The 60,948-nt window shown below is 42.5% G+C and overlaps 1 protein-coding gene across 2 annotated transcripts; it reads left to right on the top strand.

The window, feature by feature from the left end:
- The first annotated feature begins 24,235 nt into the window (after window positions 1–24,235).
- GPR174 (G protein-coupled receptor 174) lies at window positions 24,236–41,249 on the top strand. Of its 2 annotated transcripts, XM_038416552.2 has the most exons (3): window positions 24,251–24,545; window positions 32,131–32,206; window positions 39,332–41,249. In XM_038416552.2, exon 3 carries the CDS (start codon window positions 39,951–39,953, stop codon window positions 40,932–40,934), a length of 984 nt encoding a protein of 327 aa, XP_038272480.1. In that variant the 5' UTR covers window positions 24,251–24,545; window positions 32,131–32,206; window positions 39,332–39,950; the 3' UTR covers window positions 40,935–41,249. The 2 variants fall into 2 exon arrangements, with proteins under 2 accessions (XP_038272481.1, XP_038272480.1); XM_038416553.2 differs by lacking the exon at window positions 32,131–32,206 and having other exon boundaries at window positions 24,236–24,545.
- The last annotated feature ends 19,699 nt before the right edge of the window (window positions 41,250–60,948 follow it).

The following is a 60,948-nucleotide window of genomic DNA, read 5'->3' as shown; positions in this document are numbered from 1 at the left end:
AAGTGGACATGGGATGAGGGAGACACATAGGAACTTGCAGTATGGAATGGCGAAGAATAAAGATCCCCTGATGTTTGCAAGAAGCTTCTACAGAAGCTTTGAAGTGTACAACAACCTCCTAAAACATGTTAATTGGAAACCAATGATCTCAATATAAAAAGTGTAGTGTTAATATATCACATGGCAATAGTAGGTCTAATTTCTAAATTTCTGACTACCATTGGGAATGATGATGGCTTATTTCCAGATTTTTTGATTAATATTTATAAATACATGCTTTTACACAAATTTTGCAGAAAATTTCCATAATTCTCAAACAATTAATTTCAAACCAAGAATACCAGAGGAAATATTAATATACATTGTCGCTGTCTCTTTCAGCCTAGGGTAAATCACAAATGCTTCTATCCAGGAACAAAACATTTGGGAGCATCCACAGTAGCCTTTAAGAAGGAGTTAATTACCTCGAGTTATTTACATTAGAATTGATTGCTACACATAGCCTAAGAAGATGGGGAAGAAATGTAATAAAATGGACACTTATGAAGCAAAGATGGAAAAATTAAGTGAGGCACTGAAGAGTTAACGACCTGATTTTCAGATGTGAAGAACTCCTGCAAGTCCTGCCCCCCTCCTTACATTGATGCCCAATAGGTGGGCACTTAGCTTTCACACAGGTTCTCTTTTGTGGTCCACAATGATCCTAGGACACTAGGCCTTGTTAGGCTGGAGATTTGCCCTGTTTGTAGCCATCAACATTAGCTACACTCGTGCAATCCTAGTATAGGCAGGTAAAGCCACTGTCATGGCACATGGAATCAAGGACATTCTTAAAAAGAAGGCATCTCTTATAGAAAGCTACGAAGTACAAACACAAACAGGCTTTGACATAGCTCAGGTTCCAGCTTTGTTCCCTTGTTTAGCAGGGATGACACAGAGGACACAGAGCCATCTTGTGACTGAATAATATACTGCAGTTAAACATAATACGGTCACTACACACACTGGTTGAGTTTACCTCAGTTGCAAGCAGTAGTAAACTCTACCAGTGCAAATAGTAGCTTTACCTATTCACTCTAGGAGTCGTACCACTGCAACTGCACCAACAGCTGGCCATGGAGGGCTGCACTTGGAGCAGGTGTCTCGGATAGAAAAGGTGGAAATATCCTGGGGAGGCAGGAGGGCATCCCACCTGAATGATTAGAGGGAGCACGTGGCTGAGCATAAGAACAAAAAAGGTTAATAGTTTTGTGAGGGGTTAGAAACAGAGAAAATCTGAGTGTGAACTGGGCTGGAAAAAAAGGAAGGTGGATAAGGATAATTGAAACTCTGTGAAAGCTCTACTGCTTTTGCTATTTAAAAAAAATCACATCTTTTCAAAGCCCACATCTGAAGGGATTAAACCTTTGAAAATAAAAGTAGGGTTAGCCAGTGTTAACCCAGCATCTGTTCAATGTAGTTACTAACTTTTTATTAAAGATTAATAGAATTGCCTGGTTCTGATCTATTAATGGCTGAGTGCTATGACTCTACTGTTCAAGGCACTTACACTCAAACTGCAAGTCTCTCCACCATCACGTCTTCACTCTCTTCTCAGGACTGAATAAGAGAATACATGACATCCTGAAAATGATGCACCAGTTGCCCTCAGATGACAAAAGAGAGATCTGCAGCCGCATACTGGCATGTTCACATGGATGAATTAGAACTGTATTTGCACTGGTACCCAACTAAGGTTAGTGACAATTTCTGCTGCGATGTTTTACCTTTATGAAAGCCATGCAGGTGGAGGGTTGTCATCGTAAGTGAAATCAGAATGGAATTATGTGGTGAGTGAAACAGGCTGCAGAATGGCTTTAGGTGACAGTGAGACAGACTTCTAAAAACGGGGTGATGGACTCTGAGTGCCAGATCTCACATGGAGCCCTGAGTAACACTGTCCACTCTGAAACCGTTATTGGACTCTAATGTTTGAAGCATCACCATTTATAATGATCTTGTCAGTTGTCACACACGTTTGATTATTCTAAACAAATGTAATTCTTTTATGGCTCTGTCTAGAGCCATGTGAATTTTTTGTAATGAAACCTGAAACTGCAAAATTCCAGAGACCTCAGAGAATGCACCTTGCAAATAGGGAATTCCCAGCATGGTTCCTTATTTGCACAGTATATTCTAAGGCACAGCAGGCAAGGAGGGAAAGGAGAATCTTCTGGCTGCAGCCCAGGAGTTAGAACATCTGGTTTCCATTCCCAGCCCTGGCACAGGCTTCCCATGTGACCTTGGGCAAGTTACTTAGCCTCTGTCACTCAGTTTCCCTCATTACAATGGGATTCATGTGGAGTTGAGGGGGCTCTTGTGAATCCAAACCTCAGAGGGTCTGAACTTGCATGAGCAGGTGAAACCAGTGACAGCAGATACACTAGCAACAGAACTTTCTACAACACTTTCACTTTCTAGGAAACATATTCCAAGTATCCTAGTTCCTTTTGCACAAAAGGAAGGGTTATAGTGACCACCACCTCAATTTGAAGAGGGACATCCCAGCCTCTGCAAGAACGTTACAGAGATAACTATATCAAAGGCTATCAGCGCAGATCAAAAACGGGACCATTAATACTCCTGCTCTCAATTGCTAAACTAAAGATTTTGCTATGAAAGATAAGCTAGATGATGGCTGGGAATTGCTACTTTTAATTTTGTTTCTTGATTTAAGAGGAAGTCCCTTTGTGGCTGAGATTTTCAAAGCTGCTTAAGTCATTTGGATGCTCAATTCCCATGAAAATTCATGGGGATTTCAATGTCTGTATCCCTTAGGGTGGCTTGGTCTATGTTGGTTTCTGTGCGTAAGGCTAAAAACGGTCACTAAAAAGGAATGAAAATAGTTTAGTCAAGTAACAGGGCAACATGAATCTTCTGCTGAACCAGCCTGTTAACCTCTGTTGGAACCAGGCTGGGAATCACTGACCAACCAATTCCCTGTTATTCAGGCCAAACCTACACTAAGAGTACTTTACTGGCAAAGCTATATTAATATAGCATGTTGGCAAAACACTGTTAGAGTGGATATAGCTTTTGCTGGCATAGCTTATTCCAGCCCCCCGAGTGATATAAGCCACACTGGTAAGAACATCTTTCTGTTCATATAATCAGTGATGCAAGTAGATTTTAACTCTTACCAGTACGGCAACTCATGGGAGGGACACAAAGGGGGGCACCAGCTCAAGGGGGGGGGCATGTGACCTTCCCACTTGACCCCCCCATGTGACTCTTCCCTGCCCTGCCTTCAGCCCCGGTTCCCTGCACTCTCCCCATCCCACATTACCGGGGGCAGCGGGCTCTGTCCTCTACTGCACCAGCTCCCCTGGCATCCGGCTGCTCTTCCTGGCAGCCAGACCCCAGAGCAACTCCCGGATGCTGCCCGGTGCAGCACAGCAGCTGCCTGGGAGAGTGCCAGGCAGCATGGCTGGAATAGGAGAGGCTCTGGCCTTCTGGTTCTGGCCCTGCCCCTTCCTCTCTCCGCCTGGGCCGGCAGGGGTACTTGAGCCTGGGGAGAGTCATTTGACCCTTTGTGCCCCTCCCACCAGTCGCCTTTATGGTGCCCTCCCTCACAAAAAACGTTCCGTGACTAGAGCCCTGCGCGGGTACAAATTTATATCCATGGATGTGGATATCCGTGGATAGAAATCGGTATCCGCTGAACCACGGGGCTCTCTCAGGTACCTCAGCAGCGAAAGGAGTAGAACGTTGGCAGCTTCTCCGGTGTGGCTGTACTGCCACCAGCCCCAGCAATAAGTGTCTTAATCGTATGGCATACCTGGCTGTACCGACTTACTTGCATCACTGGATATAACTGTAGCTGCACTGGGCACTTTTGTCTGCACTGCTATGTTGGTCTGGAACCACATCTCATCACATCCCTGACTGACGTGGCTGGGCCAGAAAGTGTGTAATGTAGAGGAGGACTCGTTGGAGGCTGAACTCAGGCACTGCTCTCTGATAGTAAGGGGAGAAGGAAATGGGACAGAGATGTTTCTGCAGGGAATCCCTATGAACAATTTGAGTAGAAAGGTTTGCATATTGGTTGCTATTTGAGTCATCAGCAAAACCCAACCCCAGAAAGGGGTTATCAGTGTCATAGAATTTAAGGCAAGAAATGACCACCAGATCATGTGGTCTGACCCCCTGCACAGCATAGGCCATCAACACCACCCAGCACCACACACTAAACCCAACAAATGAAATTAGACCATAACGTTACAGACCACAGGAGACTAGACTATTTTATTGCAGTGGCTGAGAACAGGAGGGACCAAGGTGCACCAAAGCTTGAGGTACCTGAAATGGCAGGGATTTGATTAAGTGAGATATGGTTGTAAAACTGGAGGTTGAAGGTAGTTTGTGTGAAAGTGATCATGAAATGATAGGGTTCATAACTCTAAGGAAAGGAAGGAGTAGGAGCATTGGCCTGCTAAACCCAGGGTTGTGAGTTCAATTCTTGAGGGGGCCATTTAGGGATCTGGGGCAAAAATTGGGGATTGGTCCTGCTTTGAGCAGGGGGTTGAACTAGATGACCTCCTGAGGTCCTTCCAACCCTGATATTCTATGGTTCTAATATCTAAGGAAAAAAGGAGTCCAGAAAAAGTGGCAGTTTTTCAAGGAGACAATATTACATGCAAAACTGCAAATTATCCTGATGCAAGGGAAAGATAAAAAGAGTTCTTACTCTTCCTAATGACCTGAAATCAAAAAGGAATCCTATAAAAAGTGGAAACATGGACAAATTGCTAAAAAGTAGTAAAAAAATTGCATAAGCATGTAGGGACAAAATCAGAAAGGCTAAGGCACAGTAGGAATTACACCAAGCAAAGGATGTAAAAGGCAATAAAGAAGACGTTATATAAATACATTAGGAGCAAGAGAAAGATGAAGGAAAGCGTAGGTCCACTAGTTAGCAGGGAAGGAAAGCTAATAACTGATTTACATCAATTTAATGCCTATTTTGCTTCAGTTTTCACTAAAAAGATAATTGTGTTAAGTATCTATTCACTATTTAATATTAACAACAAGGGAGAAGGAACACAAGCCAGAATAGGAAAAGAACAGATTGAAAAATATTTAAGGTTAGATGTATTCAGGTCAGCAGGGCTAGATTAAATTTATCCTAGTGTACTCAAGGAACTAGCTGAAGCAACCTCAGCTGTTAGCAATTATCTCTGAGAACTCCTGAAGCACAGGTGAGGTCCCAGAGCACTGGAGAAGGGCAAACATAGTACCTATCTTTTAAAAAGGAACAAAAGGGATCTGGGAAATTATAGACCAGTCAGCCTAATTTCAAAACCTGGAAAGATACTGGAACAAATTATTAAACAATCAATTTGTAAGCACTGTGACAAAGTTCTGTCCTTGCCTCCGTGGGTCCCGCGTTTCCTGGCAGATTTCGCTAACCTCAGAGGCTCACTGTGACCCTCCACGTAACCCTTCCTTCTCTAGAGACAAGGGTCACAGTCTACTGAGCCATTTTCATCATAAGCCAGCGAGGGAGGTGAGGAGAAGTTATCCTTCCTTGCACAGTCTTTGTTGTCTCTCAGTCTTAGTGATTAATCAGGGGCAAAGGTGTGGGGGGAAGCCCGGGCCCACCCTCTACTCTGGGCTCCAGTCCAGGGACCCTAATAGTATCAGCTATTGTAGCTGACCTTTTAGAAACATGACATGTACAATTCCCTGGGCTACTTCCCCCACAGCAGCCCTCACTTCCTCAAGCTCCACTTCACCCTTACCTCAGGGCCTCCTTCCTTGTACCTGATATGGTGTGTACTACTCAGCCTCTCCAACTGCACAACTTCTTCCCACAGCTCCTGAGATCCACTCCCACCTGACTAACTGGGAGGCTTTTAACTAGTTTCAGCCAGCCCCTGATTGGCTTCAGGTGTCCCAATCAACCTAGCCTTCTCCCTGCCTTCTGGAAAGTTCTTAATTGGCCCCAGGTGTCTTAATTGACCTGGAGCAGCTGCCATTTCACTTATCCTGGTACCAGGGATTTGTTTAGCCAGGAGCTAATATATCTATCTCCCACTACTCTTCCATAGCCATCTGGCCTTGCCCCGTCACACCACCTAGAAGATAACAGAGTTATAAGGAATAGCCAGCATGGATTTGTCAAAAACAAATCATGCCAAACCAACCTAAACTTCCTTTTTGATAGGGTTACTGGCCCATTGGATGCAGTGGGAGGCGGGGGGCAGTAGACATGCTATATTTTTATTCCAGTAGGGAAGCAGTAAGCATGATATATCTTGATTTTAGTAAGGCTTTTGACACTGTCCCACATGACATTCTCATATGCAAATGAGTGAGATGTGCTCTAGATGAGATTTCTATATGGTGGGTATACAACTGGTTGAAAGAATGTACTCAAACAGTAGTTATCAATGGTCCAGTTTGACAGTGAGAGGATGCATCTAATGGGTTCTCACAAGGGTTTGTACTGGGTCTGGTACTATTCAATATTTTCATGAATTACTTACATAAATGGACTGGAGAGTATGTTTATAAAATCTGCAGGTGACCCAAAATTGGGAGGGATTAAAAGCACTTTGAAGGACAGGCATAGAACTCAAAATGACTTTGACAAATTGGAGAATTGATTGGAAATCAACAAGATGAAATTCAGTGAAGACAAAGGCACTTAGGGAAAAAAAATCAAATGCACAACTACAAAAAGAGGGATAACTGGCTAGGCAGTAGCACTTCTGAAGAGGATCTGGGGGTTAAAGTGGATCACAAACTGAATATGAGCCAACAATGTGATGCAGTTGTGAAAACGGTTAATATCATTTTGCAGTGTATTAACAAGAGTGTTGTATATAAGACATGGGAGGTAACTGTACCACTTTGCCTGGCACTGGTGAGACCTCAGCTAGAGAACTTTGTCCAATTTTGAGCACCACACTTTAAAGAAAGATGTAGACAAATTGGAGCAAATCCAGAGGAGCGTAACAAGAATGATAAAAGGTTTAGGAAACCTGACCTATGAGGAAAGGTTAAAAAAACTGGGCCCATTTAGTCTTGAGAAATTAAAAGTGAGGGGGGAACCTGTTAACAATCTTCAAGTATTTTAAGGGGCTGTTATCAAGAGAACAGAGATCTATCATTCTCCATGCCCACTAAAAGTAGGTCAAGATGTAATCAGCTCAATTTGTAGCAAGGGAGATTTAGGTTAGATATTAGGAAAAATGTTCATACTATAAGGATAGTAAAGCATGAAATAGGTTTCCATGGGAGGCTTGTGGAATCCCTGTCATTTGTTTTTTTAACAACAGGGATCTCAAACTCAAATTACCACGAGGGCCACATGAGGACTAGTACAGTGGCCCAAGTGCCACATCACTGACACTGCCCTGCTGCCCCCGCCCTCACTCTACCCCTTCCATGAGGCCCTGCCGCACCTCTTCCCACCCCTTCCCTGCCCCCATTCCAACCCCTTCTCCAAAGTCCCCACCCCAACTCCACCCCCTCCCAGCCCCTATTCCAACCTCTTCCCCAAAACCCTGTCCCTTCCCCGCCTCTTCTCTGCCTCCTCCCCTTAGTGTGCGGCTCCCCACTCCTCCCCCTCCCTCCTGGAAAGTGCTAAGCACCGCCAAACAGCTGTTTGATGGCGGGAAGTGCCTGGAGGTAGGCAGAGGAGCGGGGACATGGCGCGCTGAGGGGAGGGGAAGGCGGGGGAGGGGAGCTTGGCAGCTTCAGGAAATAACTCAGGGGGACAGGCGGGGGGGGGTATGGGGAGCTTGGTGGGCTGCAGCAAATAGCTCCGCGGGCCGCATGTGGCCCGTGGGCCGCGTGTTTGAGACCCCTGGGTTGGACAAACACCTGTCAGGGATGGTCTATGTATACTCGGTCCTACTTCTGGACGGGGGCCTGGACTAGATGACCTCTCAAGGTTTCTTCCAGCCCTACCTTTCTTTGATTCTACTTCCACTCAGCAACTGTAACGCTATATCACATTACAGCAAATATGATTTATGTACATCAAGAGGAATGAATATTGGTTATACATAACTGCAAACCACAAGCAAAACAGGATATTGCTCAGAGAGTTGCTTCTGAAATGAATATTCCATGTAGCACAAATGCATATGCTGAATTGAATGCAGGCCATCCTTTCCTATAAACTAGATGACTAATTTAGAAGAAATGGAAGATCATTGGCTGTACATAACATGGTTCTTTTTATAAGAAAAAAAGCGTACTGTAAAATAAGCATCTGAGTTCTGCCAAAACCCAACAATCTTATGAATATAGCTTAGAACCTAAACTCATTTCCCTTCCCTTGGGGAATTAGATAATACTGAGCTCTGAGTTGTATATTTGTTGCTGTTTTACTTTCAGGGAGTATTGGTTAGAGCAGTGATTTTCATGGTCTTCGCACACTTCCTGGGCCGCACAATACAATCAGCTTTTTGCTACATACTCCCTTTTTTTTTTATCTTAAATTCAATCCCACAATCAAATTTACAAATGACACCGACTGAAAGGATAGGACATATGAGGACAGAGACAAACTGCAAAGCAACTTGGAGAGATAAGACAAGTGGGCACTGTATGCAAAAAGAGGAGATTTTGTACTGATAAGCAGAAGCGCTACAGCCTGCAAAAGGAAATAAATAGCATAGGTAATAATGTGGTCAAAAGTCACCATGCAGCTGTATCAAAGGTTCATTTTGTCTCCTTAGTCCTGTCATTTTCGATGTAATGTAATACCTTACTTGCCAGAGAGACCAGGTGCGTGAAGTAACATGTTTTATTGGACAAACTTCTGTTGGCAAAAGAAACAAGCTTTTGAGCTTACACAGAGCTCTTCTTCAGGTCTTTTTTACTGTATTTGCCCATGAAAGCGTTTATGCCTTCAGACATTGTCCATAAGTATTGGGAAAACCACACAGGGTTAGATGGTATTAATAGCTAAGGTAAAAAGCTAAATTTGCCATATGGTTGTCTTAACAAGCCTTAGGGTTTGCAGAAAACAAAGCCTGGATCTTAGGAAGTTTTTGCATCATGGGAGAAGGGGGAAAAGAAAAAGTCAGTGAAGTGAAAAAAAAAGATCTTTGTTTGAAAAATGGGCCTAATGCAAAAATAAGCTGACCAAAACCCCCAACTCTTCCTATCTGTGGGTTGGCAAACCATTGAAAAGCTGTAAGGTGCAGATTCCACTGCACATAAAGAAACTGTAAAAGAACCACAATAAATACATTTATAGTGTCCTTCTTCAAGGTCTCAGGGCACTTTACAAAAGAATCTGCAAAATAACAATTAAAACCCATTTAAAGAAGCAATAAAACCAAATCCCTCTGTGTTTTAATCTTAAAAGCAACAACAGATTAAGCCATCCAATTACCAATGGAAGCCAGTTCCATACTCAAGACACAGACGGCAATGCTAAAAGCTCTGACTCCTGTAGACTAATTAGGGCACATTAAGTAATCAGGAGACTCCAGAGAAAGACTAGAAGCATTGAATGATAAGAGTTTTAGCTAATAAAACAGGCCACAACTATTAAAGTACTTCATGTGTCTATAAAGCAATCCTGAAATGATCTGATAAGTCTGCAGTAGTCCAGGAAAAGATTTAAAAACAGATGCAATGTATTGAAACTAAAGGAAATGATTGGTTGCATGTTTTAGACTAGACGCTAAAACCTGTAAACACGAATAGGGACCCAACCCATCAAAAGGATAACAATGTAATGAAGGCAGTGTATCTAGTCGTTAGGTTTCCTGAGCACAGAGTTCTGCTCTCATCTCTACCACAGTGAACTTGTATTAGTCACTTAACCATCTGGGCATCAGATTCCTCATCTTAATAGAGATAATAATACTTATCCACCCTTACAATGTGGTTTGATCACATTGGAAGATAGGTACTATATATGCCTTCCTAGTTATTAATGAAGCCTTAAAATGACAAAGATATTTACCAAAATCTTTGTTATGCCTGCTGAACAGGGGCCTCAGCGTGAAGATGTAGCCGGTTTAAAGATATCTAGGTCCAAATCAAAAGGTTTTTCAACCCATTAATAGATTCACGGTTAATAAGACATCAAGATTTAAGGATACATGCTACAACCCTTACTCATCTTGTGGTTTCCCTTGCTCATAGCATAGTAACACTGAAATCAGTGACATTACTCAATGCAATAAGGGTGACAAGTTCTAGCCCTCTATGAATTGCCCAGAGATTGATCCCAGCTCAGCATCAACATTTAGACTCAACTAACGTCACCTCCATTTTATTCAGGCTCAGTTTCAGCAAAAAATGCCACACACCCCAATCAAATGGCACAAAAGGGGTCAGTCAAGGATACGACTGCATCAGAATGAATGATGAAATGGATTCATTTGGGTATCTTCCGCATATCAAACAAACTGAGAAAACAGTTCATGGTGCTGGATCATAGTACCTGAGGCAATAGGTGTAGAGGTGCTAAAAAGGGTAGTTCCAAAATAGATTACTGTGGTACACTCATTAAAACAACAATGATCTAAAGCAGCCCAGAAAACCAGCCACCAGGAGTAACTCCATTGAAGTCAGTGGAGTTACACCTGTATAAAACTGGTGAGAGCAGCCAGAGGTCCAAGGGCTCAAGCCTCCCTTCTGCTGTTATCAATCCAACTGCTTTTAAATCTTCTATCATCCTCACCAAGGAGCCCAAATTTATACTAAGAAAGGCAGCTCTGAAGTGTCCATTAATCCCACGCGGGGGTTATCTTCTCCATTTGAATCCAAGCATCCATCACCACAAGTGATATTTTTCATCTCTTCACTACTATTGCTGCAACATTATTCTTTTAACTGCTAATCTGGAATAGGATTCTGGGAACATGTGGTGGATATTAACCTCTCAGGCATTTCAGTGACAGAAAGCACTGCCTCTAGCAAGAAGAAAATTAATATTCACAGGCTCCTAAGCCCCTTTTGTGTACCTCAGACTCAGACAAATAGAAGCAAGGTTATTAGAAAGGTTAGTAAGCCAGAGGGTTGTTCTTTCAGTTTCATGGCTTCTTGCAACAGGAAAAGGCTGTCGGTTGTGACTGCCTCTCAGCAAAGGAAGAAAGCAAACCAAATGTCTGATATCAGTGTTAGAACACTCAGATGGCTACCTAAACCTGTTTTCATATTTTCATGGAGCTACAGTAATGGAGAACCATAGGGCAATCAAGAGCATAAAAAGAGGCAAGAACTGAGAGGGTATGGATTCGGGGGCAGCGAGAGTGAATGAAGAAGGCTCAAAGGACTGATTGCAGTCTTGCCAACCTCAAACTTTTAAAAATCATGAGGCAGGACCCCAAAAATGATGAGATTGCCTTAAAAATTATGAGACTTAACAATAAAAATAATAATAATGTTGGGTTCTTTCTATTTGCCCTCTGGCTTCTCAGACCTTTAGGCTGCACTTGGGTCACATTTTTAAGCTTTTCTCTGCAACCAAGAGAGCTAGAAACTGCCTTTGTTTAGGAAATGAAAGCCAAGAGTCTCGCCTCATCACATGCTTCCAGGAGTTGGAGCTTTAACAAACATAACAAATATCATGAGACTCATTGTAAAATCATGAGAGTTGGCAACACTGCATGGAGAGGGTACAGGAAATGCAGGGGGGCATGGCAGAGATGAAAAGGCAGAGAGTCCTATTCACATTAAACTTGAAACATGTTTGAAATCTAGAAAAGGTTAAAGTATTTCAAGTTTAATATATGGCTAGAGCCTCTCCCCCTCCTTTCCCCTACCCTCTCTGAAGCTCCCACTCCCCACCCAGTGCTTAGAGCAATGAAGCTGGGTCCTCTGTGCTACCACAATTCAAATAACTCCCTTCCAGCCATCCCGCCTATGGGCTTACTAATGTCTGCAGGAGAGAACGTTTGATGGGCTTCATGAAGTCTGTTGGAGCAGGGCTGCTATCCTGCATGTTTGTTTCCATCCTAAATTGGGACAAAAAGTTAAAAATCTTCACAGAATGAAATTCAGAAAAATTTCATCCTCGAAATGTCAAAATGTTTTGTTTCAACATTTTCAATGGAATCTACCTACACTTTTTAACATTCCTGAAACTGAAATTTCTCATTGCAGCCTGTTGATGTGATCCCAAATGCTTTATTTTGCATCAGTTCAATGTTAAACTGCATTTTCCCATTGTGGTGCATTGCCTAATGGGAGCTGTGGTCTGGGATCCTGATGTTTTGCTTCCTATCAGTTCAACAAAACAGTAAGAGGTATTTCCCTATCAGTGCATTGCCTTTGGGAGTTGTAGTTTGGGACCCTATTCTTCCCTATGGGCCAGTCACCGTGGCTGGACTGCGTTTCCCATGACACTCAAGCCATGTGACTCCCAAGATGATGTTGAAGTAAAAAAAAAAAAAGGTACAGAGTTTAGGCATAGAAGTTTCTGGTTATCAGGGAATAAGGTACAGATTATCAAGGGGTGCAAAGTTCAGTTTAGGAGCGGGTGGTGTAAGGAATACATAATCTGCAATCTCCCCGATTGGGGGTAAAAGTTTAACGGATCAAAGTACAGACATTGAGATATGGGGGTATGTTGTCCATATAATGGCTATGTTCAGATGTGGAGTATAATGAGTGGATATGATGATGAGGATGGATCTACCCTCATTTGGTGGGATTTAATGTTCAGTGAGTTTATGGTTCCAGTTCATATGGTCCAATGAAAAAAAAAGTCTCTCAGTCCCTTTCCCATAGTTGATGCATGATGTTGTACCGGCTCACACCTCCTGGTACCGTCGATGGCCGGTGATGTGTTCGATGTAGATGTCCCTGGACCATCGGATTGTGTCTGAGACCATGAGGCGCTGCATAAGCCAGGTGTACCATTGACCGATCCCGCAGGTCTGCAGTACATGCTCGTTGCAGGGGTCCCAAGCGCCCAGGGCTCAGACAATCAGGGCATCCATCTGCACCTCGTAGCCCTTCGCTCTCAGGGTGTCAGCCAGGAGGGCGTATTTTTCCATCTTACGAGCTCGGGATTCGCGGAAAGCCGGAGTCCTGTTCTTGAAGGAGACCGTGATGTCGATGAGGATGATTTTTTTCTGGTCCTTGTTGAGAACTTGGTCAGAGGGAAATCTGCATTGCATTGTGAGAGATGTAGTCCTTCAGAGAGATCAGCCCATAGGAGAGCAGGGGGGCCAACACTACAACTCTCATAAGGCAATGTACTTCTAGGGAAAATGCCCTTAATGTTTTATTGACCTAATCAGAAACAAAACATTATGGGTCAGTTCAATTAAAAAAAAAAGATTTTTACTGAAATGACCCAAAACAAAATATTCATTTTGATTTTCCTCATGGAAAAAAAAATCAAGAGTTTTGGGCAAAAAAATTGAGATTTTGTTGTGGAAAATTACAGTTTTTCAGAAACTGAATTTTCCACCAGAAAATCCTTCTGATGGATAAATTCCTGACCAGCTCTAGTTATGAGTTCATGTGGTAGAAGTAAGAAAGTAAACTTGCCCAGTAATAAGAAAAGGAGTACTTGTGGCCCAGTAATGACTTCTATAATCCACTCTAGATCATCCTGTTGGTGCTTTTGTAGAAATAGTTTTCCTTTCGGTGTTATAGCTATCGCAAATAGAGATATAAAAAGCAGGTTCATTATAGCTGGCTCTGGTAAGCCAGCCTCCTTGAGTTTCATGATAACGCTTTGACATTCACTGCCTTTCACCTGTTCTGCTGAAAGCAAATTTGCATCCTGTAAATTAATGGATTTGAATAAGAACAAATAAATGGAACAAAAATTACAGTTTGGATTTATATAGCATCAACATTTCAATCCATTTATCAAAACTGATCACTGTTTGTAACATTAGTTCAGGGAACTTTCAGGAATATCCATTGAAATGACAAACAATACTTCATCACTGGCTGCAAAGTCTGACAGGACATTGCAGTGAGTTAAACCAAAATAATCCTACCATGAGCATGCTGCTCAAATTTGCAGAAGAGAAAAAAAGTGCAAGGTTTTGCCAAACTGACCTGGAAGAAAATTCCCTCCTGATTCCGAATCTGGTGATAGATTTAACCCTTTGCAGATGAGCAAGCACCACACAGCTAAGCATCTATGGACATAGCATTTGATATATTGTATCAGAGAATTGGTTCATCTAGTCATGTGTTTTGCCTTTCACTATGGCCAGTATCGAATGATTCAGATTAAGGGATAAACAACCCTCTCCCAATAATTTATTTAGCCAGTTGTGAATTGGGGAGGAAAAATATCCTTCCTGACCTCTGGACAGGTGAGAAACTGAAGCATGAGATTTGATTCTTTTCATTTGATCCATATAGATACAAGTGCTAAAATCATGTGAGCAAAGCAGATGTAAATGAAGGATGCAAAATGAGGTTTTAATTTTTGTTGAAATTTCCCATGAAGATTTTTCTTTGGATGAAAAACCTAAAGAAAAATCACAACTTAAAACTATTTTTATTTTGTTTTTCAGTTCCCCCATTTCCCCCCTTTCTTCCTCCTTTTTCTAGAGGCAAAATGGAAAAAGGGAAGAAGGAAAAAGGGAGATAAATGGAAAAAAACCTAAAAAAACTGAAAAGAATGAAAGGGTTTTTGTGTGTGAAAAAGGACATTTTTCACGCCCCATCAAATGTTTGGTGTTACTTGTACCTCTCCCTCTTTCAAGCCCAATCTCCAGTGACAGGTGCTTGGGAGACAGCAATAGAAAGATGGCTCCATCCCCAATGTGACATCCTAATAATTCAATCAACATTATGACATCTTGTAAAGGTGAGACATTCCTTTTTGCACCCCATAGGGATCTGGTATGGCACCAATGAGGTTGAAGCATTTCAGTTGATGTCTCTCTCCCCTAGTACACTATTTGGGGTCTGTTCACCCACCTAATTGCAAACAGAAATGAGTCCATACCCCCATTTTCACACTTGAAGTTTTCTAGTTTTACTAAAGGGAATTAATTTCACCATTTCATACATAGTAGGGACAGAAAATTTCTTGTAGGCTATTATCATACTTATTTAACAAAAAATTATACACTTTAGGCAAGATGCTCTAGAAATATTGAAAGGCCACAAATTGAGCACAAAGCAAGAAAATACAAAAGACAGGCAAGAATGAAAGAAACGGAATTCTGTAAAGGAGATAAAAATGTAGCAATAAAGAAGGGAGAGAAAATATTTGACAAAGAGTTAAGGGAAATAGATCAGACTTTGCCTGATCCCTGTTTATTCACTATGTCATTTCCACTAAAGCCTTATCTCAGCTGTTTTTTAATCTCTGCAGTGATGGTACCTCCCTGGTTAATTTATTCCACTAACCAGTTTTACTCATTAATATTGTTCCCCCTTTAGCTCTAATGATTAGCTAATATTAAAGACATTGTCAAGTTGTTTCCTTTAGGAGAAATTGATTACATCAGTCAGGTATTTCTGTGCAATCCTGTAAATTTACAAATGATGGACACAAAGTCCTGTTTCCCTGAGCAAGGTAGGAATAAACAATAGGAAGCTGCTTCCCTGCTCACAAATCCAAGGCTGCTTTCCAGCCAGTCCTGTGCTCACAGGAAGTTCTCTCTTTCTTGGCTTCCTCCAAGGGACATTCTCACCAGCACTTCTCTGGCTTTCTCCTCACTTTTTGGACCTGTCTGCTGCTGACACACACAACTTTCCCAATCAGTGCTCCAGCCCTGCATTTGCAATCAGTTCCAGGGAAAATCTTCTTATTCTCCCCAAGTTTGTTCTTTCACAGGCCTTACCATGTGGTGCTGTGCCTTGACTGGTGGCTTCTGTTTTTTCAGCTGTCTTTAAACAAAGGGGCATTCCATTGCTTCTTCTTTAAACCTGAAGGAAAGGGGGCTAACATGCCCATCAGCTTCAAGAAATCTGTGATTGCCTATAGATCAACGAAATGCTTGCAGGCAGCCACCAGCACCACCCAGCATAATACGTTTTCCCAAATAACTCAGCTAAATGTTTTCCTCCTTGGCTTCATGTCATTACTCCTTAACCTACCCTGTCTGAAATCAGGAATAGTGCCCTTTTTATTACTCTTCTGTTAGCTAATAGGTATTTATTCACACTGATCACATTCTGTGATCAGCTGGTCTTTTCCACAGCACTCCAATCTAGCACCCATAGTTGCTACTCACATCTTGGACTTTCTTACAAGCTGCTGTTATGATTTCTGCCCAGACTGCACTGGCTAGAGATAGATGGGTCTGAACCAAAATCCTGGGTCCAAACACACCCAGATTTTGTGAAGGTTCAGAAACTGAACCAGGATGATGGCCCAAACCGCAGAGCTGTCTCACCCCTCTACCTGGCCACACCAAGTCCCTGGATCCAGACATACCCACATTTTGGGATGTTTGAAGTCTGGACCTGAATTTTGTGACTCAGTGCCCTCTCTGGCATTATTGTGATAGCACTCTGTGTGAGTGAAGCCTCTTGTTCTCCCACACACACATACAGTAGGAGGGAACCCACAATAGCTAGTGAATGGACAGCCATCTCCACTAATCCCTTTTAAGTAATTTAAGAGGCTCACTGGATTTATCCATTGGGGTTTTATTGATGCTCTCTAGTCCTTGGCTCTAGGATTATCTCAGTACTGATTAGACATAAGCGTGGGCCTAATGGCTAGATCCCAGCACCCTCAAACTTTGGAGGAATGGAGATGAAATCTAGATCTGGATCTGAATTCTTTGACTCAGGCTTATCTCCAATAGTGATGCAACCCCTCCCCCCAGCAGAGTTGGGGAAGCCATGGCTTCTTGGCTGCCTATCTCTCTGCCCCAGCTTAACACTGTGGGGCAACTATTAGTCCTGGCAGAACATCCTGAAGAGCTGTCACTCTCTGAATTGCTATTGACCAATTAAATTGCTGCATTTCAATGGACCTCATGACCAGAGTCTTAGCCCCTCTCTCTGAGACTCATCTCCAAAGGGCTCACTCCATCCTTTTAGCCCAGGTTTTCTAGTTCCTTTATAGATAATTTAGATTCGATACTTATAACCATAGCCTTCTAATTTCAGTCCTTCTATTGATCCATTGGCTCAGAATAATCAGACCTATTTTTGGCTTGGAACTTGTTCAATAATCAGTAAAGAAGATGCTAGAGCTAGAGGAGTTATATATATATCCATCATGCTGCTATTCAAATCTTGTTGTTTACAATTTTTAGCAATTCTAAAGTCGTATAGAGCTGATAACCTCAACATCTAAATTGCCTTAAACATTCTCAGATCTTCTGCCCTGACAGTGCATCAGTCAGAAATGATTCTTAATTATCCCACAAGGTAACAAAAGACACATATGGGTGTGTCAATGATAACTAGGTGAAATCATATTCACCTACTGCAAAACATGTCAAATCATGGCTTCACAACCAGTATTGACTCCACTGGAATGCTTCCTAGAAGTAAAGGTCCATGTGCATGAATCCCTTTGTGGGACCAGAGCATAATCCTGACTTGGTCCTTCCATGCTATTTCCATGTCAGCCTCGGGGTCACATTCAGCATTGATATAAATGGTGGTGTGAATTGATGAGTAAATAGGAAAGTAGCTTTAATTGTACCTGACTGGCATGCAGTTGATGGGCAAGTGAGTGCAGGTTACATGCTGAGTGGGACTGAAGGGAATGTATCAGCAAAGGATGAATAGGAGGGTGAAAAAATAGCCCACCAGACACAATATCAAGGTCAATGTAACATAAAACTTTTCTCCTCATCATTGTCTTGTGTCCCTGAACCTTGTTCACTGAGAATCAAATTTGAAATTAATCTAACCCTAGCCAATACACATTTTTGTTTTGCTAACGCGGTGTCAAAATCATCAATTACTATATTTGTGACACAAATAGATGATCATTGAAATAATGTAAGAGCGGATATATTTTGCAGTATTAACCCATTGCAAATATATAGTAAAAGGCTTCAGAATATAGTCTCTGGTAGAAGAATGGAAATATCCTTTAGCCCTGGTCTACACTAGGAATTGAGGACGAATTTAGCAGTGTTAAATCGATTTAACCCTGCACCCGTCCACATGATGAAGCCCTTTTTTTTGACTTAATGGGCTCTTAAAATTAATTTCCTTACTCCACCCCCAACAAGGGGATTAGTGCTGAAATCATCCTTGCTGGGTTGAATTTGGGGTACTGTGGATGCAATTAGATGGTACTGGCCTCCAGGAGCTATCCCAGAGTGCTCCATTGTGACCGCTCTGGACAGCACTCTCAATTCAGATGCACTGGCCAGATAGACAGGAAAAGGCTCACAAACTTTTGAATTTCAATTTCCTGTTTGGCTAGCATGGCAAACTGCAGGTGACCATGCAGAGCTCATCAGCAGAGGTGACCATGATGGAGTCCCAGAATTGCAAAAGAGCTCCAGCATGGACTGAACAGGAGGTACGGGATCTGATCACTGTATGGGGAGAGGAATTTGTGCTATCAGAACTAAGTTCCATTTTTCGAAATGCCAAAACATTTGTCAAAATCTCCCAGGGCATGAAGGACAGAGGCCATAACAGGGACCCGAAGCAGTGCCACATGAAACTTAAGGAGCTGAGGCAAGCCTACGAGAAAACCAGAGAGGCGAACGGCTGCTCCGGGTCAGAGCCCCAAACATGCCGGTTCTATGATGAGCTGCATGCCATTTTAGGGGGTTCAGCCACCACTACCCCAGCCGTGTTGTTTGACTCCTTCAATGGAGATGGAGGCAACACGGAAGCAAGTTTTGGGGACGAGGAAGATGATGATGTGAGGTTGTAGATAGCTCACAGCAAGCAAGCGGAGAAACCGGTTTTCCCAACAGCCAAGAACTGTTTCTCACCCTGGACCTGGAGCCAGTACCCTCTGAACACACCCAAGGCTGCCTCCCGGACCCACCAGGTGGAGAAGGAACCTCTGGTGAGTGTACCTTTTAAAATACTATATATGGTTTAAAAGCAAGCATGTTTAATGATTAATTTGCCTTGGCATTCGTGGCTCTCCTGGATATACTCTCAAAGCCTTTGCAAAAGGTTTCTGGGGAGGGCATCCTTATTCCATCCACCATGGTAGGACATTTTACCACTCCAGGCCAGTAGCACGTACTTGGGAATCATTGTAGAACAAAGCATTGCAGTGTATGTTTGCTGGCGTTCAAACAACATCCATTCTTTATCTCTCTCTGTTATCCTCAGGAGAGTGATACCATTCATGATCACCTCGTTGAAATAGGGTGCTTTTCTTAAGGGGACATTCAGAGGTGCCCATTCCTGCTGGGCTGTTTGCCTGTAGCTGAACAGAAATGTTCCCCGCTGTTGGACACGGGGAGGGTGGAGGGGCTAGCCACATGCTGGGGAGAGGCAAAATGCGACCTTGGAACAAAAGCACATGTGTTATGTATGTAATGTTAACAGCAAGGTTTACCGTGAAAGAGTGCACCCATTGTTCTATAAAATGTGTCTTTTTAAATACCACTGTCCCTTTTTTTTTCTCCACCAGCTGCATGTATTTCAAGGATCACAGGATCTTCTCCTTCCCAGAGACTAGCGAAGATTAGAAGATGGTGAAATGTTTCTGAGCTCATGCTGTCCTCCCACACTGACAGAGCACAGACGAATGCATGGAGGCAGACAATGTCAGAGCGCCGGAAAGCACAAAATGACCGGGAGGAGAGATGGCAGGCTGAAGAGAGTAAGTGGCGGCCTGAAGAGAGGGCTGAAGCTGAAAGGAGGTGGCAGTGTGATGAGAGGAGGCAGGATTCAATGCTGAGGCTGCTGGAGGATCAAACTAATATGCTCCAGCATATGGTTGAGCTGCAGGAAAGGCAGCAGGAGCACAGACCGCTGCTACAGCCCCTGTGTAACCAACCTCCCTCCTCCCCAAGTTCCATAGCCTCCTCACCCAGACGCCCAAGAATGCGGTGGGAGGGCCTCCAGCCACCCAGCCACTCCACCCCAGAGGATTGCCCAAGCAACAGAAGGCTGGCATTCAATAAGTTTTAAAGTTTTAAACTTTTAAAGTGCTGTGTGGCCTTGTCCTTCCCTCCTCCCCCACCCCTCCTGGGCTACCTTGGTAGTTATCCCCCTATTTGTGTGATGAATTAATAAAGAATGCATGAATGTGAAGCAACAATGACTTTATTGCCTCTGCAAGCGGAGATTGAAGGGAAGAGGGGAGGGTGGTTAGCTTACAGGGAAGTAGAGTGAACCAAGGGGTTGGGGGTTTCATCAAGGAGAAACAAACAGAACTTTCACACCGTAGCCTGGCCAGTCATGAAACTGGTTTTCAAAGCTTCTCTGATGCACACCGCACCCTCCTGTGCTCTTCTAACCGCCCTGGTGTCTGGCTGTGCATAACCAGCAGCCAGGCGATTTGCCTCAACCTCCCACCCCACAATAAACATCTCCCCCTTTCTCTCACAGATATTGTGGAGCGCACAGCAAGCAGTAATAACAGTGGAAATATTGGTTTCGCTGAGGTCTAACCAAGTCAGTAAACTGCACCAGCACACTTTTAAACGTCCAAATGCACTTGCTCAGCCTGTAGTTGAACAGCTCCTGACTACTGTCCAGGCTGCCTGTGTATGACTTCATGAGCCATGGCATTAAGGGGTAGGCTGAGTCCCCAAGGATAACTATAGGCATTTTAATATCCCCAACAGTTATTTTCTGGTCTGGGAAGAAAGTCCCTTCCTGCAGCTTTTGAAACAAACCAGAATTCCTGAAGATGCGAGTGTCATGTACCTTTCCCAGCCATTGCATGTTGATGTTGGTGAAATGTCCCTTGTGATCCATCAGTACTTGCAGCACTATTGAAAAGTATCCCTTGCGGTTTATGTACTCGCCAGCTTGGTGCTCCAGTGCCAAGATAAGGATATGGGTTCTGTCTATGGCCCCACCACAGTTAGGGAATCCCATTGCAGCAAAGCCATCCAGTATGACCTGCACATTTCCCAGGGTCACTACCCTTGATATCAGCAGATCTTTGATTGCGTTGGCTACTTGCATCACAGCAGCCCCCACAGTAGATTTGCCCACTCCAAATTGATTCCCGACTGACTGGTAGCTGTCTGGCATTGCAAGCTTCCACAGGGCTATTGCCACTCGCTTCTCAACTGTGAGGGCTGCTCTCATCTTGATATTCGTGCACCTCAGGGCAGGGGAAAGCAAGTCATTAAGTTCCATGAAAGTCCCCTTATGCATGCGAAAGTTTCGCAGCCACTGGGAATCGTCCCAGACGTGCAACACTATGCGGTCCCACCAGTCTGTGTTTGTTTCCTGGGCCCAGAATTGGCATTCCACTGCATGAGCCTGCCCCATTAGCACCATGATGCCTACATTGGCAGGGCCCGTGCTTTGAGAGAAGTCTGTGTCCATGTCCTCATCACTCTCGTCACCGCGCTGACATCGCCTTCTTGCTAGGTTTCGCTTTGCCAGGTTCTGGTGCTGCATATACTGCTGGATAATGCATGTGGTGTTTAATGTGTTCCTAATTGCCAAAATGATCTGAGCGGGCTCCAGGCTTGCCATGGTATGGCGTCTGCACAGAAAAAAGGCGCAGAACGATTGTCTGCCATTGCCCTGATGGAGGGAGGGGTGATTGATGACATGGCTTACAGAGTTGGCTTACAGGGAATTAAAATCAACAAAGGGGGTGGCTTTGCGAGAAACTGAATGGCCGCCTCAAGGGTAGAACTCAAAACCTCAAGGATAGAACTCAAAACTGGGTTTAGCAGGCCATTGATTTCACAGAGGGAGGGAGGGAGGAGAAAATGAATACAAAACAAATCTGGTCTATTTCTTGTTTTGAGCCACTTCATCTATCTTTGTACATCATGCTGGCAGCAGACTGTGCAGTACGATTGCTAGCCATCGTCACCTCCTGGATGCTCAGCAGAAGATGGTGCACTATGACTATTGGCCATTGTCTTCTGCTAGCTTCAGATTAAAAGACAGTGCACTGCTGGTAGGACTCAATCACCATGAGACGAAACAAGGGAAATGACCTGGCTGAGTCACTCCCATGTTTGCCCAGGCGCCCGGTTAAAAGAGCACCCAGGACTACGTCGACGACGGCTACCAGTCATACTGCACTGTCTGCTGCCAAAAGGCAATAAACTGCTGCTGTGTAGCAATGCAGTACCATGTCCGTCAGCACCCAGGAGACATATGGTGATGGTTAGCTGAGCGGGCTCCATGCTTGCTGTGGTATGGCGTCTGCACAGGTAACTCAAGAAAAAAAGTGCAAAACGATTGTCTGCCCTTGCTTTTACAGAGGGAGGGAGGGAACGGGGGCCTGATGATATGTACCCAGAACCATCAGTGACAACTTTTTAGCCCCATCAGGCACTGGGATTTCTACACAGACTTCAAATGGGCGGCGGAGACTGCGGGAACTGTGGGATAGCTACCCACAGTGCAACTCTCCGAAGTCGACGGTTGCCTCGGTACTGTGGACACACTCTGTTGACTACATGCACTTAGAGCATTTGTGTGGGGACACACACAATCGACTGTATAAAAACGCTTTCTACAAAACCTACTTCTATAAATTCAACCTAATTTCGTAGTGTAGACATACCCTTAGTCACTGAAAGGCAGGTCTAGACAACAAACTCTAAGCATGGAGAGGCCATTGAAACGCCACATCAGGAATCACGCCAGTCCTTGTGCTTAACTCAAATGATCTATTCTCTAGGCCCTCTACCATTGTCGTTTTCATGGGCTCCTCCTCTCTCTTCCTTCAATCTTACATGGTTGTAATCCAAACCACCAAAAGAAAAAGAGAGTTGACCATAATGTAAAATAGACCATAACTCTGTAGGTCATAGACTCAGCCACAGGAAATATCCATCCAAGGTGTGTAGGTCTCTGGCACAATGACATGATCTGTCACAGGTCATCTAAATATCCAAGGTAGAATGGTTTACATAGTCCCTTCTTGTGGAGTTGTGTCATTTAATGGGGAAGAAGTCCGTAACTAAGAATACATCCCAATCAGGCTGCATGGGAGCTCTTCAACTGAATTAACAGGGTAAACTTCAAATGAAGAAAGGAAAGGAAAGGAAAAAGACTAAGGATAATGAAACAGTCCACAAAGTCTGAGAGTGGAGTAGTATGAATAATCCTGTTCTGAGTCTGGCCTGTAGTGTAGACGTTCTTGTTGACCATCTCAGGAGAGATGTAGCTATGGACTTAATCATGTGCTTCTATTTCCAAGAGACAGCCCTGATGGAAGACAAAAGAGCTAGCCCTCTAGGAGCTGGGAAAGTGAAGCACGGGAGATGATGCTAAAGAGATTGCCAGAGAAGCAAGGATGTATTGCTTCCTCAGAAGTCTCCAGCCAGCAAGAAGAGTACAAACTAAAGAAGCAGAATAGTGATGGGGGACATATGGCTACCAAGACAAATAGGTAGAAAGGACAGTTAAAAGAGGGAAAGAGAAAAGGGGAATGGAGAGAACCGAGAAAGTGAGGAGGTGGGGTTAGGGAAATGGAGGGACTGAGGGATTGGGAAGGGATGTATAAACTAGTGGAGAGAGGGAAGAAAAGGGGAAATGAAGACAGTGACATAGGGTATGAGGAAGGGAGGAAATAGATGATGTTGGCGGGGGGGGAGATGATGAACTTGGGCATGGAGTGAAGAAAAGGAAAGGCACAATGGAAGAGAAATTCAAAAGGTTGCGATGAAATGAAGAAGGAAAAGAAAATCCTACTCTATGGGGATTAAAAGAGCTAATACAAATGGGGGCGAGGGAGGAAAAAACTAAATGAAGAAATGGAAAAAGGGAAAGAAAAGGTGTCACATGGTTTTCCGTACTTTTAACTCCGTCTCTTTGGCAGAAAAGGGGGCTCTGGAGGGAAAATTTTGCTGAGAACTGTTAGAAAACATAATTTTGTCACTGAACCTCAGCACCTATTTAGCTAATTCAAGCCCTGGCGTAGCCATTAGCTTACAGCCATTAAACTGTACCAGCAGGTACTTGTGGGAGATTGATTGTTAGAGTGAGGAGGAGCAGCAACCATTAGAGATCATGTGGATCTACACATCTGTGAGGTTCACCAGGATGTGTCAATATGCCCTGAATTAACAATTAAAAAATGATGTTCTCTGTTACTATACAATCAGACCAGATTGCGAACTATCAACTACCTGATTGGAAGACAAGACAATGTCATATAAATAGAAATGGTCACTTTTCCTTCCCTCTTTTAAAGTGTAAATATTGCGTGCATTTTGAACCATAGTGGCTCATCATTCGTCTGTGCTGCCCACTGGAAAAAGGAAATGTAAAAAATGTGCAGACTGCAAGTTGCTTTCGGATGTTATTCTGAAGCAATGACAGCTCTCTACTACTGGCATTTCTGAGCTCAGATGTACTCTGAAAGCTCTCAGCAGTTGTACTTTTGTGTTATATATCAAACAGGGAGTGGAAACTGTTGTATGCGATCGTAAAGTCAGTTTCTGAGTGACTCGTACCAAAAGCTCTCAGAGTTAAACAGAAACCAAGAGAAACTGCAAAAGGTAAGATTGTTATTTTTGTGGGGGAGCTAATTTGTAATCTTTGCTGTACTTTTTCTTTTAAGAAGTTTAAAATGTATCAGTTAACAATACAACTTAGTTTTATACTGCATATTTCACTCACGTGGCAAAGATAGGATGGAATGAAAGAATAATTTTCAGAATGGAAGATAGGCTAGAGAATTTTTTTTTAAAAATAGGAAGATTCATGGAGAGCATATAGAAATACTAGGTGATTGTAGTGCTGAGGAAATTAAGATAAAGGAGTAGCATCAGAACTCTGGAGGGAAGCTAGTTTTTTCTGTTTAGCTGAAGGGTGGATTTCTTCCAATGTATATAAAGTGATTTGTAGATCAGAGTTATGAAGCATTAGAAGTTCTTACATAATTTTTAGCTGTAAAATTTCAAACCAGATTTTCTACTGCTGTGATGTGGCTATCAAGAAAGAAACAATATTCAAAAAGGAACAATTATAGTTTTTTCCCATTCTTGTAAGCTCTATAGCTGAAATCAATAAGATTTCTAAAATTTTACTGATATGTCATTGTGTAAAAGAGAACATTTAGATTTTTAGCGGGAAATATGGAACAACCTAAACAAATCTATTAGTATCTCAGGTAACTGTTATACATATATCTATAGATCTCACTTAAATGTAAGTGGGTGTTTTTGTCTAATGGATTTTTATTAATGGAGCAAATCCTTGTACAAGACAATGCCCTGTATAACATGTTAACTCCTGGTAAAAGAAGAGTTCCTTTCTATTCCATTCCTCCTTTCTATTCCATTCCCATTTTCCAGTTTTTTCTAATACTTTTTTTTATTTCATTTGTACCCTTTATATCTTTCCAAGCGATCAGATACCATGATGATGTATAAGAATGTAAGTAGATAGCTTTACACTGTGCTTAGCACAGTGGTGTCTGAAATAAAGTCTAGGTATTGTTAAGCACATGGCAGAACGCACAATGGAGAATGTAAACAGAATAGTCTGGCTAAAACTCACATTGTTTTAATGCTAGCTGTAATTCACCTTTAATAACAGCTTTTTGAAATGATACAGTAAGAAAAAGAAGAGGGATGTGTTGGTTAGCTGAGAATGGACTTTGTCTTTTTTACTCATGTAACAAGGGTGAAAAATATTAGCTAAGAATTAAAATGGAAAGATTTATATTTCAAACAGAATTAAACCAAGATACTGTTCCATTTTTGCCTGAGTACTCTGGGAATTTATTAAGTCAAAATTCCCCTCGCCCCCTCCCCACCACACCATTGACTCATAGACTCTTAAACAGGCCAGTTTGTCAGTCTCTCTTTGAGTGGGTAGGGAAAGCACCAATAGCAGAACTTTCGGAAAGCTGCAGTAACTGGTTTGGGTTCAAACATCTATCATTACGGTCACAGTGGCTTTGAAAGCTTGTGTGAGCATGCTACCACCCCTTAGTTTTTTGGGAGCACTGGGCTGAGCCGTGCAGCTCAACACTTTTTAGTTATTACATTTTTCTTCCAGGCTTTTCTTATAAAGCTGCGAATAAATTTGATTTCAAGTTTTGCCTGAGTAAGGACGCCAGGTTTAGGCCCATAGTCTTGGTATGGGATAGCACAGGTTACTGCAGTGTGCATTTCCCTGCTGCTCTGCCAATGAACCCTAATCCTCACTTGCAACACCCCCTAAAAATCAGTTATGAGCTGATTTATTTCTGTTGAGCAGAAGCTGCCAGTTATGCTGAACTCTGCAGTGGTTTCTTAACATGCACAAATGGTGGCTAGACCACCACCACCACCACTTTCACTTAGGCTCAGGTCTGCAGTCCAGTATCCGGTGCAAGTGGGCACAGTGCATGGGTTGGGGTTTGAAGGCAGGGAAAGTAGAATTCACCCCACATGGCTTGGAGCAACAGCAGAGTTGCTCTGTGATGGCTTCTGCAGCCCAGTGGGTAGAATAGAATGCCCAAATGCCTAGAATAGCCTCTGTGGATCTTTATGCAGTGCCTCCAGAGGAGCGGTTTAGAAGATCCATACAGTGGTAGATTCCCTCAAACACAGTTTCATTGCAGGGGTCCTGTCCAGTGCTGCCTGGTTTGCAACTAGCCCCATCAAAGACACCAGTGAAAATGGCTCCTCATATTAGAATGTAAGAATGGCCATAGTGAGGCCATGTATATGCTACTAATTAAATTGACATAAGTTACATCACTCAGGGGTGTAAAAAAAATCCAGATCAACTTAACTCGGCTATGTTGGCGGGAGATGCTCTCCTGTCAAGATAGCTTCTGTCTCTCGTTGAGGTGGATTAATTATGTCGACAAGAGAGCACCCTCCCATCGACTTATTGCGTCTTCACCAGACCTGCTAAATCAATGCTGCTGCATCGATTGCAGCGGCATCGATTTAGCGCCGTAGTGAGTCCAATGGCCCATCTAGCCCAGTATCTTATCTCTGACAGTGGCTAGTGCCAGATGCTTATGACAGCTGGAAGTTTAGGGACACCAGGATGGTTGCATTGCTGACCAGCTTGGCTAATAGCCTTTGAGGGATCTTTCCTCCATGAATTTTTCTAGTTCCTTTTTGAACCCAGTTATACGTTTGGCTTTCACAGCATCACGAAGTCCACGAGTGGACTGTGTGTTGTGTGAAAAACTTCCTTATGTTTGTTTTGAACCTTCAACCTATTAATTTCATTGAGTGACCCCTAGTTCTTGTGTTATGTCAAGGAGTAAATAACACTTTCTCCACACCATTCATGGCTTTATAGACCTTTATCATATCTCCCCTTAGTTGTCTCTTTTTTAAGCTGAACAGTCCCAGTATTTTTAATCTCTCCTCCTATGGATGGCATTACATACCCCTAATCATTTTCATTACCCTTCTCTGTAATGAAATTCTAATATACCTTTTTTCAGATGGAGCGGCCAGAACTGCACATAGTATTCAAAGTGTGGGCATACCCTGGATTTATATAGTGGCATTATGATATGTTCTTTTTTATTATCTGTCCCTTTCCTAATGGTTCCTAACATTTTGTTAACTTTTTTGATGCTGCTGCACATTGAGTGGATGTTTTCAGAGAACTATCCATGATGACTCCAATATCTCTTTCTTGAGTGGTAACAGCTAATTTAGATCCCCCTCACAGCCGTGGGAATGGTTGCCCCTTAGTGCATTGATCTGGAATTGAACAAATCATATTTGTAGAATAGAGCTGATTACTATTCATGATAATGTTTTAATTATTATTTTTAAAAAAAATCCCTCTTTGCTGAGTGGGTAAAGAATTCAACGTATATATTAATGGTATCATCATCAAACAGTCATATTTTCCTCCTAACTTATGCAATGGTCCATGCACAACCTGCGAGTTGAAATTGCATAGTTTTGGCAAAAGCAAACTGGCCAACTTGTTTAGCAGGGGTCACCTACAACCGTTGAGGCTTGCTTGAGGATTCAGGTTTATTCCTTAAAAGTGCTTGAATACTCCAAGTGAAACTTGAGCAAGTGCATCTCCACTCTCTAGCCTCTATTTTCATAAGATACCAGAGGGTTTCGCTAGTTCTGTCCCCCATAAAACCCTAGAATACTTCTCTCAATAGGCACTGTGACTACCCTTATTTTAGGTGCTTTCTAGGGTGAGCCCAGATAGCTTCTCCAACCACATAATGTCAGTTGAAATTCTCCCCCTTCCTGGGATCATGAAGGGTCTCAAGCTGGATCATTCCTCTCATAAGTAGACTTCAGGGGCACTGGCAAGGTAGACCTCCTTCTCTCTTCAGGTGTCCTCCCTGTTCCCCATTCAGGAAGAGTAAGACTGGGAAATGCTCTCTGATCTTGCTAGTGCCTCTTAACTACCCACTTGCTGCATGTTGGCTCTGAGAAATCTCACAATGCCCTGCATGAGAATTATTGTTCATTAGCTATAAAGTACAGGTAATCTGCTTGGCATGGCACAAGGTGCAAATAAAGATGGTCCCAGCCCCAAGGAATTTACACAACCCCAGTTTGTGGTGGAGTTTAGTATGATGCACTCAGAATATCAGAGGAGACAACAGCAACTGAATGGAGACGGTAGGAGTAGGCAGGCGTGCTGCTATTACTAACAACAGTAGTGTCTACAGCCTCCAACTGAGATCAGGTTCTCATTGCACCAGGCACAGTACCTACAGATAGTAAAAAACATTCAGTCTGTGTGATGTCAGTATGAATAAGGGGAAGAGGCTAGCCAAACAAACACTCACTGATCATCCCATGACAGGAGGGGATGAGTTTGTTGCCATCCCAAAGGGAGCCAGAGCGCACCCCTACACCAGGAGGCACTTACTTGTAAGTAGAGGTGTCCTGGGGCTCTAGCTGAGAGTAGGGAGGTTTTGTTGAAGGAAAGACGTTCCCAGACAAATTTAGTGTTGTTTCAGATTTTAATCCTGCAGGCTCAGCCAGCCCTCATGAATACTTACTCTGTAGTTAAATCGGCGAGGCCTTGATTATTAATAAAAAATGATAGCCTCCATTTATAGGGAACCTTTACTACCACATCACCTTTCCATAGTCACGCCCCACTGAAGTCCAGTCACTTCATGGGTAAACACAGGAGCTGCTTAAAAGCACAGAGCAACACTATACAACAGTTCAGGTCAGGAAAGGGAGGAGAATGCTGTATCCAAATACAGGGGGAAGAAATTTAGGTAGCAGAATACAATTATCTGAGCTTCAATTGGTTCAAGACAGCAGGGTTAACAGTCCTTCTCAGAGAAAGTTTAAGGACAGCACCTAGGTGGGACCTTCATATTAGTCTCCTTGTAAAGATGGTATCGCAAACAGCGCAATACGGCCGAGTGCTGAACAGGCACCATAGCTCAATCCTGATTCAGAAATTGGTGCTAAATACAGAATCATAAACATCACTTTGATTAGACTCGAGAGATCTCCTTTCTAAACACTGGCCCAGTTCAACATTGTTTAATTTGTGAGACAGGCTCACAGCACCATGTGGGATGGCTAATTGCTGTGAGTCTCATACTAGCTTTGCAACTGTCTTCTGGCATTTTTAGCTGTATTTTTTCCTCGCAGCTTTTGCCTCTTGCAAAACATCTGCATGTTCTGAGTTATGGCAGGTTGTTTTCAACCTTTTTTTGTTTGTGGGCCCCTAAAACGTTTTGAGTGGAAGTGCAGATCCCTTTGGAAATCTTAAACAGAGTCTGCGGACCCCCAGAGGTCCAGAGACCACAGGTTGAAAACCACCGTGTTAAGACATTTATGCACCAGCCCCCACAGCCTGCAGGAGGAAGTGCAAGTTTGAAGCCCACTGGATAGAGTGTGTTCAAAATGTGCTGTATCACCTACCTGATTTACTTGATAACTGAAACACAGTAAACTGGCAGGGGAGAGGGATATGGGGGGAAACGAATTACATTAGCTAGTCTCAGGCATAAAGTAAGGAAGCATTCAGATACCATAATGATAATATCCATAAGAAGATGGACTGAGGAATAGATGGATTAGATAGAAGCTTCTTCATGCAGTTATGTCAATGCTCCAAAATCCTGAAGTGTTAAATCATGGCTATTCCACTGCATGTCCTCTGAAGCAGACATCACCAACCATGTTGAATCATGCCCTAGATCAGTGGTTTTCAAACTTTTTTAGATTGTGTATCCCTTTCCAAATGTACTCTACCGTCTACCCCCAGCTAAGATAGGCAAAGATGACATATGGGGTGGAGGGGGGGGCACATGGGGTCATGTCCTCCCACAGATTTCTGCCTTCTCTTTAACAACAGTTTCTAGAGGTTTTCACACTGGGAGCAGCCCCGCCAAGGGGACATGGAGGAATGTTCAGGAGGGAAAGCGGCAACACCAGGCAGCTCAAGCCAGCCCTGCTTGGAGCACCCACGTCCATCCCCTCACTCCACCCAGCCTTCATGGATTGAGGGGGCCACAACCAAAATTGTAACTCAAAAGGGGGGTGACAAGCTCAAAAAGTTTGAAAGGAAATTTCTGAGTTGCACAGCAGAAAGGAAATGTACACCAATGTGGTTGCAGTTTTAATTGAAAGGAGATTAAATGTTGATTAAATTGCCAAGTTTTACTAAATAAAATAAGTTGTCCTCCATTACAGGATTTTTCTCATATACCCCCTGGTGAAAGCTTACATACCCCTATGGGAATGCATAGCCTAGTTTGAAAACTACTCACTAGATCAACTGGAAAAAAATGTGCACATTAGTCTCTCAGCTTGTTCCATAATCTGCAACTAAAACAAAGAGGACATTAAGACATATCTGCTTTTGCACATATTGGGCCAGACCCATTAAATGGCTAGCAAGGGATTATGTTTTAATTTTTAGCCTACAAATGGCAGTCAGTCAGGATCTATTTTATGGATTTTCACTCCCTGCCCTCCCCAAAGGAACTCCCATTGGCCACAGTGCATGAAGCGAGCAACTACGGATTCAGACCCTTGTCAAAGTGATAACTGTGTATCTGAATTTATAGTAGAGTGGTGCATTTACAACTAACAGCAAGTTTTATAGCAATGAAATGCCAGTTTTCCACCAATATGGAAGCGTGATCAGTACCATTCTTGCTATTCATTATAATGGGAATGCTGATTAAAAGAGAAAGAGGAGTTAAGATTTATAAAATTTAAACTCACTTCCATCCCCCACTGGTGATTTCACCTCAGGTTCACAACTTGGTGTGTATTAAAAGGCAGAATCATGAATTATTAAGCTTTGATTATTGATGCACAAGGAAACAGCTTTAAATTCTAAGTTAGCCATAAAAAACACAAAACATTCCCATCTCTCATCTTCCAGTAAGGTCAAGGCAGTGTGGGCTAATATATATTTGGCAACTTGACATATTAGAGCAACAGCAAAAACTCTGGCTGTATGGACAAACAGTCACAAGAGTCTTGGGGCTCAGGGTTCGAATACAGTATAATGCCCTCAACATGATATAATATTAGAAGTATCTGTACATTCTAGCAGTAAGAAAACAAAGGAACTTTGGTCTTCACACACTGTTTCAGGGTAACAGTTAGACCCCTGTTGTTTACAGCAAAGAGAATTATGTTAGATGCTGAAGATAACTAGCAAAACCCAGATGGCCACTTCTGAGAGAAACCAGGTTTGGGGCTAAAGCAGGGAAAATCTCAGAGAGGTTCTCTCCTCATGGAGATATCTCCTCAGTTAGTCTGTCAGAGAATGCAGTTTGTCTCCTGCCCCCACAGAACAAGATGAAGAAATAGAGAAAACTGTTTGAAAGAGCAAAATATTTCTTCTCAACCGACATTTTTGTAAAGGTAACAGCCCTGAACTTTATTAATATTATGGTAGGGCCTAGACACCCCCAAAAATATATTGGAAGAGGCAATTCATGGCCTGAAGAGCTTATAAAAAATAGGAAGCTATAACCCTCCCCCAAACTTAAGAGTCATCACCCCATCTCCTTTATTTTGTCACCCCCGGTTGTCATCATAGGAAAGAGAAGTCTAGGTACATGACATTGTTAGTATTATAATATTTCTGTTTATATGGCATTCATAGGAAACAGTTATTTTTGCTCATTGCTATTCTCCATATTCTCTTTTATAGGCTCCATAAGAGAAATAGGAGAAACAGAAGGGTATTACAGTCAGCAGTGACCCCACAGCCACCACCCAAAGAGAAGGTCGGTAATAAGCAACTAAAACTTGTGTACAATATCTGATTAACACTCTATCCACATTTTCTTTTCAATGGTACTTTATATTATGTTACAGCACATACATTAACTGTACATCTAGCATGGTGTGTGTACAAGACAGGGGGGTGGGAATTTGCTGCTGGTATAGACCAGCTGCAAGTTACTACTCCACTCCCCTGGAGCAAGGAGGGCACTTGGGAGGGAGTTGTGACTCAGAGGGTTTCTCTAAGGTAAAATGCCTCCTTGAGCGACTCCTGGGGTAGTGCATCTTTCAGACCACTTCTTGCTCAGGGCTGTACTTCATGACATTAATTAGCAGGGGTGCCATTTCAAATTTTGATGGGAGGGGGCAACTTTAACCATGATTCCAGGGGCTACTTAGGCACCCAAAAACTCTAGATTGTTTGCAGATAACAACTTAGAATTTAGCAGACAGGAGCGCTGTATCTAATTCCTATGTAAAGAAAAAAAATCTACAAACACCAATTAAAGCCATAGTTTAAATTGATATGTGAATTTAGAACAATCAGGAGATAATGCAAACTGACGTACCAGTTTTTGAGCCTTAACACAGATATCAGAAATATAAGTTTGATACTTTATACGCTATCTTTAGTAGAGAGAAATAAAAATAAAATCTGTTTATAATCTGCGTACTTTCTCTGACACACAGTGTTATTGCCCTTATCTACTCTATTTTAGTCAACTGTTTTCACTCCACTAAAAATGCATTTACTTTATTTTTAACATATATGATCAAGGGTTTTTTTTGTCTTTTATTAAAAGAGGAATTTATTTTTCTAAATATTTTGGCATATGTGTATCAATCACAATCATGTATGTGACTCATTAACATTTAAATCCATCATTACTATTAGTATCAAACTTAAACCACATTTATTTTTGTATGAATTTTAAATTATTTTACAGATATAATTAAAACACAATTTGAAAATAGGTGAGCTTATCTGTACAGTGTCTAAAGTTATGTATTTAGCTAATTTTTTTAAACTTGCACCAGTAAGATGAGCACAAGCTAAATGTACATTCTAGAATGACACTATTATTTGATTATATCACTTTAAATAATGAATGACAGAGCATAATATGAAAAGGAGTACTTGTGGCACCTTAGAGACTAACAAATTTATTAGAGCATAAGCTTTCGTGAGCTACAGCTCACTTCATCGGATGCAACTCACGAAAGCTTATGCTCTAATAAATTTGTTAGTCTCTAAGGTGCCACAAGTACTCCTTTTCTTTTTACGAATACAGACTAACACGGCTGCTACTCTGAAACAGAGCACAATATGGTAATAAAAGTAATAATGATAATTACTCCAGCTGGCAAAGGTTAGGTAGTTTAGAACTCACTAGTCAAAGAATTAATTTTAAGCATAAGAGAAATAAAATTATGAAATGCACAGTCCAATCAAAAAAACCAACAGTATTGTAATTCTTAATGAACTTTGAAAGAATAAAATTGCAGAGAATATATGTGCCTTGTGCAGTTGGACAGGAAGTACCAAGAAGTACCAGCAGGAAATATCAGCAACAACAATAATACAAGTGTGTGTGTGTGTGTGTGTGTGTAAGAGAGAGAGAGAGAGAGAGTGTGTGTGTGCGTGGGAGACTGTGTGTGCCCCTAAGTGTCAGCACACTGTCTCTTTAAGCTGAGCATTCAGGAGTCTGAAGCTTTGTTCAGTACAGCAGCAGCTGCAGCCCCCACTCCTGGGTCAGAGGCACCAGTGCAGACAAGCTCCCTGTCCTCCCACCCCACCTCTAGCATCGGGCAAGCTCCCCCAAAGCCCTGCCAGCCATGGATCAGCTTCCTAAAGCAGGGGAGACTGAAGCTGGGCAGTTGGAGCGCGGCGGCTGCTGACTGGGTACCCAGCTCTAGGAGGGGTGGCTATGGGGCGGGGAGCGCTAAAGCAAATTTTGGGGTGGCTATAACCCCTGCAATTCCCTCCTCCCCCAGTGCCGTCCCTGTACCTGGCTGCATATCACTGCAGTGCTCTGCCTGGATCTGGGGTGTGCGCCATGAGCAGACCTCTGGTATGAAACTTGGGGGGGGCCAGCAGGTGTTCCTTCCACCCTCCCCAAATGGCAGCCCTGTGAGCTAACCCAGTGCTTTGTCTCATTCTAGATCTACCAAACCCTGGTTCTGCAATCCTTACTCATGTGAGAAGTCATTATGGACTAAATTGTGCCCCAATTCTCATACTGAGCAGTATCTTACTCCATAAATTGTCCCTTTGAATTCACTCACATGCATAAGGACTGCTGGATTTACCATTCTGTTCCAGGATTTGAATGTGCAAGTTACAGTGAGCCATGATCCTCAGCTGATGGAAATTAGCAAGCTCCATTGAAGCCAGTGACTAATTTACACCAGCTGAGGATTTGGCCCAGCATATTTAAGAGACCTTTTTCTGTGTGAAGAAATGCCTGATGCAGGAAGCACCATCCACCCTACTATTTTGAGGCTCCAGATTTGATTTGAAATATAAAAGTCAAGACACCCATTCTGCTGTGCTATCTACAATGAATAGAATTTACTTGTATAAATAACCCCATTTGCTTCCCCTTCTCTTAACCTCTATCTGTTGTTACACTATGAGCTACAAAGGCAGAGACTGTCCCTTCTTGAAGGGATGGGAAATGTCTGGTGCATTGTGGGCATTACCTTAAACCAATAATGAATATATAGAATGACAATACTTTATGGAAGATGCTATTAATACATTTTTTTATTAAGTATAAAAGATAAGTCACGGTGTTGTGCCTGCCAAAATCTGACCTGTCAAAAAAAATATTGCCACTTAAACAGGAGAAACAAAATAGAAAAAAAGGAAGTTACTTATGGTTTATAATTAGACACAGAAAGTCTTCGTAATACCATAAATTGAAGGTAAACAAGCATGCAGAACATGTGAAACATGATTTTCTCTTTTAGCACCTTGCTGGGTTTTATATTGTATTTTTGGCTAAAATGCCATACTTTTTTGTTTGGAATTTTCCAGTTGCAGTTTCTCACTTTGCTTGTATTTTTTCCTCTAGTAAAAATTGTCATTCTTCTCATGGGGTGACTCAGAATATCACAAGCATCAATATCTATAGCTATATATGGAATCCCTGCAGCGAAAGCATAATTTACAAAAAAATTCAGTGCTTGATTTTTCTATATTTCTTCAGTGTCTCCTGAAGCTCCCCAGTGCACAGGGAGAGGAACACACTGCTACAGCCCTTCAGGCTAAGATTTTCAGGAGAGCCAAAGGGAGTTTCATGTCCAAATCCTATTGAACATCTTTGGGAGTTGAGTGCACAACTCTCTTAGGCTCTTTTGAAATATTCTAAACTTAAAGGGTAAAGCATTCTTTCCCTGTGTACTACTAGGCCAGTTCTGCTAGCTAGTGCCTAGCAGGTGGAGCCATTGTTCCAGCTAGTCTCTACTTTTCTTCACTTTTCTTTTTGGGTTACTGTAGGAAAATGGGTTTGTAAAGGGGGAGCAGTCTGTGAACTTTCCTGAGTGCAAAGACTGCACTTCTATTTAGCTGTATGCAGGCTGTGCAAGGAGAGGGAGACTCCTTACTTTTTCCCCTCTCACTGTGTGCCCTTTTAAGGACTAAGCAGAATCTAGCCTTTGAGGTTATGATGCCTTTGATGAATTATGTTAGGTAATTATGTAATGTCTATTATTTAGTGCAAGTGTAATGACATTGTGTTGTAATGGAATTAAGGGAAATATTTCAGGAGGAGTAAATACAGAGTGAATGATGGTGACATTTACACAATAAACCAGAGTGGGAAAAACACTGAGGCTATTTTACTCAGGTACTGGTTCACTTAGAGAAGCTCCACCCTCCATTTTACCAAAGTTGTTTGTGTGTGTGTGCAACATGTATGGCTTGCGTAAATTGCACTGCAGTGCACTACCCCCTCACTTGCATGTGGGCCATTGATGTAGGGCCAAATCTATCTTGCCTTACTCACCTAGGTAATCCTAGTTCAGTAATGTGAGTAAGATTTAACCTTACTGGCTGGATGAATCTTGCTGGGAACCACCATGCAAGAGAAAGCTTATAAAAAACACTCCATTCAGAGATTTTTTAAAAATGAAGCTGTTTTATACGCTGAGCCTGCAAACACTTATACACGCTTAACTTTACTCATATGAGCAATCCTATTGAAGTCCATGGGACTACTCACGTAAATAAAGTTAAGCACGCATAAATTGTGCAGATTTGGGACCTTAGTATCCAGACAGAGATGAAATCATTTTAGTATCACAAATTCAGAACTTTAAAATAAATTCAGTGCTACATGTTAGAGAAAATCAGGTTAATGTGAAGAGGGAAAAATAAACGTCAAGCTACCCTGTACAACTATTAGCCTCCTTTGTTCAGTCATCAGAATGCCTAATTCTAGAACAACAAAATAGGTGACGTAATATCTTTTTATTGGACCAACTTCTGTTGGTGAAAGAGACAAGTGTTCAAACTATACAGAGCTCTTCTTCAGGTCTGTGAATGACAACATTGAACCTGTTACCTAAAACTCAGAGGAACTGAGATTAATACATGCGGTATTGGGTCATGGTTTAATTGACCTTGTTCTATATGCCCCAGTCTCACAAACATTTGCACTTCTGAGTAATTTAACACATTGAGTAGTTCGATTGAACTCAATGGGCTATTCATGTGCACATTTGAAGGGTAAAGGCCTTATTTTATTTCTTGAGCATTGTCATCTAATGCTACTGTTGTGCTCAGGAAAGCAGGCAAAGGCATTGGGTGGGAAGCACAGACATAGGATATTTATTTAATTGGAATTCTACTATAATAAAAAGGTGGGCCTTTCCCAGGCACCCCAACACCCATTACAAAAATGAGAAGTAAACTAAACAGAAGCTTATCCTGGAGTAGCCTCCTACTAGAGTTATGGGGGCAAACAACTTGTTTTAAGAGAGAGCTGGACAAATTTTTGAGTGCAATTGTATGAGAAGATTCTTTGTGATGGTAGGGGGCAAAGCTCAACAGCCTAGAGGCTCATGTCTGGTTTACATCTTATGTTCCTAAAGCTCTCATGCTTCAGCATTTCAGCCGGCCACTAGCAGGGGTCAAGAAATGAATTTTTTCCCCATTTTTAAAAATCTCCTTCCTCTGAGCATCAGGGATAGCCATGGCTGGAAATGGGTCACTGGGTAGGGTGGGCCAGGGCCTTGAGATGGCGCTGAGCAGTCTCTCTTGCAGGTGCTTGGCTGGCTGGTTTTTGCTGACATGCTTGGGGTGTAGCTCATTGCCATATGTAGGCTTGGGAAGGAATGTCCCCCAATTCAGATTGGCAGTGACCCTGGGGTTTTTTTGCCTTTGTGGTGTTTGGGTGGGAGTCACTTGTCAGGATTAAATAAGATATATCTCATTTAATCATTTCCTTGCCATTGCAGGGTGCTTGAGCACTGGTGCACCTGGGTTCCTCCTATTCTCTGCCAGTGACACATATTAATGTAGTCTCCTGTGGGTCTCATTTACTTTACTCTCATTTCAGTTGTTGGGGTTATTGTGCGGGTGCTGAGGGGGTTCCAAGACATTTGGGTTGTTGTAGACAATCACTTATCATATGTTAATGGTATATTCAAGTTGCTTTCAGCAGCTCAGTTTGTCATTTGCAGGGGACTTTACCTCAACAAAATACTGGGTGTGTGATAGATCTTTTTATGAGATGTTTCATCTATTAGCAAAAAAGTTACATTTTAAGAAACTTTAGTATCAGCACCTTCTTGTGAGAAGGTAGGTTGGAAATGCAAGATATTATAGTGATATCAACTGCGAGGAAAAGCAAACATGTAGTCACTCTTTTACTTTCAGTTTCAAGGGGAAACCTGTTAACTGGCTGCCGAAGTAACCGATGGAACAAGTGAAACATTAGTGGAAGAACTATGCTCAAAAATCATGTTCGCAGAACACAAAATAGCATTTTTCCCTAGAATGGAGTTTGGCTAGGAGAAAAGGCCACCATTTTGTGACCTGACATTCTGGGTTAGCATAACAGCATTTGCACTGACGGAAAGGTCAGATTTTCAGATTAATATATCAGCCTCATTTACATGAGAAATAGATTCTTTTCTGCAATGTGGCAGTAGTCCGAGACCTTAGAGGTTTTCAGCACATACGAACTGTAATTGTATGGTTTCACTCAGATGAGAAAAGTGCTCCTTCTTTTGGGTAAATATTGAAAATTCCTTCTGTGGGTGACTTTTATGAAAGGTTCTTAAATTTTGGACATTTCTGGCAGCTTAGGTTATTTTATCATTGCAAAATTATGGAAATAAAATATTTTTACTTAAGGAATTTGTCTTAAGCACCAAATTCAACATTGGTGCAACTCTACTGACATCAGTGGTGTTACAATAGGGATGTATTTGGATCAATGCGGTTATTAACATAAAGGAAGACGTAGGTACTACTTGAAGAGCTCATTACTTTATTAGTCATGCAGCACACTAGACTCCATTGCAGATTCCCAGGCATGACTACTTGGCGTAGGAACTATCCAGTCTATCTACTTAATCAGTACCTAGGGACACATAGTGATGCAGTGTACAAAGGCCCCTTGTCAGGATGTCTGCTGCCCCCAAAAAGTGCAACTAGGCATAAGAAGGTCCTTCCTTTTAAGCAGATACCTCAGTTTGTGGGAGAGAATTTGATAAAAACCACTTAGTTATTAGCAAATAAGGGTGTACTAGGGTCAGAGAAGTGTTCTGCTTAAAGACGCATAACACTGGATTAAATGATGCAGGTGTCGTGATTAGACTGGTCTATACTTTCTTCTTATTCTGCAGTGGCCTTGCTCTCACTTTCACTGAAGATGACAAAGGACTTGATTTTTTGAAGTGCTGAGCACTCACTGATCTTGATGAAGACAACGGGAACTGTGTTGCTCAGCATCTTAAAAAGCAGGCCCATCTTGGATAAAAAATAATTTAAAGTTTCTTCCAAGATTTCATACACACACATTATACATATATATGGAGAAGGAGAGAGCGCTTTCAAAAAAGCATACTCCCACATGGCATTATATTAGTCAGTAATTTTCCTCATTTTCTTTCAGCTGCAGGTCTGCATCTGTTTTGACATCTGGGGGCTGAGAAAACTGGCTGTGAAATACCTCCAGATGGATGATTTTGAGGATGCACATGTATTTATTGCTTACAGCACCACATAGTGAATGCTCCTTATTCCAACCTGCACCTTGCCTTCATGCTGAGCTTCCTTTTATCAGCACCACAAGCAATTATATTCAAGAGGCATTTGAGAAGGAATGTGACCAGGTCATAGATGACTTACTCACCACAGGACAAAGTTTCTTCCAAAATCAGAATAGATGACATAGAAACTGAAATAACGTAAAAGTGAAGCCCGAAGGAAATGTCATGTGTAGTTTTTACCTTAGGACAATCTGGTCAGCAAGAAGCTTTAGAGGAATAATGTTATCAAGCCTTGCAAGCAACAATCTTACTTAGTTAGATGAACACAAAGTAAACAAGATACTGTGAAGAGCAAAATAATGCTGTACAAGAAAGCAAAGGGATGCAAAGGAACGAGACAAGTAAATGTTAAGTTTGCAGCTTCTCCAGTATTTTTCAATTATTACCTATCTAGGAAATTTGACGATAGCTGGAAATTCCATTGGTAACGTAACTTCTCATTATAGTTCACATCTGTGCTAAATGAAAATAAACATGACGATTGACAGCTCAATCTGTTACAACAATACTGATATTAAGTGTTACTATGCAATTACATACTCTTTGATTCTGGTCCCTGGATTAATAGGGAATGTTTTAGCTCTGTGGGTCTTTTATGGCTACATGAAAGAAACTAAAAGGGCTGTGATATTTATGATCAATCTAGCCATTGCTGACTTAGCACAAGTTTTATCCCTGCCTCTAAGGATTTTCTACTACTTGTCTGGAACATGGCCCTTTGGAGAAGGTCTCTGTATATTTTGTTTCTACCTTAAGTATGTAAATATGTATGCAAGCATCTACTTTTTGGTTTGCATCAGTGTAAGACGATTTTTGTTTCTTATGTACCCATTCAAATTCAGTGACTGCAAACGTATATATGATGTGTACATCAGTATTGCTGGGTGGATTGTCGTCTGCATTGGCTGTTTGCCTTTTCCTCTTCTAAGAGTTAGCCCTGGTAAGAAGAATATCTCTGAGAAGTGCTTTGCAGATCTTCCCATAAAGGACATTGACCTTTCCAACTCCATTGTGATGATGACCATAGGTGAGATGATTGGGTTTGTAACTCCTCTGCTGATAATTCTGTATTGCTCATGGAAGACTATCCTATCATTAAAAGAAAAGAATTCAATTTCCCATGACTTTGGAGAGAAAAAAAAGGCTTTAAAGATGATCCTCACCTGTGCTGTGGTATTTCTGATTTGCTTTGCACCTTATCATATCAGTTTTCCTTTAGATTTCCTTGTTAAATCAAAATGGATAAAAAACCAATGTGCCCGAAATGTGATTTCAATATTTCATGCAGTGGCTTTGTGTCTTGCGAGTTTGAATTCCTGTGTAGACCCAGTCATATACTACTTCACTACAGATGAGTTCAGAAGACGACTTTCAAGACAAGATTTGCAAGACAGTATTCAGTTACACAACAGAGGTTATACGAAAAAGCATTCCAGAACTGTGTAATAAGGTGAAGTGGTGGAATATTAATATTGCACTTTCTGAAATGATTAAAAGTATGTTCATCATCATATTCATGTGGCCTAGCATATTGAGGAAAATTCTGAAGTCCTTTCTCAGGCAAACATCTGTTGATTTCAATGAGCATTGGACTGATTAAAGAACTGACAAAGGACTTGAGGATTTGACCTTTTTCTTGCAACCCTTTTGTGAATATTGAATTTAAACAACATGGTATGTATATTATAAAAAGAATTGATATGGTGCCCAATCCAGAACTGACCAAACTGGAATAAAATAGCTTTGTTCATGTGAAACTGATGAGAGTGAGGTTGAGATTTCACTTGTTGAATGGAGGTAAGGGCCAGGACACTAATTCTGCGTCCAGCTATTGCTGTCTATAGGACAGGGAACATGATGGATGTGACCTGTCACTACCCTCCTATATCAGCTTTCAGCCATGTGATATGCAATACACATTGTCCCACTGGTCACAACCACAACACGTCCACTTCTACAACTCTGCAATGCCTTGCAGAGGCCCTCAGAAGATATCTCATATATGTCCACATGCCCCTCTGAGAAAATTCTCTGCTACTTTGGCCAAGAGTGCAGAAGAAATGCATCATTTCTGCTAATTTGCGGCTTAACGTGCCTATGTAAGAAGGCTCAGTATTTGGCTGAGGCCACTAATCCCACAAACTACACCTAGGTTAGACAAGCGTGATAGGGCGGCCCGCACCAGCAAAAACTGATTGGCTATAATGCACAAATAGACCTAGCTGAGGAGAAACCACACAGTACAGTTTTGGTGGATTATGTAAAGAGGAGAAAGTAATATGCTGGAGGCATGGCCTGTGAGGCTCCGTATAGTGCAAATTCTGTGCAGATTAGGTGCAACAGTTTACATCCACTACCCATCTCCATGCCTTTCTGTAATATCTACTACCCTGCCACATGCTGGCGACTGCTGGCTGGGGTTGAGCATGGCCCAGTAAAGCTCTTTGATTTGGATTTTCCTATGTGGCCTGGATTTGGCCCTAAAATAAGAAGCACTTGGCAAGATATTATTTATTTTTGTGATGAACACTGAATTCAGAAACTTTATCAAAACTTTGAGTCAAGTAAAACTGTCTTCATATTGGGCCAATCTCTGATGTTGTTGGGCTCCTTACTCAGACAATATTCCCTTTGACTTAAAAGAGAATTTTCACTAGATAAGGACATCCAGATTTGGCCCCTTACTAAAACAGTAATGATTATTTAATTTGTATAGCATGCCAAGAGTCTGCTTAATGCAATACTAACCATATGGAAGGAAGAGGAAGTACTTGCCTCAACAAGTTTACAATTTAAATATTAATTAACATTGCCTCATATTTTTGAGTAGATCATGTTATATATTCCATTGCCTTGGCTCTAAGATATGGTTGGGTTAATCTATTAAGAAAAAAGTAAGGACTGACTTGTAATTTTACTGTTTCTATAATCAAAAGTCCTAAAATGTCCAGAAAGCTTTTTTATTTCACTGCCTGTTTCTGGCTCAGAGATGGAAATGCCAAAATACTATGAGAAAGATTTCACTGCTAATTTTGCAGACTCGAGTAAGCTTCCAATAAAAGGCTCCCCACTTCAAGATATTTGTACCAAACCAAATGTCAAACAAATCTTTTAAGGCTCACTCCTTGCTGAAGGTGTGGAGTGAAATGATTTCTTACTTACACTGACATTTTGTGAGTATAATATCTACCTTCTGTGTCGTCAGTCAAATTTCAGGTGCATTTTGCAAAAATGTTCAATAGGACTCCAGGTTTACGAGCCCACTGTTCATTTCATGATTGATTTGAGAAGATGCTTTCTGTAATTCTAAAAATGCCAAGCTCTAGCCAAGTAGAAACCAATGAGAACTTCATCCCTGACTTCAACAGGGCTAAGATATGGCCAGAGGAGTCTAAACTCTCTGAATTTTGCTGGTTTACATTTTGCTATTAAAAGTAAACTACTTTAAACTAAAGTGTAATTTTAATGCAGAAGATTAATGTACCTAGAAGCAAAGATATTATATAATAGCCTTGGAGAGATTCTTACAATGAAGGTTCAAACCTTTTTTTTTGTTTTGTTTAGGCAATTTATTTTATACTAAATATCAAAAACCTAGGACTGCTGTTTGGACTTAACCCTGCATTTCACCGGCACCCTTCTGTGAAATTTATTTTGTATAAAAATATATTTTTTTAATGTTAAAAATACTGTGAAAATGTAGAGTTTTAATTTAATGAAAATGTAGTTTTTCTAGATAGGGACATAATTTATAAAATGTTTACTTTCCTTTGAACTGATTGATGTGTAAGTTTAAGACTGTTATGACATAAGGCTCAGTTTATACACACACACACACACACACACACACACACACGCAGTAATCTCTTTGTACATGCATACGCATGAGTCAGTGTGCCTGTGTCTGTATTTGTCTGAGTATATAATGCTAGACAGGGTATTTCATGGAAATTGTAACTTGTCATTAGAAATGGAAAACAATCTATTTTCCAGCATCTACATAATATTCCTGACTGTATATAATTAAATAAAAATTCTAATTTTTATAAAGTAGCTCATCTCCACATTTATGAAACCTCCTCCATCACCTGTTCACCCTGCTTTAGAAACCAACTCCAGGAACCTGCTCAATAGGGACCAAATAGCTCTGTAGAGAGCACAGACTCACTTTCTGTGGTCAGTCATCACAGAAGGCACTAGTTACTAGAGCTGATGTGTCAAAGTCATTTTCATCCCAAGAGTCCCAAAAAGAAATGATTTCTATTTATTCAAACAAACATTTTCATTTTCAATTTTTTTGTTTGTATTTTGGCTTTTTTTTGTTTCTTTCCTCGTTTTCTTATTTCTTTTATCTCCTTTCACCACAGTTTCCTTTTTGACACTAGTGGAAAAAAGTGGGGGGAGAGAGTAGAGTTTAGAAATAAAAGAGAATGAAAGGAGGAAAAAAGAAAGATAGAAAATTGACAAAAATCATTTTCCAGTTTTGTTAAAAATAGTTTGAGTGTGTGTGTGTGTGTGTGTGTGTGTGTGCACGCGTAAGAGAGAGAGAGATTTCACCAGCTCTATTGGTTATCCACACTGGGCCACATCTATTCCTCCTGTTACTCTACTGACTTTGCTGATGTAAGCCCAACAATGAGTTGGGCCCACTGCTTGTTTCAAACTAGTAACTCCCCACTCCACCACTTCCTTCATGTTCTCCACTGAGCACCGAAAGGAGTTTGACATCTTTCAAATGTTGCTAAGATACGTCTCCATTATTGCCTCCAGCCTACATGCAGCTTTCATACCCCTGTGTCAAATCCATCTAGGATCTTATATGATCTCCTCACAGGGCCATCTTGCAACCCCAGTTGCCATCTCTGCCTCTCTACTTATTTTAGGGTTCAGCATATGGAGAAGCATAATTCTTTTACATACCTTGGATAAAATGCAGCCCTTTGGAAAGTGGGCACAATTCCATTGAAGCTAATGGAGCAGTTAGATGTCAGACTGACTGGCAATCTATGAATGCCTAAGATACATGGTGAGGTACACACACAGGACCAAATTCTAACAGCTACATAGAACCCTGTGATCATTACATACTTAAGTGCACTGTGTCAGTATGCCATCTTCTGTCTACCCATCTGTGTTTCATTATCACACCCAGCATACTTTACAAAAAGTGAGTGACACTTGCTTGGTTCTTAGTTTGGTAATGAACCCCAAAATGAGTCTGTGTTCATCAAACCATCCGTGAGCCTTAGAAAACCTTCTCAGTGAGTCTCAGATCAGTTTTGAGCAAACCAGGGCTAATGTATATAGCTTTGTATCAAAGCTCTGAACAATTTTCAATTTGCAACAAGTTTCACTTTGCGGTTTTAATTAGGCCAAAAACTAAAATAAGACTCTAGAACACAAAAATATACAAAACAAAACCAAAACAAAGCTTCATATGAACCACTCTCAACCACAACTGGTGAATTTCACAGGAAGTCTGTAAATATGGGCTTACTATAGCCATACTTTTCCATGGGGATTTCTACATGTTTTAATGAGGGATTTTCCAGACAATTCTATGAAAGTGCAAGCGATGAGGCCCTGCATAATGGAGCATAAAGCAGGGTTTAAATTTCCCCCTCTCCAATCATACATGGAAGTGAGGGATGGACCTTAGCACTTCTTAAGAATCCCTGAAAATCTCCACATCCCCATCATCAACTTTGGGTTAATACTTCTTTTGTGAGCAGTGTAATGTGATGAGTAGAATTCTGGCCAAGTAGAAAAGTGGGAGCAAATCTATGATGTTCTTAACTGACCAGAAGATCAACTGCTGAGGAAGGCACAGGGCTTGCCTCCACTGGGACGGGGTACACTGCCCTAAGACACAGTGGCAGGTTTCTGGCATAACACAGTAGTACCTGGCCAGGTTTAGCATTTATAGACCTTTTCTTCCTATAATTGATACCCACAGATGTTAAGGGTGATTTCATTTAAAACAACCCCCAACGAAAACATGATCTCTAGCTAGAGGGAATCTTATTATTTGTTTAGCACCAACAATGTGTTAGGTGCTGTACAGGCCACAAAACTAATATAAGCTCTTTAGGAAGGGCCTACAATCTAAATGGGAGACCTATAGAATACAGAGATCCTTGGGAAATCCAGAGGAGTGGAGGACATAGCTCATGACATATATTAGAGATACTCAGAGACTGTATCCTGCGTAGCAACTGAATTCATTTTTTTTCATTTAAATTTCTCTCTCTCTCTCTCTCTCTCTCTCTCATATTCTGCATATGTTTTTCCTTTTGCCTGCTCTCTGTGGCCAGATCCAGTCCTGCTTAAGAGGGCACAATTCCATTAAATCAGTGGTACTAGTCATCGGAGTAAGGGCTCACCAGATCAAGCCCAGAATCTCTCAGGGCCTGCCTATACTAGACTATTGGTAACATCAGTTCAGCTCCATCATGGTCAGCAATGTTCGAATCCATAGTGCAGACAGGCTGCTGCCATTGTGTTATAGAACCATGTCAATTAGACAGATCTGATCTGAGCAGAATTAGATGACACCATGCTTAAAATGGCAGCAGAAGTACTACACTGAGGCTCCCAGTATTGCTGACTCCAGTGAAGTTGAACTATTGTTAGCAGCAGTGGGATATTTTTAGAAAATGTCCCTCCTACTGATCGGAGCTAAGAGTGAGAAAAATGCCCAGACAGAAATTCACACCCCGCTTGTAAATACCATCTGTGTTCACTTGTTGACTCTAAAGAAAAACACATTGAAGTAATTTGCATAGTTCAACTGATCTACTGTAAAATACATCAAATCATATTTCTGTTCATTCTAATAGTTTCCACTTAAATTTTTAATGAGAAAGGTCTCTAGACATGATGGATTGAGCTAATTTAATTTCCCTGTGTACAAGAGATAGAATGGTTTCCCAATTTTGGATGATGGAGGTGGGAGTATTTTTGTTTTGTATAACAAGCGGTCTGCCTACTGAACTATTGTCTTGCAAAATGCTTATCTGTGTATATTCCTTTTGTGTGGAATTGTTTGGTGAAAGAGATTGAAAGAAAAAAAGGAGGAAAAAAGAAAAAGGATCAATCATTTTATTACACTCAAGTAAATAATAATCTACTGAGCTGGGTGTGCACGTCCCTGCTCAGGGTAATACTAGCATTTCTGCGATACCAAACAATTCTAGTGGGTCACTTTCACCAGACTACCTCTCAGCTCTTATGATAAAATACTACAGTAATTTAATTCTATAGCCCTGCCATAATTCTCAGCAGCATGTCTACAGCACCTTCCAACTGTGGAACTCATGGCATTTAATAGAATTATTAATTAGCAACACCCTTATGAGAAGGATTATCCCTGCATTAGAGATGGGGAAACTCAGGTACAAAGGGGTTAAAGTCAATTTTTCCGAAGTGGACCTCTGATTTGGGTTGCCTCAGTTTGGGGGTGTCCAGCTTTAGACACATAAGCCTGGATTGTCAAAGGTGCTAAATGCCTACAATTCCAACTGACTCCAGTGGGATCTGCAGGTACTCCGAGTTCTGAAAATGTAAAGCTAGGCACTTACCATTCAAGGGAGTCAAAAAATAGGGGCCAGTTTGGAAAATGTGGCTATAAGTGACATGCCCAAAGATGTGAGTCAGTGACACAGGTGGGAATGTCATTGCACAGGGTCAGGGTGAGGAGGAATGTGCCATGGGGCACTCCACATTTCCAGGCCCCACCACCAGATCCCACCACTGCTCACTTTTCTCTGAAAGTGGAATGTAACATTTGGCATTAGTAAAATAAATCTACTCTCAGTTCTAGGTTGAGAATTAAAAAAGGAGAATAGTTTGAAAAGCTACACTGCTAACTTTTTGTCCCTTGAAAATAATGTGGGTGCGGAAACAGCAATGTGGTTTATTCATATTAGTTTTAAAATAACGGTTTCTTTTTACAGGAAAAAGAGTGTGATATGTTCAGTAGACGACTTGAGTTGATTTCACAAGAGAGATAAGTATTGCCTCCTTCCTCCCCTGAGCACAATACTTAAGAGGGTTTTCTTTGGGTAGATTCTACCTGTGCATACAGCAGAAATGAAAATTCTTCTGAAATGAGAAAATCATTTCTCCCCAAACATTTTCAAGCACATTCCCAGTCTACAAAAGGATGGAAACAGTGAACCTGCCTCTGGTTCCCTAATTCATGCCTCACAATTTAGATGATTTTGAATATGGTCTGATCAAACATCAATATCACGTTAACAAAAAGAGCCCATTGCTAGAGCTGCCCTGTGTATGGAACACCTAAGATTCTAATGGGATAGAAAAATCATAAATCTTTCATTTTGTTCCTTCACATTCTCTTTTATCCATCACCCACATCAGCAGGAACTTCTGGTAGCGTTCATGGCAAAAGGAAAAAAGGCTGATTGTGCTGGAGGAAAAAGGTTCTTTGCATCTGACAAAAATAATCTAACCATGCCAGTTACAAGTGACATTTTGAGACTTTCTCAGAAGACATGCATGTGTGCACACACACAAATTAACTGCGTGATTTTTTTTTAGTAGACATTGCTATGATCAACATTAAGGAGAGGAGCAATGTTTGAGGCTACCTGTGCTTTAGATAACCTTGAGCTAAGATTTTCAAAGCCATCTGGATCAGGTATGTATTTTACATTAGAATTAATGGAGGATGTGTGTTCAAATCCCTTACATAGCTTTGAAAATCTGAGTGCTTTAAGATGCATTTCGGCTTCAACACAGTCATGTGCAAACAGACCAGGGTGTTGCTGTATCCCCAAGGGTCTTGCTAAGCAACAAAGCTTTGAGCATTTAAAAAGAACAACGAGGAGTCCTTGTGGCACTTTAGAGACTAACAAATTTATTTGGGTATAAGCTTTTGTGGGCTATAACCCACTTCATCAGGTGCATGGAGTGAAATTCAGTACTCAGATATAAATATACAGCACATGAAAAGATGGAAGTTGCTTTACCAAGTGGGGGGTCAGTGCTAATTAGGCCAATTCAATTCGGGTGGATGTGGCCCATTCCCAATAGTACAAGAAGGGGTGTATATCAAAGGAGCGGAAATTATTTTTTGTAATGACCCAGCCACTCCCAGTCTTTATTCAGGCCTAATTTGATGGTGTCAAGTTTGCAAACTAATTCCAGTTCTGCAGTTTCTCGTTGGAGTCTGTTTTTGAAGTTTTTTTGTTGAAGAATGGCCACTTTTAAGTCTGGTATTGAGTGTCCAGGGACATTGAGGTGCTCTTCTACTGGTTTTTGAATGTAACAATTCTTGATGTCTGATTTGTGTCCATTTATTCTTTTCCATAGAGACTGTCCGGTTTGGCCAATGTACATGGCAGAGGGTCATTGCTGGCACATAATGGCATATATCACATTGGTAGATGTTCAGGTGAATGAGCCCATGATGGTGTGGCTGATGTGGTTAGGTCTTATGATGGTGTCCTTTGAATAGATATGTGGACAGAGTTGGCAACAGGGTTTGTTGTAGGGATAGGTTCCTGGGTTAGTGTTTCTGTTGTGTGGTGTGTAGTTGCTGGTGAGTTGGGGAGCTGTCTGTAAGCTGGACTGGCCTGTCATCCAGGGTCCGTGAGAGTGAGCAATCGTCCTTCAGGATCCTTGATGATGTGCTGGAGAGGTTTTAGTTGGGGGCTGTAGGTGACAGCTAGTGGCATTCTGTTACTTTCTTTGTTGGGCCTGTTCTGTGGTAGGCGACTTCTGGGTACCCTTCTGGCTCTGCCAATCTGTTTCTTCACTTCCCCAGGTGGGTACTGTAGTTTTAACACTTATGTCCAAATAAATTTGTTAGTCTCTAAGGGAGAGGTGGGCAAACTATGGTCCCTGGGCCACATCCAGCCCGTGGGAACATCCTGCCCAGCCCTTGAGCTCCAGACTGGGGAGGCTCACTCCTGGCCCCTCCCCTGCTGTCCCCCCCTCCCCCGCAGCCTCAGTTCGCCACGCTGCCAGTGCTCTGGCCTGCCGCTCCTGCCTGACAGTGCGGTGGCGTGACTGGCTCTGGCTGGGTGGCGGGGCTGCGAGCTTCTCCTGCTCTGAGCGGCAGCTGGCATGGTAAGGGAGCGGGGCAGTTGGATAAGGGGCAGGGAGTCCAGGGGCAGTCAGGGGACAGGGGGCTGTTGGATGGGGTGGAGGTTCTGGGGGTGGTGGTCAGGGGACAGGGAACAGGGGGGTGGATGGGCGTGGGAGTCCTGGGTGGCCTGTCAGGGGGCGGGGGTGTGACTAGGGGTTGGGGCAGTCAGGAGACAAGGAGCACAGTGGGTTGGATGGGTCGGGGGTCCCGGGAAATGGTCAGGGGACAAGGAGCAGGGGGAGTTGGATGGATCGGGGGTTCTGAGGGGGGCGGGAAGTGGGAGGGGGTGGGGCCAGGCTGTTTAGGGAGGCACAGCCTTCCCTACCCAGCCCTCCATACAGTTTTGCAACCCCGATATGGCCCTTGGGCCAAAAAGTTTGCCCACCCCTGCTCTAAGGTGCCACAAGGACTCCTTGATGTTTTTGCTGATACAGACTAACACAGCTACCCCTCTGAAACTTGAGCATTTAAGTTGGGAGGTTTGGAAAAAGGACAGTGAAGAAGGGAGCAATATCATTCATTTTAAAGGCTGGCCACAGATGCATATGGGTGTACAAATAATATTTTTCTATAAAACTGTTGAGCTAAATTATTCTTTACTCAGCTTTTACCCAGCTCTTATTCAGATAAAGTTCTCATTGTTTTGGACTTTTGACTCTACATTAATTCATTTTCTGATGATCTCAGGGCCATCAGCAACAAGATTTGCATAGGTAACATAACCAGTCTTACTGCCTGAAAGTCATCAAGTTGAATGAAAGACGATGCCTGTGCTAGTAGATTTGGGTACTTAATGAGAATATTGCTTTAAAGATCTTATATCTGAGAACATGGAAATGACATTTAGTATAAACTGGTCTCCAGAACCAAAGGTGCTTCCTCTTGTTGTTCAACAAGCAGAGTTCTCTTAAAGGAAATTACTTCTGGGAAAGGAGGTGAGTAGCAAGAAGCACATACGTGGGAAACATGCTAAAACCAGCGTAACCATTCTAGCCTTGTTCTGGAGTTATGACTTCATGCTATATGCTCTGCTAGTCAAAAGGAAAGGTGAAATGTACAGAGAGTTTGATCTCATCTCACACTTAAAGCTGGGTGTCTTCTGTGGCGATATTCTTCATTGACATTAGTGTAAGTAGACTCAGGCCCAGAGACAAGTAACATTTTCTTGGTGCATGTGACCCACTGGAACACTGACAGATAGACCACCTTGGGACTAAGAGATGGCTATAGAGTGTTAGAGTGGAAAAGAACTTTTGCTTTTGCTATACTCTAGCTAAGGTTCCATCAGAGTTAGTTGTGATATACCCTCCCCCTCCATGGAAAATTTTGACTTTTCCATTTTCAAATAATTTTTTTTCTATTTTTGGCCGAAATCTGTAAGATGGGGAAGTTACTCACCTTGCAGTAACTTAAGTTCTTCGAGATGTGTGTCCCTGTGGGTACTCCACTCTAGGTGTTGGTGTGTCCTGGCGCCGTTGATCAGAGATTTTTGGTAACAGTGCCTGGTCAGGACACAGGCGCTCAGTTGGTATCTCCCATCTCGTTGGAATCTTCCTGAGCGCCTGCGTCCCGCACGCCCCTCAGTTCCTTCTCTACCGTGGAGCGATTATACTAGTACTCCAAAGCAGAGGGGAGGAGGGCGGGAAGTGGAGCAGCCACAGGGACACACATCTCGAAGAATTTCAGTTACTGCCAGGTGAGTAACTTCTCCTTCTTCTTCGAGTGCTGTCCCTGTGGGTGCTCCACTCTAGGTGAATGTTGGTGGGACTTTGGAGATGTGGCAGTGAGTACTGTAGAGAGTACAGTATGGCCTACTATGGTGTCTTCCATGGTATCTTGCGTGATAGCATAGTGTTTGGCAAACGTGTGTTCAGATGATCATGTAGCCGCTCTACAGATGTCAGAAATGGGTATGTTATGTAGGAAGGCAACAGATGTCGACATAGCTCGAGTGGAATGAGTTTTAATGCCTTCGGGCGGTTGAATATTTTGAATACGGTAAGAGGATCTGATGCAGTCAGAGATCCACTTGGACAGACGTTGTTTAGAGATAGTCGTATCTTTTGATCTTTTGGTGATGGAGACAAAGAGTCGTGGAGATTTACAAAATGGCTTAGTCCTGTCTAAGTAAAAGGCAATTGCTCGCCTGACATCAAGAATATGCAGGGATGCCTTGTGTGGAGTTTTGTGAGGTTTGGGATAAAAAGTAGGCAAGTATATCAGTTGGGTAAGGGGGAAGGTGGATACCACCTTAGGGAGAAATTTAGGATGTGGTCTCAGAGTGACTTTGTCTTTGGAGAAGATTGTGTAGGGAGGATGGGCCATCAGGGTGCTTATTTCACCTACTCTCCTTGCTGATGTTATTGCAACTAAGAAAGCTACCTTCATGGACATTTGGGGAAGAGAGGAGGTAGCCAAAGGCTCGAATGGAGGTTTCATGACAGCATGAAGAATGAGGTTAAGATTTCATGTAGCTGCCGTTGGGTAAATTTCAGGGTAGAGATTTTGCAGGCCCTTGAGAAATCGTTTTATGGTGGGGAGGGTAAAGAGTGACTAACCTTCTAACAGGTCATGGAAGGTGGTAAGCACCACCAGGTGTACTTTGATGGAGCTGAGTGAAAGTCTGTCCTGTTTTAGTTTCAGGAGGTAGTCTAGAATGTTAGGGAGGGTCACCATATTGGGCGTTAAGTGATTACTTGAGCACCAGAGGGTGAAACACTTTCACTTCTGCAGGTAAGTTTTACGAGTGGAGTCTTTTCTACTATGCAGGAGGACATATTGGACTTGCTCGGAACAGGCTAGTTCATGGGTTTGGAACCATGAAGGAACCAGGCTGTCAGGTGGAGCTTTTGGAGCTGGGGGTGAAGAACCCGTCCGTTGTTTTGAGAAAGGAGATCTGGCCTGTTGGGGAAAGCCTGTGGATGACGGGAGGACATGTGGAGTAGGTAAGGATACCACATCTGTCTCAGCCAAGCCGGGGCAATAAGGATGACCCAGGCCTTGTCATCTACAATCTTCCAAAGAACCCTATGTAGCAGAGGGATTGGTGGGAAGGCGCAGAGGAGAGAGTTGTTCCACGGAATGAGGAATGTGTCTCCTAGGGATGCAGTCCCGAGTCCCGCTCTGGAGCAAAACAGCCGACATTTTCAAATCTGTGTGGTAGCAAAGAAGTCTATTGATGGGGTGCCCCAGAGGGAGAAGAGCTGTTGAAGTATTGCGGGATGCAGTTCCCATTTGTATTCTGTTGAGAAGTGTCTGTTGAGTGTGTCAGCAGTAGTGTTGTGGCAGCCTGGTAGGTAGGAAGTGATGATTTGTATTTGATATTGTATGCACCAGTTCCATATTCAGATGGCTTCCATGCAAAGGGAATGTGATCGGGCTCCCCCTTGTCTGTTGATGTAGTACATACATGCTATGGTGTCTGTTAAGACCTGAATAGATTTGTTCTTTATGAGGGGAAGAAAGTGAAGGCATGCTCGCCTCACTACTCTGAGCTCTGGGAGATTTATGTTTAGGCACATCTCTGATGTGGACCACCGGCCTTGTACCCTGTGTCCCCCAGATGTGCTCCCCAGCTAATTAGGGAAGTGCCCATGGTGAGCATGAGCACTGGGGATCGTTGCTGGAAGGAAAACCCCATGCAGAGGTTTTCTGGTCTTGTCCACCAATGTAGGGAAGCTAGAACATTGGGAGGAGGAGTTAGCAGCATCCCAAAGGTGTGTCTGTTGGGTTTGAAATTGGAATTGAGCTAGCCCTGAAGACATCTCATGTGTAGCCTGGCATATTGGACCACAAAGGTGGTGGCCGCCATATGACCAAGGAGCTGTAGACAGATTCTTGCCTGTGTCCTGGGAAGAATAGAGAGCATGCATATGAGCTGAGTGATAGCAAGGAATCTATGATATGGGAGCAAGGCTCTGCTCTGGATTGAGTCAAGATGAGCTCCAATGAACTCGATCTGTTGTGTAGGTGTCAGGGTGGATTTTTGGATGTTTATTTGGAGGCCTAGGCTGTGAAAGAGGGAGATGGAGAAACTGGTAGTTTGAAGTGTCTCGCCATAGGAGTTGCCCTTGGTGACGCAATCATCCAGGTAGGGAAAAAGCGTAATCCCATGTTTATGGATGTGAGCCATGACCACGGCTAGAGTTTTGGAAAGACTCTTGGTGCTGTGGAGAGGCCAAAAGGAAGAACTCTGTATTGAAAATGGTTGTGACTGATTGTGAATCGTAGGAAGCGTCTGTGAACTGGATGAATTGATATATGAAAATAAGTGTCCTGTAGGTTGAGGGCTGTGAACCAGTCCGTTTGATCCAGTGCAGGAATTATTGTGTCCAGTGTGACCATCTTGAATTTTTGTATCCTCACAAATTTGTTCAGTTGGCGTACATCTAGTATAGGCCTCCATCCCCTGGTCTTTTTCTGGGTCAGGGAGTAGAACCCTTTCCCTTGATGTTGCGTCAGCACAGTTTCCACTGAGCCTAACTGGAGAAGGTGAGCCACTTCTATGCGAAGTAGGTGCTCATGAGAGGGGTCCCTGAAGAGGGATAGGGAAGGGTAGGAGGATAGGATATGAATGGGATAGAGTAACCAGACTGAACTATTTCGAGGACCCAGCGATCCTGTGTAATACACTGCCAGGCATGTTGGAAACTCTGGAGGAGGTGGCCAAATGGGCAAGTAGGCTGTGGAATCAAGGGTTGGTCGCGCAGACCCTTGACCAACGTTTCAAAATTGTTGTTTATTCCCAGATGGGTGGGAGGTGGTAGCTTAAGCTTGATTTTGTCTGCGCTTAGGGGGTCTAGAGAGATTCCTATTTATGTCATATGGTTTGGGTTGAGGCCGATAATATTGTTCTGTGTGCGGCCTTTGGTAAGGTTGGTATCGTTATCTCCTGGGAAGAGATGGGTGAATACCCAGGGTGCACAGTGTTGCTCTAGAATCTTTCATAGTGTGAAGTAGTTCATTGTTTTTTTTGGAAAACAGTTTGTCTTTATCAAAGGGAGGTCCTCCACTTTGGTCTGCAGATCTTTAGGGATGCCAGATGCAGAAAGCCTTGAAGATCTGTGCCTAACCACAGCATTTGTAGTAGTACGGGCTGCTGTGTCTGCCGTGTCTAAAGAGGCTTGTAGGGCCGTTCTGGAAATGAATTGGCCCTTGCTCAGAATTGATTTAAAGTCCGCTCTCCTATCCTCTGGAATGTAGAAGGCAAATTCAAAAAATTTATTGTAGTTATCAAAGTCGTAGCTGGCAAGGTGTGCAGAATAGTTTGCAATCCTGAATTGTAAAGTGGAGGACGTGTAAACCTTGCAACGCAAGACGTCAAGGCTTTTAAGTCTGTGGGATGGGCCTATATTGTGGCTGTTTCGTCCTTTGTGTGACTGCATCCATGACGAGAGAGTTTATGTTGTCGGTGAGAAAATAGGAAGTCAGCATCCTTAGCAGTAACATAGTATTTACAAAAAGAAAAGGAGTACTTGTGGCACCTTAGAGACTAACAAATTTATTTGAGCATAAGCTTTCGTGAGCTACAGCTCACTTCATTGGATGCAGTGAGCTGTAGCTCACGAAAGCTTATGCTCAAATAAATTTGTTAGTCTCTAAGGTACCACAAGTACTCCTTTTCTTTTTGTGAATACAGACTAACACGGCTGCTACTCTGAAACCTGTCATAGTATTTACGTTCGGCCTTTCTGCAGGTAGGTAATAAAGAAGCTGGAGTTTGCCAGAGAGTGTCAGCTGATTCCAGGAGTGCTTCATTTATAGGGAGCGTGATCTTTGAGGGTGCAGAGGGTTGAAAGATTCTGAGGAATTTGTGTTGTGTCTCCTGAACCTCTTCTAGGGGGATGTGTTGACTGAGTGTCACCCTCTTGAAAAGCTCTTGAAATTGTTTACAGCCATCCACATTCTGTGGAGGGATCGGGGAGAGGGCTCTGTCTGGAGTAGATGGAGAATTAGGGTTCGGTGAGTCAGGATATGGTTCATAGCTCACATTCTCAAGAGGGGGTTCAGGTACTCTAGAAGTGGACGGAGTTGGAGATTGAGGCACAGAAGCAGGTAGTGGTTTAGTGGAAGAGGTCTGAGGATGAGTGGTAGGAGGATGTGGCCAAGGGTACCACTAGGACCAAGGTATAGGGTAGGAGAACCCAGGTGCCATCCACCAGGGGGGAAAGGGGGGTCAAAGTAGGGAAACTGAGGCTGGTGGCTGTGGACCATAGTCTGAGGTGGAAGAGGGTCCGGTGGAGGAGAAGAGGCAGGTGGGGAGAACTCCAGCTGCTGCTGTATATCAGGTTTGCTGTCAGTGAAGGTAGCCAGTTTAGATGGTGAGAGCGGCTGTTTGAAGAGTGAGCCCTGTGTATCCAGGAGTGGAGAGTAGGCTCAGGTGGCACTGAGAGGTCACACTGAGTGAGGAACTGTTGCTCCTGCTCCCTGGGCTACACTGAGCCTGGACTGTGCTCTAGCGCATTAGCAAGTGAAAGTGAAAGTGTCAGGGGTGTGGCGGGTCTGTAGGAGGTGCCCTGCAGTGGGTCTGCTGCTGGTGCCGGGGCAGGAGGCAGGCTCGGTGCTGACATTCTTTCCCGGCACTGGGGCATAGTACGCAGTTGGCGCCTTCACTATTTTTAGTGGTGAGGTGCTTGGTGCCGCGGAAACCTTCCCGGTATGGAGGTCAGGTTCCTGCCTCTGGAGTCTGCGGGAGCCACAGCTGAGGCTTTAGAAAGAGCTGAGGCACCTGCCTGTGGCACTATCACAGAGGGTAAGGATCTCGCGGGAGACCCTTTACCCTTGTCAGAGTCTCCCCTATGAGACTGCTGTGATTCTTGCCTCTGTTCCAAAGAGGGTGAAGCAACACTCCCCACTGGTTCAGATCTGGCCGGGGAGCATGTAGGAGCGGGTTTAACTTCTCCGAAAGCAGCTGCAGGCATTTTTCCATCAGAAGCATTTTAAACAGCAGGTAACTGTTGCGCCGAGCCCTTGACTTGAGGCGCATACAGTGGAGGCACTTTATGGGAATGTGGGTTTCCCCAAGGCACTTCACACAATGTGAGTGCCCATTGGACCGTGGCATGGAGTCCTGACAGGAAACACACTTTTTGAATCTTGAATCCCCTGGCATTGTGAACTAGAAATGGCAGGGGAGAGTGTCTCAGCAGGAGACAAGCCTGAAGCGAATAGTTTTTTTGTGTTTTTTTTTTAACGAAGTAACTAACTATGTAACTACACTAAAGGAAGGGAAACAACTGGGATGTAACTAATAACTATTTCTATATTCCTTGTTACTTTTTTCCTACAGAGACCCAGGAAGAGAAGCAGCACTGCCCCGAGTCCCATCTTCCATCAGGGATGGTTGAGAAGGAACTGAGGGGGGTGCAGGACGCAGGCGCTCAGGAAGATTCCAACGAGACAGGAGATACCAACTGAGCACCTGCATCCCGACCAGGCACTGCTACCGAAAATCTCCAATCAACAGCACCGGGACGCATCGACATCTAGAGTGGAGCACCCACAGGGACAGCACTCGAAGAAGAATTTCAGTTGTGTGTGTGTGTGGGGGGGGCTTATTATCTTAGGGTGACCAGATGTCCCGATTTTTTGGGACAGACCCCATTTTTGGGTCTTTTTCTTATATAGGCTCCTATTACCCTCCCACCCCCTGTCATGATTTTTCACACTTGCTATCTGGTCACCCTATGGTATCTTGACAAGGAACTTCTCAAGAACCTTTTTTTTGGGGGGGGGGTGTCAAAAATCCAGTTTTCAGATAAAAAAAAGTTTTGACAAAAAATTTTTGACTGGCCCTAGTTTCAATACCACATAATGTGAGTTTGATGATGATTTCCATAGCATCAGACAAGATGCATGGATTTATTTTGGGTCTGTGTGTGTGTGTGTATCTCTCTCTCTCTCTATTTCTGTAATTTGCCAATAAAAGCCACTTTGTTGGAATTAGATGGTGGGCACAATCGAGCCAAGGCAATCACTATTTGGGTGAATCAGAGAGAAGTTGGCTTCAGGGCATGGGGAAAACCCTGTGGGTAGGAGGGCATGAGGGGCCATCACACCAATCTTTTCAGACATTAAAAATGACTTCAGGCAAAGCTATGAAGATGGGCGTTTGGGGAAACTTAGTACTACAGCACACATTTGCATGACATGCCTTTGGGTCAAATAACTGGGCTCTCAGTTTTAGCAGACATGGAAGTTTATAGATAGAACTACCCTTCACAGGCTGGTTTCTTTATGTCTCAGAGCATAGCCCCTTGAGCTTCTGTTTCCATAGACTCCCACACAACAGTTTCCCCGCTAAACCGCACTCTCTAAAGACAGCGTATGTTGGCTGCAACATCTGGAAGGCATTTCTTCATGTGTCTACTGCATTTTCTCACCACTTCCTTTCTTTGTCTCAATATGTTAGAAGGATAAGACAAGACATGACTGAGTTTTCTGGAATTTCAGGACTTAAAAACAGAAAATAATATCATGTCATTTGGAACATGCTGGGGAAGTGGGAAAATTAATCATTTTTTGCCATTTATTGTCTGAGGTTGAAAAATTAATTTCTTGCCTACAAGAGGCTGTCAGTGACACCAAAACTGCTTTGCAGCCCCTGGAACTGTGCAGACAACCCACTCACCAATGCACTCTCTCTACATGGGTGAGACTGTGGCAAAAGGGGAAGCTTGTGTGGGCACTGGAGACGAAAATTCAGAAGAAAGTACCATAGATACTGTTGTTTAAGTCACTCCTCAAATGTCACAATCTGAAAAAGAACAAAAATGATTGCCCACATACAGGCCAACCCTACCAAAACTTAACAACAATCAAAATAAAATCCTATTAGTGAAATGCAGTCATTAACCTGCAGCCTTGGAGTCAGATACAAAAATATTTCAGTTTCTGGCTCATACTGGGCATAGCACACACTTCTCATATTCTTTATCACCTTTCTTTAACTGGTGCAGTAATGCTGATACTGGGTTTGCCCTGACAAACTGACCTATTTATAAACATGACTGTCACAGTTGCAGGGTAACTGCAGCTGTATTACTGTCTCCCCCTGCAGTGGTGCACTCCAGCAGTTTCCAGTCAGGTCTTACCCAGCCATCATCTATCTCTGGGTAGGGACCCTTGTCTCACTCCCCGCTGTGTGGGGGGTTGTAAGGCTGCACCGCTCCCTGCCTTACCCTGCGATATCCCCAGCAAGACAGTCTGCCTAAAGGCCAGAGCCTGTGCTTTGCTTTCTCTCTGGGGGCTATGAACAGTGTGTTGCCAGCAGTTACAAGTTACCACACAGCTCTTTCTAAGCAAGAACATCTATTCTTAAGGTAATAGTGAAAACATAATTAAAACTATAATCAGATGTTTAGTGTGTGTTCAGATACCAGGAGTCACCATCAGTCTTATGCGGCCTACTGGGCCAAAGTAGTTCCAACCCTTGTGCAAGCACTGGGGCCCTTGGACAGATGGTCCTGTCCGTTTGCTGGATAAGAAAGAACCTCAGCCTTTTAATGCCAAAATTCATTTCTTTGTCTGTAAAACCCAATTTGAACCAGTATATGCAAGACTTCTCTGGAATGGTGCCTCTCTAGAGGTGTTTACAACCTGATTGATTCACCTTAATCATACCCCACCGTTTTTAGTTCCTAGAGGAGCTGTGGTAACCCCTCCCTGCTGGAGTTGCATACAATCCCTGGTCCACAGTGATACATAAACCATTCATAACAATACAATATGTTCCCCCAAAGATACTGCATGGGATTGCAATATCTGTCACAATGACTTTAAATGTCCCCTCATACAAAGCTATGTGTTAATTAATGAAATTCACATACAAATAAACTGAGGCCACTTTTATCCTTGTACCCTGTGTTGTAAAATTTGTAAATCAAAAGCATTTTTCTCTGTGTTGGAAGACAAGGTGAGCAGGGATTGTGGGAGGAGAAGTATAAGCAGAGGAAAAAATATGAATGTTAGCTTAAGTGCTGTCAGTGTCTCATTACCCTTTGGCTTTCTTTTGGGATGGGCAATGCCCAGCTTTGCTGTAGCTTCCTTCTGCAAAAAAAATTTCTGTTATGAATGTGATAGAGTGTACAGGTCATTTGGAACTTCCAAGAGAGGGGTCCTGCAGCCCTACAACACCTCATCCCAGTGATTCTCCCAAAAGCAGGCCTCCTGAGCCAGATGGTGGCATAGTGTTTTTTGGCTTCAATTCCAGCTAGTCAGCTGTCAGTGAGTTATTAAAAGATTAAGCTTCTATATCAGAGTATGCAGTAAGGTACAGTTATTTAAGTCACTGAGACTGAAACATGCAATGAATGTATGAGCAATGCCTGTGGTTGTACAATCACCCTCTGTTATAAATATTTTGAAAATTCCAGTGTCTACAATTATCTTAAATTATTCTACTAACCACTCATAGTGATTAATTGGTTTATACTTATTAAATATTTGCATATATAAGGTAACAGCTCTGAAGTATTTGAATAGAGAAGAAAAACACTAGCTCTCAACCCCCAAATAAGAGAACAAGATGTAATTAATGATAGTTCCTGCTACAGTATTTCTTTATCTTCCCACATAACTGATTGAAGTGAGTAGAAAGATTCCCATATGACTTCAATGGGCAATGGATTAGGTCCTAACTGTGAGAGATTGGCCTGCCTGGTGTGGAAGGAATGGACCAGATCCTTCTCTGGAGTCACTCAGTTGAATTTGGTGCAATGTTCATTACAGGCTAATCCCATTGCTTATATAAAGACTAAAAACACTCTACCAGACACAAATATGGCATGAGCATGAAAAAGAAAGCAATACACCAGTTTGTCAGCCTATTGCACTTCTACCATGTTAGAGGCTAGTGATGAAAGATGGTACAGCTAGGAGCATCACAATAGCTACCCCTTCATGTTCTTACTCAAGCTGATTACACTTCTGAACAATTTTCAAGCCCTGTCATGAGACTATGGTTTTGGCCAATGAAATGAAGTTCAAAACTTTCCATCCTTTGCATCATTTTGACAGCATCACTAAAATAATAAGAAATGGTGTCTTGGTCAACATAGTCTGCATTCGTTTTGGAGACTAAATCAATTTCCTTTATGCCCATGTAACATGTAGGCATGAAGTTAAAGGGATTGTATTGGTTTGACTGAACATGACCGTGTGTGTGCGAGACTCATAATAAGAATTAAGAAGTGTCAACTATGTTCATTTGTCGGCCCAATAATTCTCACCCCAGAAAACTCAGTCAGCAGCAATTTAATAGAGGAATGTGGTAATGTCCCACAGGGCTAAAATGTCATTAATTTTTGCAAAATATACTACACTACAGTTAGTGGTAAACTATGAAGT

Source organism: Dermochelys coriacea, chromosome 9 (genome assembly GCF_009764565.3).
Source record: "Dermochelys coriacea isolate rDerCor1 chromosome 9, rDerCor1.pri.v4, whole genome shotgun sequence".
Taxonomy (NCBI): domain Eukaryota; kingdom Metazoa; phylum Chordata; order Testudines; family Dermochelyidae; genus Dermochelys; species Dermochelys coriacea.
This window is presented reverse-complemented; position numbering and strand designations above follow the sequence as displayed.

What these genes read in the sequence shown, in the direction of transcription:
- GPR174 (XM_038416553.2), top strand. Translation starts at nt 39,951, where the DNA reads ATGAAAATAAACATGACGATTGACAGCTCAATCTGTTACAACAATACT.